At 44.8% G+C, this 61686-nt stretch overlaps 1 protein-coding gene and 1 long non-coding RNA gene across 2 annotated transcripts; both read left to right on the top strand.

Annotated features, from left to right (window-relative positions):
- The first annotated feature begins 4565 nt into the window (after positions 1–4565).
- Positions 4566–21233, top strand: LOC129633640 (uncharacterized). Its single transcript, XR_008705192.1, has 3 exons — positions 4566–4895; positions 19350–19406; positions 20532–21233. It is a non-coding gene; the product is annotated as an uncharacterized LOC129633640 (long non-coding RNA).
- Positions 21234–46719: 25486 nt separating this feature from the next.
- Positions 46720–50143, top strand: NKX2-1 (NK2 homeobox 1). Its single transcript, XM_055555760.1, has 2 exons — positions 46720–47500; positions 48433–50143. The coding sequence occupies exons 1-2, from the start codon at positions 47128–47130 to the stop codon at positions 49170–49172; spliced, it is 1113 nt and encodes a 370-aa protein (XP_055411735.1). The 5' UTR covers positions 46720–47127; the 3' UTR covers positions 49173–50143.
- The last annotated feature ends 11543 nt before the right edge of the window (positions 50144–61686 follow it).

Genomic DNA, 61686 nt, shown 5'->3' with positions numbered 1-61686 from the left:
TAATTTAGTTCCATCACAGAAGCATGAGCCTTCTGAGAACTTTAACCAATATATTATGGGATCTCTCAATTTTGGAGAGATCCTGAACTCCTTCGAGCACTGTGTGCTCTCTGGGAATTGTTCTGGCTACTCTTCCCAGCCTTGGGGAATTTTCTCTCATTTGCATGCAAATCAGTACTCAGCCAGAGATTCAAGAGGACTCTTCTAAGGATCTTCAGAGCTTTTTCTCTGGGAAGCACTCTTCTTTTCAATACTTTGCCTTATAAATTCTAGCCATCTTGGTATCCTCAAACTTTGATTTTATTCTCTTCAACTCAGTAGGAGTGTTAGGCTCTTTGAGCTCCCCTGCCCTTCAATGTGGCCTGAAACTGGCTCTAAATATTAAGCTAGCAAATCCTAAAGCTCATCTCATTTGTCTTCCTTCTCGCATGATCACACTTAAACTGCCTACTGTCCAGTGTCTGAAAACTATTATTTCATCTATTTTATCAAGTTTACAGTTGCTTACAGTTGAAAAATAATTCCTATTGCTGCTAATTCCTCATGGTCAGAGGAGAAATCCTCCAGTCTCCTATAAAATTAATCTAATAAATTTTTGCTCCACCATTCTGCTGAAACCCCTTGCATCAAGCCCTCCAATGACTTCCCAGTTGCTAAATCCAATACCATTTGTATTTAAGATTCACAGAAGACCATTAACTCTCCTCTAGAACTTATGAAACTACTGTAGAAGATATAAGTAGGGTGACATGTAAGAGCATTAAGTAAAACTGTATAGCACTCTAGGTCTAAAGAAAATTAGTCATAGATTCATAAGTCTTTCTTAGCATAGGCTCACCTAGGTGAAATGCAACTTGTTTTAAAAAGTACCTGGGATTTTGTTTTACTCAGGTATGGTGAGGACAGGGTTTCCCAGATGACTCAGTGGTGAAGAATCCACCTGCCAACCAGGAGACACAGGTTTGATCCCTGGGTTGTGAAGATCCCGTGAAGAAGGAAATGGCGACCCACTCCAGTATTCTTGCCTGGAGAATCCCATGGACAGAGGAGCCTGGTGGGCTACAGTCCACGGGGTCAGAAAAGAGTCAGACAGGACTGAGGGACTAAACAACAACATGGTGAGGATGACAGATCAGGAGACGATTGCTATTGGAAAGATAGTTTATTAATCACTGTTTCCAGGAATAGGGCACATGCCACACCACACAGGACCACCTAGGGAAGCACCAAGGTCGGTCAGGAGGCAGAAGGAGTGAGGAGAAAGCATGGGCAAAGGACTTTATTATGGTTTTTCATGGGAAGAAATGAGCAAGGCTGGGTAGGCAGCTGTCATAGGGCTGCTTTGTTTGAATAATTTCAGTGGGCTCTGGGTTACAGGGGTGGTCCCTAGTTATCCAGCACCTGGCTGTGAGGTGAACAGAGCAGAAGGATATTGCCTCCTAGACTGTGAAAGTCAGAGAGAGGAGATGGTTTGGAGTATGGACACTGGATTGGTTACTTTGCATATGGAAGGCATGCTTACAGGCAGGTTGCTTGCTGTCTCTAGGAATTAGCTAACCCTGGGAGGGGCTATCCCTCCCCTGTCCACAAGGCCCCAAGATACCAAAGCATCATAAAAATACAAACCATAAAAGACATTTTTATCACACAACAATAGCAAGCCAACCTACCTCACACAGATTTTCTTCATCAGGGAACGAGAAAGGGGAGATACTGTGATTCACGGAGACTCTGGTCTCGTCCTGGGTCCTGTGGCGGGGCACCAGTCACTGCAGTGTCCGGACCACCGTCTTGTCTCAGCTGGATTCCTGCAGTTGCCTCCTTGCATCTCCTTTTACTTTGTTCTTTTTCTCCACACTGCTAGTTTCCCCACCAGAGACTGAACCCACGCACTTGGCAGTGAAAATGCAGAGGCCTAACCACTGGGCCACTAGGGAATTCCGAGCACTGTTTTTCTCTACTTCAAGGAGTCATTTTCAGAAGTTATGAAAAAGGAGTGAAAATCATGGATAACATCAACACCATCATTAGAAAAGCAACCACGCTGGTATGTATGCTCTCTCTACAATATATTAGGACTAGAGTAGATGGTGAGAATGGGGCAGAGTGTGGTCACCAAGACTAGGAGTAGGATAGGGTTATTCCTTGTTATTATGTATTGATATATCGAACCAGAACTTTGGAAAGATGTATCCGACTGTAAAAATTTGTTATCAAATCCACTAGAGCTAGGACTAGTGGATTTCAAGATAAAGGAAGATTTAAATAAATGTAATTTAGACAAAAACCTGCTGAAAGAGGATTAGTAGAGGAGCTCAGGTGAGTTGTGCATTTCAGGTAATTGGGTTAGAAAACCAATGGGTAAAGTCCTTTTCAAATTTATGCTGTGACGCTATTCTTTATTCGTGTGTGTGTGTGTGTGTGTACAGGGCATACTGTGTGTAAAGTTCCATCTGCAGCTGTTTATAACTCTGAGAATTACCCCTCTCTGTGCTGTGGTTTCCACTCCACAAACTCCCTCTCCACTAACACAGTAACTATAGAACAGTTTTACAGCCTGCCTTGACCTTTTTGTTGCTGATGTTGTTTTAGAGTGGGAGTAGTGGGGGGCTGCAGGGGAAAGCCAGAGAAGTGTCCAGCTGGGAGTTCCCCTCAGAGGGAGGGAGCACACATCCTGCCTAGAAAGGGCTGGTTTCTCTGAGCAGTCCATTTGCGATGTATGAACACCCGGGCCATAGGAGGTCAGAATTCTACTGTTTATTAATACTTTATCCCATTTTTCTTGTCATTTACTCTGTGCCTCTAGTTTCATTTTCTATTGCTATTTTATGTTTTTCTGGCTCACTCTCTAGGTCTTTAGAACATGCCTTTTTCTCTGGCTCTGGGTCTATATACCATGATAATTTTCATATTCAGTTTTCTTTCTAGGCTATGTTAGCAACATTGAGGTTTTGGATGAATGTACTGCCAAATGATAAAATGTATGGTTGCACATATTTACTTATCTATCCGTAAATCCTTTCATTTACAATGAAAGCTGTGATTATTGTGCAAAACCAGAGAAGCACAGAAGAAAGAAAAGCATCAAATTACAAATTATTTAAAAGTTAAGAGATAAAAAAAAAGGTTAAGGGATAGCCAGTTGTATTTTTTCTGGTGGTAAAATGGAGAATGCACTGATTTTGGAATAGGAAAACTTGGGTTCAAATAGACATTCTGCTGTTTCTTGACATCCGGGTCAGTAAAACTGAAGTCTGAATTTAATGTGGCCGCATGTGGAAGGTCCTACTGAGAGGCGCCACCAATAAAAGCTAAGAGACTTTTGCACTGAATAATCAGGAACTGGAGTATTAGGGTTTTTCAATGCCTACACATTGTCTCTCTGTCCCCACCTACCCCACATGATGGCATGTACTGAATCTTGAAAAGAGGAGAGAGGAGAGTAAGTGCTATATTGAATCTAATATTGTTGTATTTAAATAGCCTTTAGAATAGGTGATACTTTCTGAATAAAATATTTCTAGAGCTTAAATACAATTGGATGAAAAGAGTGAATCATTTTTACGAAATCCTAGGAAAGCATTTCATTCCTTCGAACAAGCAAGGCTCTTAAACCTCTGAAATCCTCCTCGATGGCAAGTGCTTCAACCCCTAGAGGGCAGCATGCCCTCAAAGAAACTCACCCAGGGCCCAGTTGGAAGCCACTGAAATGGCCAATCATTGTCTTGAATTGTCTTTTATCAACCGTTGGGGTCCCAAAGAGTCGGACACGACTGAGCGACTGAACTGAACCTTACGAAAGACCCTATAGAAACCCTACCAAGAACTTAGGAGAACTTAACCATTTCTGATAACTACCACAGATATATGTTCCATTGACACCATCAAATAAAAAGCATTGCAAACCCTAGGAAATTAAACCTGGTTGAATCCCCACCACCTTGGCTGAAGGAAGGCTGCTTAGGAGGAAGCACCTCCGGGTTCTAAGATGGGCTTGCTTCTTCGACAGCGACTTCCCATCAGTAGCTCTCCTCTGCAGCCTCTCTTCAGGGTGTCTCAGAGGGACATGGAGGGAATAAGAGGTCTCTGCCCTTCTTCATCCCACCCACCCACCCACCCGCTTCGCTTCCCTTCATTCTTGGGTTAAGAATTAGGGCGTTTCGAGCACTTCAGCGGAGAAGGCAATGGCACCCCACTCCAGTACTCTTGCCTGGAAAACCTCATGGACGGAGGAGCCTGGTAGGCTGCAGTCCATGGGGTCGCTAGGAGTCGGACACGACTGAGCGACTTCACTTTCACTTTTCACTTTCATGCATTGGAGAAGGCAATGGCAACCCACTCCAGTACTCTTGCTTGGAGAATCCCAGGGACGGCGGAGCTTGGTAGGCTGCTGTCTATGGGGTCGCACAGAGTCGAACACTGACGCGACTTAGCAGCAGCAGCAGCAGCAGCAGCAGCAGAGCACTTGAGACACGCACAGTTCTTAGCCGCGATTCCTAGGATTCTAGAATTAACTCGTGCTTTTCCTTGCGAACACCGTCATCATTGCTTCACATATAGTGGGAAGACGCGGGCCCCACCCACACCCACACCCACCCACACCCACAACCACATCCCGCAGTGATACAACCAGGCCCGTGGTCCACGCCCTTCAGACTCTCGCGGTCTCCCCCCTGGCTTGTCGCGCTAGGCCCCTGCAGCTAGGGCTCTCCGCAGCCTCCACGGGCGTGCCTTCTTCAGAAGCCCTGGGTTGTAGTCCAGTCTCAACCTCTAACCGGGGCCTCTCGCCTCTAATGCGCAGAGAGGGGAATGACGCCAAGCACCTTCACCCACATCCTGGAGTGGCAGATGGGGGTTACCAGTCACTTTGATGCCAAAATCATATTGGCTAACAGGTAATACAATTTCTCCTATTCATCAAGACGCATCAGTGAGCTCTCTATACAGGTTCTGGTTTGACTTGGATTTGGGGTGACTCTTTCCACTTTTTTTTTTTCAAACAGCATCTGGGTTTGGGTGGATAAAACACTTTCCCTCTGTGTATGGGATGTTGTCAAAACAGGACACTAGAGTTGGTTCTTTTTTAATGAAAAATAACCCTTCTAGTATTAAAAGGCAGTATCTATTAATTCAATTGAACATTATTTTCATAAGCAAATATGTTTGAAGAGATTAGCAAGTAAATGCATAAATTACCTACATTGAAAGCTGTTACTGGCAGATATGATAACACATTTCTTGTTAACTAGTTTACATTGCTTTTGAAGTGAATTTCTGGCTGACAGTGTTTATGTCACAGATGGTATCCTCACCTGCTTCATTAAGGCCTGTTTAGAATACAGTTCTAATGTAGGTTTTATCCCATGTAAAGCCACCTAGAGATCATTTTAAACGATCATATCAACTAACAAACACGTAATCAAGAAGCTCTTAAAATTTTATCAAAATTCAGGTCTTTCACTATTAGCAAACCTGCTTCATTAACATATTAATAGATAATGTTCCTGCTCATAATTAGGGTGTATTTTCTTTGCATCATTGTAGTTGAAAGAATTCAGGTGGAGTTTGTTAGAAAAGTTGCTTTTTTTCCCCTTCAATTTCTGGGAACAAAGCACCTGGAGAAAACACTTCAGGTTGACACTCCTGAGCACCATTCCTATTTTAATCACTGCTTCCTCCTGCCCACAATTTTCCCTCCTTAAACTTCATTTTATCACTCATTTCCCCCATATTCAACTCTCTATGACTTACAGCCATGATAAGCAGTGAACTATATGCAGACAGGCAAGGGTTTGGCCCATGCACTGAGGATAAATGCTACCTGTAAGAGAAATCCCAGGTACAAACATATTAATATTTTCATCTCAAGTTTGAGAGAAGTGGCAACATAAAGCCTGAAAAGAAGCTCATGTTTTTCTTTAAAAAAAAAAAATTTCAGCCACTTGTTCAAAATATAAGTGTATAGAACAAAGAATAGAGCCTATGCCTATATTTCTATTAAAAGAGCAATCTCTTTTATCTATTAAAAGAATGGCATCTTACAGAGAGGTATAATTCAGAGGGCTACCTAGGAAGGGTTTTTTTCTTTAATGACCACAGTGTTAGATTAAGTCTGTCATTGAGCTCCTGGGAATAAAGTGCATCATTATTTTGAAATATTGTATTCTCACTAGCGATGTACTCATTGTGATACATTCACAATAAAGAATGGAATAAGCATTATCTCGAGATCACAATTATCTTAAGGTCACAATCTCATTTTAAATAAAAGGAAAACTGATATATATATATACTAAAAATAGCAATTATCATCTCATATGGTCTAAATATTTAGCTGAGGCTATTTACCAAAACTGCTCTGAAGCCACACCATTCTGTGACTTTAAAACTCACCTGTGACATGAGGCAGAAGCTGCACACACAGTCTAAGCATTTTGGAACATGTTGTATGGGCCAGAGGTTAGTTTTACTTGTAAGGAGTACACATGTTAGTCTTGCTGCACTTGAGTGTCTTAGGTCTTAAGAGGGCATGTAGTTGCCCCACTCATTTTATCCAGAACCATTTGCAAGCCCAGAGTTCAGCAACTCTGTCTCTCAGCTGTTAGGGACAGAGGTGAGTGACTCTTCTTTTTTTTTTTAACCACATATATTTCTTATAATTTGCTGGCCCTGATTTTCTCCATATGAGAAAAAAAAAGAATCTATGTGTTATTAAAGAGATAGAATATGCAGGCTGTGCGGGGAGAGTAAGTTGAATGGGATCCTGAAGAATGTTTTCATCGTCCACCCAGGATACTGGGATAAAGGGAGGATTCAGACACCATACTGAAGATTTAGCTGGGGCACTCAGGAGAGGCACTGCCTCTTTGCTCCGTTAACAGTGGAATCCTAAACTTGTATTTCTACAGTGATGAATTACACATACAGGAATTCATACTGCACCCGTTAGCTATCTGCACTGTCCAATATGGAAATCACTAGCCATGTGTAGATATTGAGCACTGAAATGCAGTTAGTGCAGCTGAGGAACTGAGTTTTAGATTTTATTTTTATTCATTATTTATTCTTAACTAAATTTAGATAGCCAAGTGTGGCTGGTGGCTATGGTATTGGACACCACAGATTTACTATATCCCATGGAAGAGTTTGTTGCTGTTGTGTAGTCTCTCAGTCATGTCTGGCTCTTTGCAACCCCTTGTAGCTGGCCAGGCTCCTCTGTCCATGGGAGTTAAGATTCTGGTAATGTCAGTGAACTAGAGACCCCTGGTGGAAAGGGCTGTTCTCTGCAGGACACAAAGCACATCTTAGTAAATGGGCGGCTTTTTTTCCCCCTAAGGTTCAGCTATTTCGGGATTCTACACATATTTTGATGCTAACGCTACCACTTAAATTAACATGAAAATTCTCTAGGTATTACAGGATAGAATAATGTAGAATTCAGTGGCTAATTATTACACTGGTTGATGATCACAGTTCACAGATATCAAGTCTCTGTTATTAGGTTGACAGGACATTGGTAGGATAGCAGATATGGTTTAAAACACTACCCTCTGGTTGTCTGGCATGAGTAATGAAATATCCTAGGTCCCTAGCCAGGCCAAGAAGCATTCTTCAGAAAGGATGATGGTCTCAAGTCTTATTATATAAATTAAGAGGTAATACAGCTTGGCTGAAGTCTGTGCTAAAGTCAGGACAATGGCTGTTTGATCACTTGACTAGAAGAGAAATGCTTATGCTGCCTCCACCCACAGGCTTTCACACAGCTACATACAGCTGCCTCCTCGATATTTCGGTAACCTGGTATCCATATGCTGGACTCAAAAGTAGAGATTCTGGCCTCTTTTACCTCTCTTAAATCGTGCTCCCTAAGATGGAGTTTCCTGATAAATATGGTTCCTTTCTGATCCCACTGCCTTCTATACTGCTTGTTTTTCTCTAGCCATCAAAAGCTGTAACTACCCCAACCACAGTCCTTATCTGTTCACCCTGCAGAGAGTTGAGGGCTTCCTTTTCCTTCTCTGGCCATTCTTACCTCTTCCCACATTCCATCTTTGCTTGATGTCAGCCCTAACACTCCTGCTTTCTTGGGTGAAACAGTATGAAAATGATGGATAGTTAGAATAGGCAAAGAACTCATTAGAAACTTAACCATGGGTCCAAGTTCATATGATAAACGTGTCATTTCAGTTTAGTGCGAAAAGAGTAGTTTATGGAACCAGCAAAAATCATTTCCCATGCAGAAGAAAATGAAGTTAGGTCTCTATCACGCACCCTGAAAAAATTGTTTAAATTTGTCTAAGATTATTTTATTAATTCTCAATCACCAGAAAACCCCGATTTCAGTATTTCCTTTTTAATGTATGCTTGTGTGGACGCTAAGTTGCTTTAGTTCAACTCTTTGAGACACCATGGGCTGTAGCCCTCCAGACTCCTTGTACATGGGATTTCCCAGGACAAGAATACTGGAGTGGGTTGCCATTTCCTACTCCAGGGGATGCTCCCAACCCGGGAATCAAACCCAAGTTTCTTATGTCTCCTGCATCAATAGGCAGGTTCTTTACCACTAGCACCACCTGGGAAGCCCCTTTTAATGTATAGATTGTATCAAGAGAGGACTAGGAGAATCCTCTGTATACAGCTGTTAATTGAAACCTCCCTTTCCATTAAAAACTATATTTTTATATCTTATAAAAAAGATACAAAAGATGGACACTAATATCTTCATTTTTAGATTAAATGTTAAATTATCTTATTCTAAATAATGCAGATAATTGGAGACAAAAATGAGATTAGAGTCCCATATTTTAAAAATTCCAGTACTCAATTATGCAACACTTTATTGTTTTAATATTTCCTCCTGTTCTGTTTTTTTCACTGAAAGCCCTGTGTGTTCAGGGAAACCCTTAGTCCTTGGCAACTGGACAATTGGTCATCCTACAAAGGTCTTCTCTTTTATAAGCTAAAAGCTAAGACAAACTAGAGTAGTAATAGGAAGAAAAGTGAAGTTATTGAGTCATAACTTTGATGAGGCTTTTAATGTGAAGAAATATCATTTTGAGGAATTTCTAATTCCTATGTGAATTAGAGCACTATGTGAAATATTGAGTCTTGGTCCCTGTAGAGAAAACCAGTAAAGTACACACGTGAAATTGCCATCTTAACTGACAGGGATATGTGACAAGTGATGATATAAAACAAATGATAATTATAAATAATCAAGTTTCATGAATTTGTTGATTGTTTTTCCTGTCTCTGTGCACATTAGCTGCCAGCTTGCTAGAATCTAACTAGCTAGCTGAGAGATAGATCTGTCTATGCCAAATCTTTACCTTGAATTTTTGAAAAATTCTGTTTTCTTTATTGTTTTTATCTACTTAATTTTTCATAGCCTATATGTAGTTATTATTCATATAAGTAAAAAAATATGAGGTTTAATTCTTAAAAATATGAAAAATTCATCTACATTATCATAGACTTTAAAACAGACTCCTTTTCCCTTTGGATCATCAAACTTTAAGCCAGCTCTGTGTTGAAGCCCAGCTGTGGTGGAGTAGAAAAAATTTTCAGTTTGAAATGAGGCAGATTTATTGGTTTTGTGATCTTGAGTTAATTACTTAGCCTTTTTTATTCTAGGTTCTTCCTTTTAAAATGTGTGTAATACCTACCATCTGAAAGAATTGTGTGAGAATCAAATGACATTGTATAGAAACCACTGGCAAGTGGAAGATTATCAGAAACTAATAAGGTACATGCCATGATTAACAGGGGCAAACAATGAATGGTGCCTGAATCAAGCATCAGTATTTGAATTGAAGCCAAATTTGTCACTGGCTAACCCTGACTATGAAATACATACTTAACTCTTGACTATCAGCTTCCTTATCTGTAAAATGGGAATAATTTATCCCTGTTTACCTTTGTTAACTTTTTTCTTTATCTTTTAGTTGTAAAAAGGAAAATGAAGTAAAATACACCTTCAAAGTAAAGAAAGAACTCTCCATCCACGTGATGCTAGGTTCCTGGCAATACTATCCCTCCTGTAAGTTTGTGTCCACACATCAGCTCGTATCCCACAAGATGTGCTTCCTACATCCATCATTTAGGCATCATGCCCTCCAAGCTTGACCTTTACTTGGCTATTTTGTTCCCTCCCAATCAAGATATGGCTCCTAGCCACCAGCCCAGCTTCTTGTCTCTTAAATGAGTTCTTGGCAGGGCAGCTGTGTCATTTGCAGGGCCCAGGGCAAAAATGCTGGGAAAAAAGCAGGAAAGTACTAAATATAAAACATTACAAAACTAAATAGTTTTACCATCTGATCCAGCCATTTTTGAGCTCTTTGGTGTTTACCCAAAGGAGTTTAAAACTTATGTTCACAAACACCTGCATGTTTTTATGAGGTTTATAGCAGCTTTATTCATAATTGTCAAAACTCAAAAACAATCAAGATGTCCTTTGGTAGGTGAGTGGATAAATAAACTGTGGTACATCTGGACAATGGAATATTATTCAGCATTAAAAAGAAATGAGCTATCAAGCCATGAAAAGATATGGAGAAAACTTAAATGCATATTACAAAGTGAAAGAAACCAATCTGAAAAGGCTATCTACTATATGATTCCAAGTATTTATGACATTCTGGAAGAGGTGACACTATGGAGATAGCAAGAAGGTTAGAGGTTGCCAGATGTTGGGGAGGGGAGGTAAGGATGAATAGGCAGAGTACAGATGAATTCTGGGGCAATGAAACTGCTGTGTATGATAAGTATAATGGTAGATACATATCATCATAAATTAACATATAGATTGTGTAGGGACCAAGTGTGAACCAATATAATTTATGGACTCTGGGTGACAATGATGTGTCAGTGTAGGTTTATCCGCTGTAATAAATGTACCCCTTATTTGGGGGATGTTGATAATGGGGAAGGCTGAGGACTTAAGTGTGGAGGTAGAGTAAGTATGGGAAATCTTTAGATCTTCCCCTCAATTTTGCTGTGAATCTAAAACTGCTCTAAAAAATAAAGTCCAGTATTTTTTAAAGGGATGTAAGGTTGTCCCCTTGACAGATTTGCCCATCATTTTTCCTTGGGTAGATTGTAGCTGTGTCTTATATTAGTTATTGATTTATCACATTTCTTTCAAGAGTCCTTAGAAACTTTCAGCACTGATTTCACCTGTAAGGAAGACCTGTTTCCTGAAGCTGTGTTTCATTGTTCAATGAAAGATTCTCTGTCCTTTAACTTTTCTAATTCCTCTATCTAAGGTATTTTTTTCCTCAACTAATGTTAGTCCCAAACAACCCTGTTTACCCTTTAATGGTCAATTCTACTGTTTGAAACTATTTCTCTTTTTTATACAAGTCACTAGGGCTTGCTTGAAATGCACTAGTGTGCAGGTTTTATAAGTTATTCTTTTTAAAATGTATATATTTTTAATTGAAGGATAATTGCTTTAAAATATTGTGTTGGTTCTGCCATACATCAACATGAATCAGCCATAGGTATACATCTGTCCCCTCCCTCTTGAACTTCCCTGCTACCTCCCACCCCATCTCACTCCTCTAGGTTGCCACAGAGCCCTGGTTTGAGTTTCCTGAGTCATACAGCAAATTTCCACTGGCTGTCTATTTTACATATGGTAGTATATATGTTTTCATGCTGCTCTTTCCATTTGTCCCACCCTCTCCTTCCTTCCCCCCTGCTCCGTGTCCATTAGTCTGTTCTCTTAGATGTCTGTATCTCCATTGCTGTGCTGCAAATAGGTTCATCAGTACCATCTTACTAGATTTCATATGTATGTGTTAAAATATGGTATTTGTTTTTCTCTTTCTGCCTTAATTCACTCTGTATAATAGGCTCTAGGTTCATCCAGCTCATTAGCATTGACTCAAATGTGTTCCTTTTTATGACTAATATTCCATTTTAATAACTTATTCTTTTATAAGTAACTATATCTCATGTCTTACAATTCTCAACAGAGACTAAAATTAGAGGTTTCACCTGAAAATGAAATAAAATTATAAAATGTTCTTTTTTAAAATTCAGTGATACATGATCCAATATGGACAAAGCTCAAAAACATTATGCTAAGTGAAAGAAGCTAGACACAAAAGATGTCCTATCTTATGATATGATAAACATATCATATGATTCAATTCATATGAAATGTCCAGAACAGACAAATCTGTAGAGATAGAAAGTAGATTAATGATTGACTCGGGATGAGTGGAGGAGCTGGGTGTTACTATTAATACTAATGGATGGGAGGTTTCTTTTTGAGCTGATGAAATGTTCTAAACTGCATTGCTGTGATGGCTGCACAGCTCTGTAAATATTCTAAAATTAAAATTATTGAATTATAATTTACAGTGGGAAATTTATGGTATGGAAATTATATCTCAATTAAGTTGTTTAAAAATAAAATCAATGGATATGACCCTCTGTTGAACATATGCATCTAATTCCAGTTTTCTCTGTTTTTCACATCTCCTTTTGTCATTTTCTATTGGGTTGGTCAAAAAGTTCACTTGGATTTTTTCCATAAGATCTTATGGAAAACATTGAATGAGCTTTTGGCCAATCCAATATTTTTATTCTTTCTAGTGTAGCCTTCTAAAATTCATCCTGTTATTAGAACCAGGAACATCTCAAATTTTCTTTTAAAAGAAATGCATAAAAAATATAGAAAAAATCAGAGCAGACAATTACTAAAGCATAAAACTTTGATTTGTTTGATGAAATCTTCCCTAGTTCACCTAAATTAGCAAACTTGCCTAATAAATTTTAAATATGGTAGGTTTATTTAAGCTCTTAGAAAAGTTCTACTTGTTTTGTGAAAAAGTATCCAGGCAAGGTTAGAGAAGGAGCTATCTGAAAATAGGGCTGCTGCTATGGACTGAATATGGCCTCATCAAATTCATATGTTGAACCCTAATACCTAATGGTATTCAGAGGTGGGGCCTTTGGCAGGTAAGGTCCCTGGAGAAGGAAACGGCAACCCACTCCAGTATTCTTGCCTAGAAAATCCCATGGACGGAGGAGCTTGGTGCAGGCTACTGTCCATGGGGTCACAAAGAGTCAGGCACAACTGAGCAACTTCACTTCATTTCACTTCACTTACGTCATGAGGGTAGAGCCCTCATGAATAGGATTAGTGCCCTTATGAGTAACCAGAGAACCTACTTCCTCTCTCTCTGCCATGTGAGATTTTGCTAAGAAGATGGCCATCTGCAGACCAGGAAGCAGACCTCACCAGACACCAGGTCTGTCAGCACTTTGATGTTGGATGCTGCAGTCTCCAAAACTGAGGCTGAGAAGCAATTATTTAAGCCACCCAGTCTATGGTATGTTGGTGATAGAACCCTGAACTAAGACAGCTGCTGAGTGGGAGTCCTAGGGTCAGCAGATCCAAGATCCCCAGGGTTCACAGCCATTGAGACAAAGTTGCTGCCAATACCAAATTTTGGCTACATAGTGAAAGAAAAGTGAAGTCGCTCAGTCGTGTCCGACTCTTTGCGACCCCATAGACTGTAGCTTACCAAGGCTTCTCTGTCCCTGGGATTTTCCAGGCAATAGTACTGGAGTGGATTGCCATTTCCTTCTCCAGGGCATCTTCCCAACCCAGGGCTCAAACCCAGGTCTCCTGCATTGTAGACAGACGCTTGACTGTCTGAGCCACCAGGGAAGTCCTAAATCCTTATGGCTACATAAGCAGTCCCTAAACATATATTATTTGTCTGGCTGCAGAAATTGAAAGAAAAGCAGTAGAGGAAGGCCAAAGATGAAGAATAATGACAGCTGAGCTGCTCTTTTTGGCCATCACTATTCACCGGGCACTGCGCTGAGTGCTTTACGCACATTCAGTTAATCCACACAGTTCTATTTCTAAATTGGAAGTAGAGAAACTAAGGCTCAGAGAACTTAAATAACCTGCCCAAGGTTTCACAGCTATAAACGAATCTCTGTATATGTAGTGTTAAAAAGATATCAGACCTGGGACTTCCCTGATGGTCCAGTGGTTAAGAATCCATCTGCCAATGCACAGGACACAGATTCAATCCCTGGTTTGGAAACTAAGATCCCACATGGCACAGGGCAACTAAGTCTGTGCACCCTAGAGCCCGTGCTCCACAATAAGAGGGTTACCCCTGTTTACCCCAAATAAAGAAACTCTGCATGTAGCAACCAAGACCCAGCATGGTCAATAATTTAAATAAACAAATTAAAAAAAGAAGATATCAAAAACCTCATTGAGTAAAGAACCCCAGAAAATCATTACTACTTACCCATTTTGGAATTCACTAGTTGTATACAATTGAAACAAGTGTTATCACCAATGAGGTATTTGTTTTCTTCATATGTGCCTATGCAGTTCCAAATTGCTAAGCCTCTTCCCTCAGAGTATAAAAATGCACATTAGAGCTTTAACCCGTAACAAAGGGAAGTATGTCATATTACAACTTAGTTTAAACTAACCCCTGGAGTGCTGCGATTTGTCCATGTTGGATCAAAGGTTCTTCCCAAGCAGTCCGATTTTATGAATTTTACTGAGCTCTGTTAAATAGCATCCCATTAGCATCATCATGAATGAGGAGCGAGGGGTGGGCTCGGCACAAAAGCATGACCTCTTATTAGTTGCTATTCTGATACTTTATTTGTCAGCACTGATTCAATGGCAGGCAGAGAAGGCTCATAGGAGATTATGTAGAAAGACTGTGCTACACTTTTCAGCCTTTCTCAAGCCATCAGGGTAAAGAATTGACTGCTACTTACATCCATAATTATATGTGGCAGTTTGGCTCCGTAATTAAATTCAAAATAAATCACATGCAGCAATTTGTTAAATTTAAATAATGTTACAAAAAAATAAAAAGATGAGTGAATGAAATGAGCTTCTGAACTTAGGGATATGATTTGAGGAAAGACTGTCATTCAAACTAGCAGGGTTTGTGGCTGCAAAAATAAACTCAGTGACACTTAACTATGCTGAATCTAGGATGTGATGAGGCCATTAAAATCTCTGCCATTGGACTGGGTTACAAAGGAGACGACTGCAATAAACCCTTATGTATAGGAAATTCAAAATAAGTAATGTTCATAAACTGGTTTCAGTTTATTTTCCAAATGATTAAGAATTATGCATAATATTTATTAAAATCTAGTAAGATTTTTCCCAGTCCTTTAGAAGAGGCTGAGGTACAAAAAAAGAGATTTATCCAAATCAGTATCAGAACTAGGATAAATTAAAATAACTATGTCTAACAATAACAGCACTACATGCTTGCTGAATTTTTTTTTTATTAGAAAGCACTCTCATATACATTAAATAGGTACATATATCCCAAGATAGAGTCCAGAAAAAGACTTGGTTTATGGTCCCTTTAAGCTCTTCACTGCTAGGGGAGACAGACAGGGTGGAACAGGGTAAATGGGTTGACCTAGGGCTAGACTGGAGAAGGCAATGGCAGTCCACTCCAGTGTTCTTGCCTGGAGAATCCCAGGGACGGGGGAGCCTGGTGGGCTGCCGTCTATGGGGTCGCACAGAGTCGGACACGACTGAAGCGACTTAGCAGCAGCAGCAGCAGCAGCAGCAGGGCTAGATTAGCCCAACAGAGGTGATGGACAGTAGAACAAAGGTTGATAAGGGGATTTTCCCTGGTGTCCTCATAGAAAGAACTTCAAGGCCTGGAACCTAGACATTAGGCGTGGATGGTGTAGCTGAGTTATCACTCTTTGCGATAGAACATAGTATGCTAGTGGCTAGAGATATAAAGGTCCACGCTTCTCCAGTTGGGTGGAATACCTGATTCTAGGCAGGCTGACAAGAGGTATTAAGCTTTAGTGTGCCTCCCAGAGATGCGAGGGAGACAGTGGAAAACAACATCTATCTACTTGCATCTCTATCACATGCATAAACTTCGTACGCTTATTGATTGCTTTAGGAGTAAAGTAGTAAGCAACTTTGAACCAAGTCTAAATTACTGTTCTTGCCCATCCTTGAACTTGAACCAAATTTTGGGGGTCTGTCAAATGCAGTGTAGTCAGGCTTCCATGACCAAAACCAGTCCTCCAATAATCTGAATTATGAGTTAGGCAGTCTATTCTAAGGTTTTACTTAGAATATAAGGAAATAATTCTCCAACTTGGTGAGGGAACAATCCACCAAAGATAGGCAGCTTCTGCAGTCAGACTTTTAAAAAATTAACAGTTTTATCTAAGAAAAGCTGATAATAATTAATTTATATATATTTTTTGTTACAAAAGGGCTGATTCTAATTTTCCTGAACTGAAAGCAGCCTGTTCTATGGTAGATATCTACTGTATCATATCTGCCATATTCTCTCTCTTAGACCAAGTAACTCAGTCCAGCTAACACTCATGATAAGAAGGTATACAAGGGAAAGAATATCAGAAGGCGGAGATCACTGGAGACCACCTTACAGGCTGCCTACCACAATCCAACCTCACTAATAATCAAACACACAGTAACAAAGTACCATTTACATTGTTTTTAATTATTAAAGTTTTGAAATGATAACATCTAGCAATTGCCAAGATATGATAAAACATGCTTTGTTAGGAGCAAACATGAATTGATACAATGTTTTGGAAAGCAATCTATATATATGCATTGCTGCTGCTAAGTTGCTTCAGTTGTGTCCGACTCTGTGCAACCCCATAGATGGCAGCCCACCATGCATTCAGTTCAGTTCAGTCGCTCATTCGTGTCCGACTCTTTGCGACCCCATGAATCGCAGCACGCCAGGCCTCCCTGTCTATCACCAACTCCTGGAGTTCACTCAGACTCACATCCATCGACTCAGTGATCCCATCCAGCCATCTCATCCTCTGTCGTCCCCTTCTCCTCCTGCCCCCAATCCCTCCCAGCATCAGAGTCTTTTCCAATGAGTCAACTCTTCGCATGAGGTGGTCAAAGTACTGGAGTTTCAGCTTTAGCATCAGCCCTTCCAAAGAAATCCCAGGGCTGATCTCCTTCAGAATGGACTGGTTGGATCTCCTTGCAGTCCAAGGGACTCTCAAGAGCATTCTCCAACACCACAGTTCAAAAGCATCAATTCTTCTGCCCTCAGCCTTCTTCACAGTCCAACTCTCACATCCATACATGACCAGAGGAAAAACCATAGCCTTGACTAGACAGACCTTTGTTGGCAAAGTAATGTCTCTGCTTTTCAATATGCTATCTAGGTTGGTCATAACTCTCCTTCCAAGGAGTAAGCGTCTTTTAATTTCATGGCTTCAGTCACCATCTGCAGTGGTTTTGGAGCCCCTAAAAATAAAGTCTGACACTGTTTCCACTGTTTCCCCATCTATTTCCCATGAAATGAGGGGACCGGATGCCATGATCTTCGTTTTCTGAATGTTGAGTTTTAAGCCAACTTTTTTACTCTCGTCTTTCACCTTCATCAAGAGGTTTTTTAGTTCCTCTTCACTTTCTGCCATAAGGGTGGTGTCATCTGCACATCTGAGGTGATTGACATTTCTCCCGGCAATCTTGATTCCAGCTTGTGTTTCTTCCAGTCCAGCGTTTCTCATGATGTACTCTGCATAGAAGTTAAATAAGCAGGGTGACAATATACAGCCTTGATGTACTCGTTTTCCTATTTGGAACCAGTCTGTTGTTCCATGTCCAGTTCTAACTGTTGCTTCCTGACCTGCATAATCACAGCTATATATATATATATATGTGTGTGTGTGTGTGTGTGTGTATATAAATTCCCACATATTATTTATTTTAATAATTACCATCAAAAAAGGTTAAAATTAGTTAATAGACAATAAAAATTATCTAAAAGTCCATTACTCAAATTCAATTATTAATAGCATTTCAGAGTAAATTTCTTAGTCTTTTATTCTTACAGGAATTGCTGGGAACTGTCAAAGATGGCATAATAAAGAAAAATAGGAAGCTGGTTTTAGAAAAGGCAGAGGAACCAGAGACCAAATTGCCAACATCTGCTGGATCATTGAAAAAGCAAGAGAGTTCCAGAAAAACATCTATTTCTGCTTTATTGACTATGCAATGAGATGAGATGGTTGGATGGCATCACCGACTCAATGGACATGAGTTTGGGTAAACTCTGGGAGCTGGTGATGGACAAGGCCTGGTGTTCTGCAGTCCATGGGGTCACAAAGAGTTGGACACAACTAAGCAAATGAACTGAACTGATCATATAACCCAGCTTGCAATCTCATGCCTAGAAATCTACCTACCTAAGAGAAATGAACACCAGTGTTCATAAACAAAAAATCTACTTGCATGCATTTAGTAGCTTTAATCCTAATTACAAAGACAAAAGCCCCCAAACTGAAAACAACTCATATGCTCTTCATTTAGTGAATGAATAAACAAATCATGATACATCCATATAAATGGATTACTCCTCAACAATAAAAAGGACCTACTGATATATGCAACAAAACTGATGAATTTCAGACACCCTGTGCTAAATAAATGAAGCCACATTCAGAAGGCTATATATTATATGATTTCATTTATATGGAATTCCGGAAAAGGTAAAGTTATAGGGACAGAAAACAGATACTTGGTTGCCAGGGGCTTAGGAGTGACAAGGGTTGACTATAAAAGAGCAGCATTGGGGAATTTTTGAGATGATGAAACTGTACTGCATCTTGGTTCTAACGGTGGTTACAAGACTATATGTAACTTTGGTAAAAATTATAGACCTGTGTGCTAAAAAGAGTGGGTTTTACTCTACGTGACAAGATTAAGTGACTTTCCCAAGGTTATTAGACTAGTCTGCATTGTTTTCCATATCGAGTAGTTCTGTCTTTACCTCTTTCTACCTTAGACTCTGTAAAGATATTTCAGGCACCAACAAGCCAGTTCAATTCAGTTTGGATACATTTTGTTGAGTCATAGTTCCCACATGACTAGAGGAAAGAATGACCCTGAACAACAATGGTTTAGTGGGTTTAGAGTGCCTGGAGGAATTGATTTGGAGGTCGTTTAAATGGTGTCTTCTCCCTCTTAAGGATCTCTTAACGGAAGACAATAGGCCCCAGCTGCTGCTGCGTTAGGATTTCTCCTCTAAGGAAGAAAAGGAAAACTAACTTTTTAATGAATTCTAACCATGGTACCTGAAGAAATATGAGAATAAGAAATTTTACATATATTATCTCATTTTCTCATCACAGCAGTTTTCCAAACCAAGATATTATTATTCCCATTTTATACACAAGAAAACTGAGGCTAAAAGTGATTAACAATCCACTGAGAATGAACTCAAAACCCTCTGTACTTAACTGGATCCCAACTTATTTGAACACAGTTGACTCATAGACTTATTACCTTTTCTTTCCCGTTGTAGAGTCACAGGAATTTTCTATACCCTGAATATGAAGCTACATCTATTTTGAAGGAGGAAGTAAGTGTCTTTTTCTAATTTGCGCAGAAGTGCTTATGGGGTTGCAAGAGTCGGACATGACTAAAATGCACATGCCCCCTCGCTATATGGGCAAGTAGTGGATCTGGAGTATTTTCTTGGTGCTGATTGCCCTCACATGTAAATGATCATGGTGCCTCTCTCTATAAACCACCCTCATCTCCTACTTTCCTTCTGGCTTCATGATGAGAATTTCAGCTGGTATATCTGGGAGACAGATTCTCTGGAGTCTGGGGAGGCAGGATGAGTAAGCCAGGAGGGAAGAAGCAAAGGATAAAAAACTTGAGGAAATGATGAGGGTAAGGGCAATGAAATAAAACAATGAACCACCAGGAAACTCTCATTGTTTGTCTTATGCATTCATTGTGTTAAAATTTCAGAGTTTGCTTCCCATAGAAAAGCTAAGTTTCTGGTTAATCAATTTGGTGAATTAACATCCAGGCCAGAGTCATCCTCTCTAACCTATTTTATCCCCATTTTTATTCCTGGAGAAAAGTAGGAGTCAAATTGATGATAAACTTTGTGATTGAATGTTTTTGTCTGCCATGTAAAGATCTGAGTTGCTTTTAGCTACAGTCTTCCAGGCAACTCTACCAGGGTTCCATCAGTCTCTATTATTGACCTGCCCCCAATGGAGTAGAACTGGACCTGAATGAAATAAGAGCAATGTTTAAGTTGAGATTCTATCCCAAAGCCTGGAGGAAAGAATGTCTGTGGTAATATTAGTGTGTGTGTTTGTGCTCAATAGCTCAGTTGCGTCTGACTCTTTGTGACCCCACAGACTGTAGCCCACCAGGCTTCTCTGTTTGTGGAATTTTACAGGCAAGAATATTGGAGTGGGTTGCCATGCCCTTCTCCAGGGGGTTTTCTTGACCCAGGGATCGAACCCGTGTTCTTATGTCTCCTGCATTGGCAGGCAGATTCTTTACCACTGTGCCACCTGGGAAGCCTATAGTCATTAATGTTGTTCACCAAATATTTCCACACCTCTTGAAATATGTTAGGAATGTCCATCCTCCCCTCTGTGGTTTGGTTTGGTCTGGTCACGTGTGTAGTCCTGGCTTATGAATTGTGAGCTGAAATTAATTGTGGCTCTTCTTGACCCAGTATTGAATTGTCCTCTGGCATGGAGATGGGCAGTATCAGAGACAAGCCTGCTTACAGCCTGGATCCCTGAGTGACGACCTTGAGCAGAGCCCCCTGATGATCATGAGGGGCAAGCTGTTTTAAGCCACTGAGATATGGGGCTTTCTTGTTAACCACTGCATAATCTATTTTGAGTGATATAATTCTTTTATGGTTTTGTATAATATTTTCAGTTTTTGATGCTTTTGCAAGTTAAGAATTAATAATTGATGACCTATATTTTGGTTAAACAAGGAACGTTCTCACAGAGTTACATACCACTATGATACAAAATTTCATAAAACAAAACTATGGCTTTGTGTTTGAAACTGTCTAAAAATAAACTGTCAAGAATTAACTTGATAAAATACTATTAAAGTAGGAAGACAATGAAATTAATTGTTTATCCATCAGATTAAGAAACCATCAGATTAATTAAGCTTTTATATGTCTCTAAGGAAATGGCAATCCACTCCAGCACTCTTGCCTGGAAAATCCCATGGACGGAGGAGCCTGATAGGCTACAGTCCATGGGGTCGCAAAGAGTCGGACACGACTGAGCGACTTCATTTTCACTTTCACTTTCAATTCAATGTTCCTTTAAAAAAAAATTATGTTCCTTAAAAAAAAAAAAAGAAAAAATATTCCTTTAAGAAAAAGAAATTTGGGGTTACAAATAAACCTTTTATATTGACTAAAACAAGTTTTCTTAACTTTATTAATCTTGATATTAACTATCACTGTATCACTTATAATCTGTTTGGTGTGTTGGAGACATTCTAAAAATGAAAACAGATAAATAAATTAAAATGTTTATTTATTTATTTTAATTGGAGGATAATTACTTTACAATATTGTGGTGGGTTTTGCCATACATCAGCATGAATCGGCCATGAGTATACATGTGTCCCCTCCATCCTGAGGCCTCTTCCCACCTCCCTCCTCACCCTGTCCCTCCAGGCTGCCACAGTGCACTGGCTCTGGGTGCCCTGCTTCATGTGTTAAGCTCGCCCTGATTATCTGTTTTACATATGGTAATATTTATGTAATACCATATTCACATATGGTAATATTTCAATGCTATTCTCTCAGATTATCCCACCCTCTCCTTCCCCTACTGAGTCCAAAAGTCTGTTCTTCACGTCTGTGTTTCCTTTGCTGCCCTGCACATAGGATTGTCAGTACCATCTTTCTAGATTCCAAGTATGTGCATGAATATACGGTATGTGTCTTTCTCTTTCTGACTGACTTCACTCAGTATAATAGGCTCTAGGTTCATCCACCTCATTAGAACTGACTCAAACATGTTCTTTTTTATACCTGAGTAATATTCCATTGTGTATATGTACCACAACTTCCTTAATCCATTCATCTACTGGTGGACATCTAGGTTGCCTCCATATCCTAGCTATTGTAAAGAGTACTGAAAAGAACATTGGGATACATGTATCTTTTTCAATTCTGGTTTCCTTAGGGTTGTGGGATTGCTGAGTTGTATGGTGGTTTTATTCCTAGTTTTTAAAGGAATCTCCACACTGTTCTCCATAGTGGTTGTATCAGTTTGCATTCCCACCAATAGTGTAAAAAGGTTCCCTTTTCTCCACACTCTCTCCAGCATTTATTGTTCATAGACACTTTGATGATGGCCATTCTGACTGGTGTGAGATGATACCTCATTGTGGTTTTGATTTGCATTTCTCTGGTAATGAGTGATGTTGAGCATCTTTCCATGTGTTTATTAGACATCACAGATAGATTCTTAAATGTACAAAAGAAAAGCAAAATATTAAAATAATTAGAGCTGTGAGATTCTGTTTCCATCTTTTAAAAATAAGACTAGGTTTTTAGGGAAGATATATTCACAGTGAGACTTCTTTTTAATTTTCTTTAACTTTAAATCTTGCCAGCATGTACAGTACTACTTTGAAGCTGTTCATCATCCTTAAAGAATACATTTTTATTTTTTACCTTATACATCCTTAAGTAAACAGGGGTATGTATGTTTCTCTTAGACAACAAGAATATCCTGATGTTCAAATTAAAAGACCCCACGGAGAAAGTCCTTAAACATTTACTCATATTCTCAGAGCTGCGTAGATCCTGCTTTTCACAGACTTGCTGTATTTCATTGATCTAAGATACTTCTTAAAATTTTTATTTTAACATTTACTATTTTCCACTAAATTGTTGGAACTATCATTCTGATACTTAATATTTTATATCTTGGATTAACATAAGTTTTATTTCCTTAAAGGCAACTTAATTCTTCTATCTAGATACTTCTAGAATTTTTATGTTTTATATTTAGCAAATATTTGTATTGTCTTCTTTTATTATTTGTTTTTGGTTGCACTGAGTCTTTGTTGCTGTTCATGGGCTTTGTCTAGTTGTGATGAGGAGGGCTACTTTTTGTTGCAGTATTCAGGCTTCTTCTCGTGGTGGCTTCTCTTATTGCAGAGCACAGGCACCAGCGCATGCAGGCTTCAGTAGCTGTGGCTCAAAGGCTCATTAGCTGGGGCTCACAGGTCCTAAAGCTCATGGGCTCAGTAGCTGTGGTGCATGGACTTTGTTGTTCCACGGCATGTGGAATCTTCCCAGACCAGGGATCGAAACCGTGTCCCTTGCATTGGCAGGCAGATTCTTATCCACTGTGCCACCAAGGAAGTCCAGTATTTAGCAAATATTTTATATTTAGCAAAACACTCCAAAATATAGTAGCTTAAAGATGCAATGAATTATTTGTCATGATCCACGGGGCAGGTAGACAGTTTCTTTGCTGGTTTCTTGTGGCATTGTTGCACAACTGCAATCAACTGGATGGTCAGCTGGACTGAAAGATGCACAATGACCTTACTGGGGTGTCTGGCAGTTGGTCCTGGCTGTCAGCTGTGGAGTCTCAGTTTTCTTCCATGCGGCCTCTTATTCCCCTATTAGATTAGACTGAATTATTTTCATAGCTGGGTTTCCTCTTAAGGACTAGGGCCCAGAACTCACAAAGCATCACTTCCATCATGTCCTGTTGGTCATTTTAAGACACACCCAGATTGAAAGGGGAGGGAAATTGTTGAGACAATTGAAGAAATATGAATATGGTCTGGATATTAGATGTACTCAGTTCAGTTCAGTTCAGTTGCTCAGTTGTGTCCGACTCTTTGCGACCCCATGAATCGCAGCACACCAGGCCTCCCTGTCCATCACCAACTCTTGGAGTTCACTCAGACTCACGTCCATCCCATCCAGCCATCTCATCCTCTGTCGTCCCCTTCTCTTCCTGCCCCCAATCCATCCCAGCATCAGAGTCTTTTCCAATGAGTCAACTCTTCACATGAGGTGGCCAAAGTACTGGAGTTTCAGCTTTAGCATCATTCCTTCCAAAGAAATCCCAGGGCTGATCTCCTTCAGAATGGACTCATTGGATCTCCTTGCAGTCCAAGGGACTCTCAGGAGTCTTCTCCAACAGCACAGTTCAAAAGCATCAATTCTTCGGCGCTCAGCTTTCTTCACAGTCCAACTCTCACATCCATACATGACCTCTGGAAAAACCATAGCCTTGACTAGACGGACCTTTGTTGGCAAAGTAATGTCTCTGCTTTTCAATATGCTATCTAGGTTGGTCATAACTTTTCTTCCAAGGAGTAAGCGTCTTTTAATTTCATGGCCGCAATCACCATCTGCAGTGATTTTGTAGTATTAATCTTATTAAATGTGATGATGGAATTGTGGTCACCTTTTTTAAACAAAGATGAAAAAAGGACTATCAGATATACTCACTCAAGTAGGAGACTTCCCATTAAAATTAATGCAAAGTGGAAGGCAATGGAATAACATCTTTTAAATGCTGAAAGGAAAGAAATTGTCTCATTAAATTGTATACATTAAATATGTACAGTTTTTTTGTAGTGATAATTATAGTGCAATAAAGTAGTTTAGAAAGAGATTATCAACCTGTAATTCCATATAAAAAAAATTCTTCAAAAAAGAAAGCAAAATAAAACATTTTCAAACCAATTAAAAAAAATGACAGACTCCATTGCCAGCAGACTTACACTCCAAGGAATGTTAAAACAAGTTCTTCACACTGAAGGAAAATAATACCAGATGGAAAATAGGATCTACACGAGAGTAGAGACTTCTATAAATGGTAATGATTAGAGTATATATAAAAGATAATTTACCTGATTTAAAATGCTATTTTTAAATAATAGACTATTTATTTATAATATATAGAAGTAAAATGTATGACAATAGCAGAAATAGCATAAAGAAAAATTGAATTATATTATTGTTCTTTACATTATGTATGACATATTATAATATTTGAAAGTAAACTATGGTAAGTTAAGTTAAACATGCATTATAAATGATATTATTTATAAGTTATAAACTTTAGGGAAACCATTTATAAAGAATTAAAGTAGATGAAACAATGTGATTTTAAAATGAAATACTTAAAAATACTCAACTACCAAAAGAAGGCTGAAAAAAGGGGGAAAAAAAGAACATAGAATAGAGAGAATGAATATTAGATTAATAGCAGTCTTGTAAAATTAAACCAAGTATGTTAAAAACTTACTTCAAATAGATATGGTCTAAACATCCCTGGTGGCTCAGTTGGTAAAGAATCTGCCCAGCATTCAGGAGACTTGGGTTCAATCCCTGAGTCAGGAAGATGCCCTGGAGAAGGAAATGGCAACCCACTCCAGTATTCTTGCCTGAAAAATCCCATGGACAGAGGAATCTGGCAGGCTATAGTCATGAAGTTGCGAGAGTGAGACATGACTTAGAGACTAAACAAGAAGCCAACATCCCCAGAAGAAGGCAGAAGTCATCAGTCCAGATGAAGAAGCAAGATCTAACTACATGCTATCTCTAAGAAAAAGATTTATATAAAGTCACAAAGAGATCAGAAGTAAAAAAAATTAAAATGGGGCTCTGCCTCTTGTCATGGCAAAGTAGTTTCTATTTAACCAATCTTCCACAGATAGCTATAAATTCTAGACAAAATATAAAAACAACTACCTAAGCATCCCAGAGAGTAACAAAAGCAGGCAGAATCTAGAAGGGAGTCAACATTTGGAAGAAGAGAACATCATTGGAGGAGTTCCAGACTTTTATGGGTTTTTTTCTTAAAGAGAGGCCACAGTGGAAAATAAAGCTCAGAAGCCCACAGAGCCTTGCAAAAAAAATCATTCACGGTGAATGAAATCCAACATTACCATGTAGAAAAAAGAAAATGAGACTCATACACAAAAGATAAGCAGTGGATACTAACCCTAGGATGACCCAAATGTTGAAATTAGCAGACAAAGATTTTAAAGCAACTTTTATAACTATGCTCAGGGATGTATGCTTATAATGTATGAATATGCTTGTAATAAATGAATATGCCTGTAACAAATGAACAAGTAGAAACTTCAAATAAGAGCCAAACAGCAAGGCAGCAGCTTGAGCACATGGTAAGGTTGTGGGGCTTATGGACAAAGTGAGCTGGAAAGCCCTGGAGAAGAGGGAGTCCAGGCCAAGTGTTAAGTTTAGCTCGTGATGCTTATTGTTAGACTCAATAATTTGCAATTGCAGGTTCACCTGATGCAGTCCTGTCCTCTTCATCCAATTTCTTAAGACTCCTCTCTGCTATGAATCTCTCAAAAACATTAATATCCTAAGATCTAATTATTAAACCTTATGGGATAAATTGAGTCATTATTACAGAAATGTCAAGTTAATGTTGCTGCTGTTTCAAGGTCTAATAGTGTGTCTCTTTTCCACTAAAAGGTGTGATGATAACTAGAATACCAGGACTGTGCTTCTAAGGCCTGTGCCTTTAACTCTTATGTACAGTCACACTGATTGTGACAAGAGAAGGATCTATGAGCTTGGCTGTAAAATGTCTGAGATTATTTTCTGCTGCTACAGGCACCAGAATGATAATGTTCAATAGTTGACCAACCCAATGCCTAGTGAAGTTAAGCAACTTCTGTTGGATATTTTGCAGCCTCAGCAGCATGGAAAATGCCGACTAAATAGGTATCAAATTGATTTCGTCTTTGAATAGAACTTTCCCTGGGTTCTCTGACCAAGCATTGCATGCCCTGCAAAAAACACTGAATGGTATCATTGCACCTAAGCATTTACCATAGCAACCAATCTGCCAGATACTATCATGTATGAGAGGAACTTCTTTCTCCTTCTTGAAGACATGTTGGAAAATAGCAGCTAGCTGAAGAACAGAGGGACCATCATGGCGTTATTAATGGCTATACTCATTGTGTTGGAAAGAAATCTTCAGCCTGATTTCCAAGACAAAAGGTAAATCTAGACAAACTAGTAAAAGAAGCATTTTGCTGATTTCAAAACTATGAGATTCAACTAAAGGATATCAGAAAAAAAGATGATATGATTTCCTTTTACACACTCTCCTTAATCCCCTGGAACAATGAGGAAGATATTATAAACTGTTTAACAAAGTGAAAATCTTTCGGTCATGTCCGACTCTGCAATCTCATGGACTGTAGCCCTCCAGGCTCCTCTGTCCATGGGATTTCCCAGGCAAGAATACCAGAGTGGGTTGCCATTTCCTTCTCCAGGGGACCTTCCCAATCCAGGGATCGAACCCAGGTCTCCTGCATTGCAGGCAGATTCTTTACCATCTCAACCAGGCTTCCCAGGTTCTGCTGGAGGGAGAAGTCAAGCCAAACAATAGTGACCTGTGTTTGGTTAGCTAATGAGATGGGTAGAAGAAACTCTGTTGAGACAGTTTGTCAAGAAGTATGTTATTTTGTTGAAACTTAATCAAGGTATCCATAAATTAATGGACTGATTATGCTGGTAAGGTGTTTGCCACTCTGTTGTCAGAGTGGTTGGACCTCTTGAATGCTATAACCCATCTAACGGTAAGAAACAACATTATTCAAGAGGAAACATTTTGATAGTCATGCCAGAAGCAATAATAATATTCACTGAATGACAGAAAAAAATTTTAAATGAAAAGTTCACTTTTGCTTATTTCATGATCTAATAGAGCATGAAAACAAATCTTTGTGTTATTTGCTCACTTATTCTCTCACAGGTCACTGACACTCCGCTTTAAAAAAAAAAAAGATCTTTTTGTCTCTGCTTTTCAGATTGTATAATTTCTATTGATCTGTTTTCAAGTTCTTTGTCCCTTTCTTCTTCTGTCTCCATTCTTCTCTTCAGCTCATCCAGTGACCATTTTTCTCATTACATATATTGTAGCTCTTTGGTTTCATCCCATGGACAGAGGAGCCTGGTGGGCTGCAGTCCATGGGGTCGCTAACAGTCGGGCACGACTGAGCGACTTCACTTTCACTTTTCACTTTCATGCATTGGAGAAGGAAATGGCAACCCACTCCAGTGTTCTTGCTGGAGAATCCCAGGGACGGCGGGGCCTGGTGGGCTGCCATCTATGGGGTCGCACAGAGTCGGACACGACTGAAGCGACTTAGCAGCAGCAGTAGCAGCAGTATAAAATAGCTTTCATTTCCCTAAAGTTCCCTGTTTTGTTTAGTTATTATTAAAATATTTTAATTTGTCTTTGAATATATACATATGTATTATTATATATACTTACCTTTTTAAATGTACTTTTCTGCAAACTCTAACATCTTGGTCATATAGAATTCTGTCAACTGCTTTCTCTTTTGACCTTGGAAACTATCTCCTATGTCTTCACATATCTAATAGTTTTCTATTACAATCTGGCTGTTATGAATAATACATCTTAGAGTTTCTTTGTCTTTCTGCTAATCTTCCTTGAAGAGTATTAGTTTTTGTTCTACCAGGAAGTTAAGTTACTAGCTGATCCCCTTGAACTTGTTGAGGATTGGTTTACACTTTATAGGCATATTTATTTGCCCCTTTCTTTACAGTCAAAGATGGAGAAGCTCTGTGGAGTTAGCAAAAATAAGACCTGGAGCTGACTGTGGCTCAGATCATGAACTCCTTATTGCCAAATTCAGACTGAAATTGAAGAAAGTAGGGAAAACACCTAGACCATTCAGGTATGACCTAAATCAAATACAGTGGAAGTGACAAATAGATCCAAGGGATTAGATCTGATAGACGGAGTACCTGAAGAACTATGGACAGAGATTCTTGACATTGTACAGGAGGCAGTGATCAAGACCATCCTCAAGAAAAAGAAATGCAAAAAGGCAAAATGGTTGTCTGAGGAGGCCTTACAAATAGCTGAGAAAAGAAGAGAAGCAAAAGGCAAAGGAGAAAAGGAGAAATATATCCATCTGAATGTATAGTTCCAAAGAATAGCAAGTAGAGATAAGAAAGCCTTCCTAAGTCATCCATGCAAAGAAATAGAGGGAAACAATAGAATGGGAAAGACGAGAGATCTTTTCAAGAAAATTAGAGATACCAAGGGAACATTTCATGCAAAGATGGGCACAATCAAAGACAGAAACAGAAGCAGAAGGTATTAAGAAGATGTGGCAAGAATACATGGAACTATACAAAAAAGATCTTCATGACCCAGATAACTACGATGGTGTGCTCACTCACCTAGAGCCAGACATCCTGGAATGCAACATCAAGTGGGCCTTAGGAAGCATCACTATGAACAAAGCTAGTGGAGGTGATAGAATTCCAATTGAGCTATTTCAAATCCTAAAAGATGATGCTGTGAAAGTGCTGCACTCAATATGCCAGCAAATTTGGTAAACTCAGCAGTGGCCATAGGACTGGAAAAGGTCAGTTTTCATTCCAATCCCAAAGAAGGGCAATGCCAAAGAATGTTCAAACTACTGCACAATTGCACTCATCTCACATGCTAGCAAAGTAACGCTCAAAATTCTCCAAGCCAGGTTTCAACAGTACGTGAACCACGAACTTCCAGATGTTCAAGCTGGATTTAAAAAGGCAGAGGAACCAGAGATCAAGTTGCCAACATCCATTGGATCATAAAAAAGCAAGAGAATTCCAGAAAAACATCCACTCCTGCTTATTGATTATGCCAAAGCCTTTGACTGTGTAGATCACAACAAACTGGAAAATTCTGAAAGAGATGGGAATACCAGACCACCTGACCTGCCTCCTGAGAAATCTGTACACAGGTCAAGAAGCAACAGTTAGAATCAGACATGGAACAGACTGGTTCCAAATTGGGAAAGGAGTACATCAAGGCTGTATAATGTCACCCTGCTTATTTAACTTATATGCAGAGGACATCATGAGAAGCACTGGACTGGATGAAGCACAAGCTGGAATCAAGATTACTGGGAGAAATATCAATAACCTCAGATATGCAGACGACACCACACTTATGGCAGAAAGTGAAGAGGAACTGAAGAGCCTCTTGATGAAAGTGAAAGAGGAGAGTGAAAAAGTTGGCTTAAAACTCAACATTCAAAAAACTAAGATCATGGCATCGAGTCCCATCACTTCATGGCAAATAGATGGGGAAACAATGGAAACAGTGACAGACTTTATTTGGAGGGGGGGGGGTTCCCAAATCAATGTAGATGGTGACCTCAGCCATGAAATTAAAAGATGCTTGCTCCTTGGAAGAAAAGCTATGACCAACCTAGTGAAGTGAAGTGAAGTCAAGTCACTCAGTCATGTCTGACTCTGTGATCCTGTGGACTGTAGCCTACCAGGCTCCTCTGTCCATGGAATTTTCCAAGCAAGAGTACTGGAGTAGGTTGCCATTTCCTTCTCCAGGGGATCTTCTCCACCCAGGGATCGAATCCAGGTCTCCCCCATTGTAGGCAGACACTTTACCATCTGAGTCATTTGCATATTAAAAAGCAGAGACATTACTTTGCCAACAAAGGTCCATCTAGGCAAAGCTATGGTTTTTCCAGTAGTCATGTATGGATGTGAGAGTTGGACTATAAAGAAAGCTGAGTGATGAAGAATTGATACTTTTGAACTGTGGTGTTGGAGAAGACTCTTGAGAGTCCCTTGGACTGCAAGGAGATCCAACCAGTCTATCCTAAAGGAAATCAGTCTTGAATATTCATTGGAAAGACTGATGCTGAAGTTTCAATACTTTGGCCACTTAATGTGAAGAACTGACTCGTTGTAAAAGACCCTGATGCTAGGAAATATTGAAGGTGGGAGGAGAAGGGGACAACAGAGGATGAGATGGTTGGATGGCATCACTGACTCGATGGACAAGAGTTTAAGTAAGCTCTGAGAATTGGTGAAGGACAGGGAAGCCTGGCGTGCTGCAGTCCATGGGGTCACAAAGAGTTGAACACAACTGAGTGACTGAATGCTATCTTGGTGTGTGCTTGTGTGTCAAGTCGCATCAGTTGTATCCGACTCTTTGTGACCCCAGGGACTGTAGCCTGCTAGGCTCCTCTGTCCATGGGATTTCCTAGGCAAGAATTCTGGAGTGGATTGCCATTTCCTTCTCCAAGGAATCTTCTCAACCCAGAAATCAAACCCACATCTCTTATGTCTCCTGGATTGGCAGGCATGTTCTTTACCAGTAGCGCCACCTGGGAAGGCCAATCTTTTAGTCCTATGACATTGCCTTTTTTTCCAAGGCAAACTTTCCTTTGATAGAAAGCCAGAGGTTTCCACTGAATCTATTTAACTTGCTGAGAACAAACCTCCAAACTCTCCTGCTTTTACATTCTTTCCAGGTACTGTTTTCTGCTCAACTCCTAGGAATCTCTCCCATGCATCAGCATTTTGAGAACTGGGTTGTGATTTGAATAGTATTTAAATGCAAATTATGGCCTTTCCTCTCCATATCCCAAATCTTCTGCAAGGTTCCTCTGTCCTGGAATTTCTCTAAAGTAATTTTCCAGATGTTTTTGCAGCCTCTAACTTCATTCTCTAATACCTTAATCTGAAAACACTGGGCTTTTCAGCCCTGTGTGTGATCTGAGTAGTGCTCAGTAAAATAGACTGGTAAACTTGATTTTCATGCAGTGAGTGGTTCCATTAAGGACTAGAACCCCCTTCAGTTTCTGCCCGCTTTTGATCACTTTCCAGTGCCTTCAAATATAATTACATGTGTGTATTTGTGTGTGTGTGTGTGTGCGCGCGCGCATGCACTGTCAAGAGTTTATTATTATCTGAAACTTAGTTTGATATAAGCTACTTTCCATTACCAAAATCGGAACTCCTATTTGAGAATATACACTTAAACAAGCTTTTAAGATGATTCTTTTATACTGTAACATTTGGGAGCTGCTGTCTTAGATAAACTTCTGTGTTTAACTTATCCTTTAAAAAGTCATCTTCACTGCCAAAAAGAATGTAAACTCCTTAGGTAATTAGTCACACTCCTTTAATGGTGAAAGTAAAGTCCTACAAACGTAACTGTGCTCTTCCCTGCAGTGTGTTCCTTATTACTACATTTTCCCAAAGGGACTGGAACCTGTTTGTTAAAAATCAGAGCATGGTAGGAGAGTGGGAAGAATACAGTGTGGTCCTTGGTTGTTAGGTTTTAAATGTGATAATGCCTATGGTGCGTGCACGAAGTCATTTCAGTTGTGTCTGACTCTCTGCAACCCTATGGACTGTAGCAAGCCAGGCTCCTCTGTCCATGGGATTCTCTAGGTGAGAATACTGGAGTGGCTGCCATGACTTCTTCCAGGGGATCTTCCTGACCCAGGGATTGATCCCATGTAATGCGTATGGTACAGGTCCAATAATATAAAAATTGCCCTAGAAAATCTTATAAAATGGTGACAAAATTTTGTGTATGTAACTTGATACAATAATTTTTATGCACATGAAAGTTTGAGAACTACTGAGCTAGACTAAAAGGGTAACTGGAAAAAATTCTCTAAGCAAAGAGTGGACATTCAAATTATCCTGCTATCAAAATAACTACAAAATTAGGAGATATGAATGGAGGGGCAGGTAGAGAATTCTTAAAACTCCCTGTTTGTCTAGGCTGGGACTTCTCTTGTGTTTTAGTCTGTGAAGTGAAATGAAGTGAAAGTCGCTCACCGTGTCCAATCTTTGCAACCCTTTAGAATTCTCCAGGCCAGAATACTGGAGTGGGTAGCCTTTCCCTTCTCCAGGGGATCTTCCGAACCCAGGGATCAAACCCAGGGCTCCCACATTGCAGGTAGATTCTTTACCAGCTGAGTCACAAGGGAAGCCCAAGAATACTGGAGTGGGTAGCCTTTCCCTTCTCCAGGGGATCTTCCCAACCCAGGAATCAAACTGGGGTCTCCTGCATTGCAGGTGTATTCTTTACCAACTGAGCTATCAGGGAAGCCCTTTAGGCTGTGACATGCTGGCAATCAAAACTTAGCTCTGTTACTTACCAGCTATATAATCTTCAGCAATTCGCTTAACCTTTCGGAAACTTGGTTTCCTCATCTATAAAAGCTGGGAACCGTTCTCTTGGAATATGAATGCCAAATTGCCTGGAACATTTCTTAGGATATTTCAGAAGAGAGGGTCCAGGACTTTCAATTTATCTGAGAGTATTCCGCAAGCTTTGTTCTCAAAAGACCCAGGCAAATTCATTTCTGATTGGTTTAGATTCAATCTATATTCTCCCCAAACTTCTTAAAACTAATTTTATTTAGTTATTTCTTTTTGGCTGCCCTGGGTCTTCGTTGCTGCACGCGGGTTTTCTCTAGTTGCGGCAAGAGGGGCTGCTTTCCAGTTGTGGTGCTTGGGCTTCTCGTTGCAGTGGCGCCGCTTGTTTTAGAGCACAGGCTCTAGGCATGAGAACTTGAGTAGCTGCGGTACATGGGCTCAGCAGTTGTGGCTCCCGGGCCCTAGAGCATGGGCTCAATAGCTGTGGCATGTGGGCTTAGTTGCTCCACTGCATGTGGGATCTTCCCAGATCAGGGATCAAACCTATGTCTCCTGCATTGGCAGGTGGACTTTTCACCACTGAACCACCAAGGAAGCCCCAATGCTTTGTTTTTAAAGGGAGCAACTTAAACACATGGTAACTTTTTGAAAACTTAGAGTTTCCTGCTCACTTTCCCAAAAGAATGCAACTTGATGGATAATTTATAAGAGACTTGGGCAACAGAAGAATAACCATGATCATGACAATTACATCCTGGAAAAGGCTTAAAATAACGATTATAGAATGTCTAGCTCTGATACATACCACCTGCTATTCTGGAAACAATCAGGGGCAGGTCTATAATTTCCATATAGGATACAGTGAGAGAGGACAATCCTGCGTGCCTTCAGGCAGATGGGAGGCAGGGCCATGGAACTACACGTACACATGGTAAAAAAATAAACTTGCCATATCAAAAGTTGGAAGGAGTTTTTAGAGATTATTGGGAAATAGGTGAGGCCCTGCCAAGGCTTCTCACTTTGTGCTTTCCTTGGAAACAATGGCAGCCAGAAAATAGTGGAGCAACATCTTTAAAATATTGCAAGAAAAAAATACTGCACACCTGTAATTCTATGCCCAATGAAAATATCTTCGGAAAATGGAGATTAAAATAAAGACATTTTCAGATATGCAGGAGCTGAAAGAATTTATCACCATCAGACCTGAGCTACAAAATATGTTTAAATTATTCAAGCAGAAGGAAAACAATACCAGGTGGAAGTATGGATCTACTGAAGAGTACCCGAAATAGTAACTATGTGTGAAACAGCAAAGTCTTTTTCCCTTAGTATTTAAATCTCATTAAAAGATAATGGACTGTGTAAAACAAAGGCAATAAACATTTACTATGGAGATTATGATATACTTAGAAGTAAAGCATATGATGACAATAGCGTAAAGGCTAGAGAGCGAAGGGCTGGAAGTATGCATTTGTGAGGTTATACTACACATAGAGTGGTATATCATTGGAAAATAAACTGCAGTAAGTTAAATGTTAAATCAGCTACTGAAATAACACAACAAAAATTATAGCTAAGAAAGCCAAAAGAAGGAGATAAAATGGAATCATAGAGAATGCTCATTTAGTCCAAAAGAAGACCAAAAGAGGGAAAGGGGAACAAAGGAGCAGTCTCAGATAAAATACAAACAGTAAGATGGTCAATTGAGCCCCAACAATAGCGATAATCACATTAAATGCAATTGCTCTAAATACTGCAATTAAAGGCAAAAATCGTGGCGTTGGACTAAAAGGAAGACTCAACTATATGCTGCTTACAAGAAACCACATAACTATAAAGGCTAAAAGTAAAAGAAGGAAAATAGATATATGATGCTAATACTAATCAAAGTAAAGCCATAGTAATACCAGAAAAAGAAGAGATCAGAACATGGAATAATACCAGAGATTTAAAACGTTCATTTCATAAGTGTAAAATGTTGAATTCAAGAGGACATAACAATCCAAAATCCAAAATTTTTTGAACCTAATACAGCTTCAAAATGAAGCAAGAGCTGATAGACCTGTAAGGAGAAACCCCCCAATTTTATAGTTAAAGATTTCAATACTGCTGTCTTAATAATTGATAGAACAAGAAACTGGAATAACAGTAAGAATACAGAAGATTTAAATAATACTATGAAGCAAATTGACCTAATTGACTTTTACAGAACACTCCACTCACCTTTAACAGAGTAAACATTCTTTTCAAATGTACTCATAGATTTACCAAGAGAAGTCATATTCTGAGCCATTAAACATCTCAATAAAAACAATTCGAGTCACACAAAGGAAGTACACTACTTTGATCACAGTCAAATCAAGAGTACACAGAATCACAGCAGATTACAAGAGAAATCAGCAAGAGCAAGATCGCTGGGAAATCCTCAAATGTTTGGACATTAAAGAACATTAATCTATGTAACCCAAGAATCAAAGAAGGGTTCAAAACAGAAATTAGAAAATATTTTAACTGATTTGAATAATGAAAGAAGAAACACTGCCTATCAAAATGTATAGGATACAGCTAAAGCAGTGCTTATAAAGGAAATTTGTACTACTAAATGCCTATTTAGAAAAGAAGCTCTCTATACTGGGCTGAATTGTGACTTCCAAAAAGATAATGTTCACATCCTAGTCTCAAGAACTTTTGAGCATTACCTTATTTGGAAAAAGAATCTTTGCAGATATAATTAAGGATCTTGAGATGCTGCTGCTACTGCTAAGTCACATCAGTCGTGTCCGACTCTTGTGCGATCCCATAGACGGCAGCCCACAGGATATCATTATTTGGGTAGGTTCTGAATGCCATTATAAGCATCTTTATAACAGAGGAGCAAAGAGAAGCACATTCAGAGGAGAAGTCCATCTGAAACAGAGACAAAGATCGAAGTAATGTATTCAGAAGCCATGGAATGCCAGCAGTCATCAGGAGTTTGAAGAGGCAAGGAACGGAATCTACCCTAGAAACCCTAGAAAGAATGCAAACCTGCGAACCCCTTGATTTCAGACTTCTGGCCTGCAGAACTGTGAGAATGAAAATTTTTATTCTTTTAAGCCTCCAAGTTTGTGGTAATTTTTTTACAGCAACAAGAGGAAACTAATATAGTCTCAAATTAGTGACCTCATTTTCCATGTTAAGAAACTGGAAGCACACTGTTAGCAGAATAAAAGAAAGAATAAAAGATGAGAATAAATCATTGAAATGGGAAACACAAAATCAATATAAGGAAATCAATGAACCCAAGAGTAGAGTCTTTGAGGAGATCAGTAAAATTGATAGACTCCTCAAAAAAGAGAGATGGAGGGAAGACGCAAGTTACCAATAACGATAAAAGAGGAGATGACATAACTATAAACCCTACAGATATTAAAAGGATAATAAGGAAATAGTTTATATGAATAATTTTACTTAAGAAACTTATATGAAATGGATACATTCACTGAAAGACACAAACTGCCAAACAAAGATCATTTGGGAAGAAATAGGTAATTTGCATATCTGTTTTCATAATACACATATATAATCTTCCCACAAAGGAAGTTTCAGGCCAGATGACATCACTGGTGATGTCTACCAAACATTCAAGCATTTGAGGATGACATGCAAGTTCTTCACAAATTCTTTCAGAAAACTGAAGATGAAGGAGTATTTTTCAACTTGTTCTGTATAGCCAGCCTCTGAAACTAAAAATAGACAAAACCATTACAAGAAAACTATAGATTAACATGCTCATGAACATAGATACAAAAGTTCTTAAGTAACATTTAGCAAATTAAATACAGCAACGTATAAAATGGGTTAACAAATGATGACTAAGTAGAATTTATCATAGAAAGGCAAGATTGGGTTAACATTCAGAGCTCAATTAATGTAATGCAACAGATTAACAGACCAAAAGTGAAAAGTCAAATGGTCTTATCTCAAGAGATACAGTAAAAACACTGGACAAAATCCAGCATCCTTTCCTGACATAAACTCTCCAGCAAACAAGAACAGAAAAGAACTCCTTTAAACTGTTGAATGGCATCTACCTACAGCCTATGGCTAACATCATGCTCATTGACAAAAGATGTCATTTTGACATCTCACCCAGCTATTCCACTCCTACGTATTTACCTAAGGCAAATTAAAACATCATGTATAACATAAGTGTTTATAGTATCTTTTTTGTAATAGCCCAAAACTGGAAATAACCCAAATGTCCATCCATAGGTGAATAGATAAAGCACATTTGGTATATCCATATGATTATTACTCAGCAATGGTAACAACAATAACAATAATAATAAACCAACCTACAGATGCATATAGCAACATTGATGAATCTCAAAATAATTACACAAAGTGAAAAAAGCCAGATGAAAGAGACTGCATACTGTTTGGTTCCATTTATATATAATTCTAGAGAATGATAACTAACCTATAGGGACCAAAAGCCACTAGTCTGCTTGCATAGTCATCAATATGAGAACAGGGAGGAATAAAAGAGAAGGCTTACTCTAAGAGTCAAGAGAAACTTTGGGGGTGTTATACATGTTTATTATCTTGTCATCATGGTTCCATAGGTGTACACATACATCAAAACATCTAATTTTACACTGTATACATGTGCAGTTTATTGTTATACCTCATAAAACCATATAAAATGAATAAGACTGTGAAAAGTTTAGAGAGAGTAGAATGTGAAGGGGCAGGTAGTAGGCAGAAAGAAATTAGTCTGGAGAGACAGGCTGGCCTCTGTCCTGTGGATAGGTTTATGGAGTAGACTGTGGGGCAGTGCTGTGCTAAGTCACCAACTCTTTGTGACTGTACAGGATATAGCCCACCAGGCTCTTCTGTCCATGGGATTCTCCAGTCAAGAATACTGGAGTGGGTTACTGTGCCCTCCTCCAGGGGATCCTCCCGACCCAGGGATCGAACCCATATCTCATGACTCCTGCATTGGCAGGTTGGTTCGTTACCACTAGCACTACCTGGGAAGCCCATGAGTAGACCAGAGAGAAGCAGATTAGAGAGAGCTTAATGGTAGAGACAAGAGCTAAGTCATTTGGCACTAGATGATGAACCCTGTTGATGAAGGCAGTAAAAGGAGAGGAGAACTGGTAATGAAGAAGTGGGGCTGGATCTGACACTTCAGATATGGAATTGATATAGCTTTATGACCAACTGGATAAGGGAGAGGAAAAGGTACATAGTCGGATATCTGGCTTGGAAGCTGCTTTAGACCGAATTTTGTTCCCCTAAATTCACATGTTGAAACACTGACCTTCAATGTGACTACATCTAGAGATAGGGTATTTAGGAGGTAATTGGCAGTGGCAACCCACTCCAGTACTCTTGCCTGGAAAATCCCATGGATGGAGGAGCCTGGTAGGCTGCAGTCCATGGGGTCGCTAAGAGTCGGACAGGACTGAGCGACTTCACTTTCACTTTTCACTTTCACGCATTGGAAAAGGAAATGGCAACCCACTCCAGTGTTCTTGCCTGGAGAATCCCAGGGATGGGGGAGCCTGGTGGGCTGCCATCTATGGGGTCGCAGAGTCGGACACGACTAAAGTGACTTAGCAGCAGCAGCAGCATGTTAACTAAGGTGGGGCCCTGACCCCATAGAACTATAGCCTTCTAAGATGAGGAATAAATAGAAATTTCTCTGCATCATTTGAGGACCTGGTGAGAAGGAACTGGATGCAAGCCAGGAAGAGTCTTCCCCTGAAACTGAACTCTGCAGAACCTTGATCTTGAACTTTCCAGCTTCTAGAACTGTGAGGAAATTAATTTCTGTTGTTGAAGCCAGTCAGTCTATGGTATTTGTTATGGCAGCCCAAGAAGACTAACACAAGCTTTTAGGGGGTTGTGAGCCTGGGGGGTGGGGTGCGGTACAGATATGTTCATACTGGTCACCTAAATCAAGAACACAGAAGGTGAAGCAAGTTGGCACAGTTATGAGTTCAGACTGGGATATGTATTCACATGAGGACATAAACCATTTAAGATATAGGCCTGAAGCTCTGGAGAGAGATTGGCTAGAGGTACATATTAAGGACGGGCTTCTCAGGTGGAGCTAGTGGTAAAGAATACACCTGTCAATGCAGGAGACATAAGAGACATGGGCTCGATCCCTGGGTTGGGAAGATCCTCTGGAGGAGGGTACAGCAACCCACTCTGGTATTGTTGCCTGGAGAATCCCATGGACAGAGTCTGGTGGGCTACAGTCCATAGGGTTACAAAGAGTCGGACATGACTGAAGCAACTTAGCACATGCTTCAGTCGTGTCCGACTCTGCGACCCCATAGACGGCAGCCCACCAGGCTCCCCCATCCCTGGGATTCTCCAGGCAAGAACACTGGAGTGGGTTGCCATTTCCTTCTCCAATGCATGAAAGTGAAAAGTGAAAGTGAAGTCGCTCAGTCGTGTCCGACCCTCAGCGATCCCATGGACTGCAGCCTTCCAGGCTCCTCCATCCATGGGATTTTCCAGGCAAGAGTACTGGAGTGGGGTGCCACTGCCTTCTCCGAACTTAGCACATAGCACGCACATATTTAGGAACCATCAGCAATCAGTGGCAGTTGCAACCATGGAGATGGGTATACAGTAGGAGCAGAAAGGCCAACAAGGGAGAGGAAATGGCCAGACAGAGGAGTATAACAAGGACTGAGTGGTGACTCTAAAGCCAATGAGATAATTTTGAAAAGAGTTAACACTAACAAATGCTACAGCACACGGGACATATTTCTGGGGGCATGTTAAGTGTCTGGCATGACCCTTTTAAAATCAAGGACCCTACAGTCTAGCTGAAAAAGAACAAAAATGCATATGAAACAATTAGGGAATCATTCAACTAGGGTAAATTGTCTTAGTGTAACAGAAGTGCAATAAAGTTTCGTCCATTTATTCTACAAACATGTTGAGCTTCTACTGTGTGTCTGACTTTAGCTTTTGGATGAGGCAGTTGGGCTTTTTATTAATAAAAAGAAGGGCATGACTGAGTTACAGAGGTGTGAATAATGATACCCTGGATAAATGGAAAAAACGAAAGCAGAGTAATTTAGGTACATAGGGAGTGATGGAGAGGATCCAGTCTTGACAAGAGTCCAAGGAGAGGAGAATAATAGGGGAGAAAGCCTGGCTGGCTGAGTTGGTGTCAGATATTAGAAAGCTGGGGAGGGGAAGTGCCCACCCTAGTATAGCTTGTCTCAGAAGGATTCTTGCTCCAGTGTTTTTTAGGCGCTAAGCCCCTGGTGCCTAAGCACCTGTTGCTGCACACTAAGCTGCAACAGCCAGTAGGGCCACTGCTTTCTACAGGTTTCAGACATGCAGAAACTTCAAGCCTCTTCACTGGCCACCAAATATGTGTCCAACTGCTGTCGTGCATGGAGGGGGAGTTTTTATAATGAGCTTCCCAGGCAAAACTTAATAAGAAGAGGGCCTTTTGTATCAAAGTGCCTTCCATGGTCCTTTCAAATAGTGGGTGCATTGAGGCTGGGTGATCCCAAGAGTCGTTTTTAACCTGTATTGCAACGGCTTTGGCAACCAGACATGTGGTCAGATAGATAATACAGTGGATAGTTAGGTAGACAAATTCGTGGCGGACGAACCACTATCAATCTCTGGACACAACCAGTCAGTCAGTCTTGTTGGGCGGAACTATCCACAGTAACAAAGCATCCACAGTAACAAAGCGTCCCCAGGCCAGCCCTAAGGATACAGTTCCTCCGATGGACGGAAGAGGGCGCTGCGGATCGTCTCGGTCTGCTACTGTCAGAGACAGACCTAGAGTCCTGGGCGCGAAGGGGAAGACCGCATGGTCAGGTCCCGGAAAAACCCAGGGCTGCAGACGTCTCCCCGAGAGCGCCTGGGGTTGGTGCTTCGGCTCCCCGAAACTGCCTGAGCCAAGTGTTGGGGGCGGGGAAATGGTGGGAGGTTGGAGAGGAGAAAGGACCAGAGGAAGGAATCCCAGCGCTGCTGGTGACTCCGCGGGAAACGCGAATGCTCAAAGCCAAAGGGAAAACACCGCTGGGGCTGCGATTTGGTTGGGAGACAGAAGGTGGAAAAAGCTGCGGGTTTCGGCCTTCTAAAGCTGACTGCGGCTGCATACGGGGCCTGGGGGCGAATCAGCGGTGCCGCCATGAGGATCCTTCCCGAGTCTTTCTGGTCTCAGCAGCAACTGCAAAACTTTGCTTCGAGCTGCCCGCGCCCCAGAGCGATTCCGCTAGTGTCCCTCTCCCTACTAAGGGACGCTTAATAGGGGGCTTCCCGTGTCGGTCCAGAGTGTGGTGGGATCACCACCATCCGCTCTCTTTGCCTGTTCGAGGCCTTTAAAGAGTAACGAAGAAATGGGAAGAAACGGAAGCCGCTTCGATGTGGAGCTCAGGCTCGCTCCTGAGTCTACTCCTGCGCGCCCTGCATCGGCTTTGCAGAGTCTCCGAGCAGCTGCAGGCCCGCGCCCCCCACATCCCACCCACAGCATCTCGATTTTCCTCCTTTCAAAGGGTACTGCTAGCGCTGGGTACCACCCCCCCACCCTTTACCCCCCGCCACCTCTGCTTTGTAAAGTGAAAGTGAAGTCGCTCAGTCATGTCCGACTCTTAGTGACCCCATGGACTGCAGCCCACCAGGCTCCTCCGTCCATGGGATTTTCCAGGCAAGAGTACTGGAGTGGGGTGCCATTGCTTTGTAAACCAGACCCCAAATTCTCGCCTTACCCCAGACTCCTTCCCGCCAGGGGGCGCCCCCGGAGTTAGTGGCGAGGTCAGGGGCTCTGACATAAATTGAATCTAGGCTTGAATTGTGTGACAGGAACATAAGACGGTTTCAAGACCACTGGTGTCGACTTCAGGAGGGCCAGATCTGACAGGAGAGGTTTCTCTGACACCAAAGACCTGAGGGTGGAAGTCTCCTTTTCTCCTGGCAGGTGCAGGCCTTCACGGGCGCAAACTCGCCTCCCATTCCTACCCCAGAAGGCCGAGTGGTATGCAGGGAAGAGCTGCACAGGAACCTCGCCGGGACGTCCTAGGGTTATCCACCTCCTCTGTCCTTACGACCTGCCCAAAGGCCACTGTTGAAGAGAGCCTTCCCCAAAAGAAGGCTACCCTCAGAGACCCTAGATGGTCAAGGCGAGATGGAGAGCAATAGAGAAATCTCCAGATTTCTTCTTCGCCCGGCGTCTGCGAAATCATCCTGCGGAAAGCCGCCAGACTGCCGCGCCCTGGGGCTTTGCGAAGATTCTCCAGAGGTTCTCGATTGTAGTGCCTGGGGAAACGGGGCAGAGGGGCCCTGTGAGATCCTTCAGGGAAAGGAAGACCCCCCCCCCACCCGCCTCAAGGGGCTCCCGATCCTCTCTCGGTTCCTTGCACCTCCGAGTTGGAGACCAGCGACCCCCAGCGCTCGGCTGCCTTCCTACTTTCTGCTCCCTGGGCGGGGTTGCCTCGACGGCACCCGGGAACCCAGCTCAGCCTGACTCGGGAATCTGCGCCTGGCTAAGGAAGACTCGCCCGCCTCGGGTCTAGGCTCGGGAGCAGACGAAGGGTCGAGAGCTTCATGCCAAGAGACTGTTTCTAGAAACCCAAGACTCAGAACCAGAAGTAATAACTCCTTCCGTGTGCTAGCGAGTTTTACAGTTTACAGACTCACGTGCATGCCTAGCACAACCTGAGAGCTACATTGGACAGGTTATGACCATTTTTGCAGCTCAGGAACCAGGTGCTAAAATGCTTTATTTCCTTAATTGAACATATTTTGAGGCACTGAACGACTGGAGGATAAATAAAGCAAGGACTTGCCCTTGAGGAGGCGGGGGGGGGGGGGGGGGCGGGCTGAAAACAACACCCTAGCTTATTTTGGCCCTGAGGGTAAAGGCTCCAGACGTCCACAAGAGCCATACCACATGGCTGGAAAGTGGCAAAACGGGCTAGAACCAGGACTTCTGAGTTTATATTCCAGAGCTTTGCCCACGCCCCTTAGCGTTTCAAGATCGAGAAATGGTGCAGACACACGCACATAAACCTTCCTTACAACCCTATCTCGGTGGAAGCCGGAAGTAACATTTGTCACAAAGTAACTACATATTATTTGAGGGATTTGTTAATTTGTAAACTCTTGTAGGTAGGAACCGCATCTAGCTGATTTAAGGCTGAATTTTCCAACTTAGCAGGGAGCCTGGGACAGAGCCCACACTCAATAAATTTATTTGTTGAATGAATCACAAATTGCAGTAACTCGGGGCAAAATAATCCGAAATAAGCCCGACCAGGAAAGAGGGTCGCTCCCTGCCCTAGGGAAGCCGGAAGGACCATGAAGGGAATTAGAAAACTGGGGGAGGGGAGAAGATAGGCTTTCCTATTTCATCACCCCCAACCTGGTGAGAGCTATAGAGCCGGTGTTAGCCTTCTGTATGAGCCCTCTGTCCTAAGTTCTCAAAGAAGTGGTGCAAGAGGGAAAGAAGGGCGTTTCTCTTCGGCCAGGCGGCTGGTGAGCAAAGACCGATGGCAATTTCGCGAGTCCCCGGCCCGGCCTGGGCCTGCACCCCCAGGGCTCCTAGATACCGGTGTGAGCCGCAGGCAGCAAAGCAGAACGTGGTCGAGATTGAGGCGGATACCGGCGGCCGCCCCAGGGAAAACTCCTTGAGAGGCCTGAGATCCGCTTGCTCTAAGCCTGCCCCACCGCCCCACCTTGGCTGAAAGATAAGGGAAGATGAGCGGGCCCTACTTGGTGAACTCGGGTTCCCAAATATCCCCTAAAGAAACTGCTGGCGTAACTGCGATCCGCCCTGTTTAAGATAAGTCGGGGGAGTGGGGAGGCCGACTAAAAGAGAACCCTCTGGTCAGAAAGAGGCACTGGGGCCAGGTGAGGGACTCTCAAGGCTTTCACTTGGACCAGCCCGGAGATAAGGATGTCCGCCTTTTTCACACAAGACGGCTTATTCTTGGCAGCGAAGTGCTTCTGGGGAAAGGTGCGGAGGTGGGTGTGGGTGTGTGGGTGTGTGTGGGTGTGTGTGGGTGGGTGGGTGTGTGTGGGTGGGTGGGTGTGTGGGTGTGTGTGTGTAGGGGCAGAAGAAGCAGGTTCCTCAAGATGCTGCGAGGGCCCAGGCCAAGTCGAGACAAGAACTGGTGCTAGCGCGCGCAGCACAATCTCGGCTGCGGCAGGGAGGGGGCGGGGAACAGGGACCCTTACCCTCCACTCCCTCCCTCGAGCTCCCGCTCCCGCTCTGTGCCCGAACCCAACGCTAGCCAGCTACCTAAGTGGATCCGAGTCCTTTCCCTACGGTAAGCTTGGGGTGGGGGCGGGGAGCTGTCAGCCACGTGCCTGCTTCGGAGCTGAAAGCTGCGAGGGGACGAAGGCCGAGGAGGCATGGCTCGAGGACTGCGGAAGATTCACCCAGCTAGTACTTTCATGTGCCCTGTCTTACTTGGATCTTTAAAAAACCTGGTGAAGAATGACCTCCATTTCTAAATGACATTGAAACAGGAGAGACTACAACGTGTACACCTAGTGTTTCTTACATTTAGTAATAATATAAAATAGTGGAGAGGGAGGAGAGAAGACTCGAGACTCAGAGACCCTTCCCATCTTGGCATGAAGACCCTAGTTGAGGCCCAGGGCTGGGGGCTGGCCTGCATACAAGACTTATATTCAGTTTTGTCTGCTGTCTACAGTGTTGTCTTCTGTCCTTTCACTTGGACCCAGCGTCATCCTCTTCCCTCCTTGCTCCCTGGACTTAGGCATCGCTTTGATCAAGGCGCCCTCGATGGGAGTCTGAGTCCTTCTTGAGAGCGCCCCCCTGAGAAGTCTCCTGGTGGGAAGGGCAATGAGCCGATCTGGCACCCGTCTTTCGAAGCATAACTGAAGAGTGCTGTCTCGACCCTCAAACTCCTGCTTGCCTGCCCCAAAGCGGCCAAGGGGGCTGGGAAACATGGCCCTGTGTGGTAGGCAGGAGAGGGGGTGCCCTGAGCTTTCTCCCCCCTCTTAAGGAATAAGGTGGCGAGGAAACTGAATGTTAGCATGCAAGTTGGCTTTGTATTGAGGGAGTGCAGTTCTAAAGGGGAGGATTGAAATCTTGAAATAAAAAGCCAATAAACAAGTTTCCTTAGTACAATTGCTATTAATGGAAAAGGCATTTAACCTGCTGAATTAAATCGTTCAAAGGCGCTTTTTCATCATCAGGAGCTACTCTACAAGGAAGGAAAAGAAAATATGAAAACAAAAACCCAAATCGAGAAGCCTCCTTAACCGGCCCCCGCAGTGTCTTGGCGGCCCCTACCCGACCGGGGAGCGCTCCGCCCACCCAACCCCTAGCGCAGAAGAGGCTGAAACAGCCAAAGAGAAAAGAAAACAGAATAAAAACAAAACGTTTAAAATCCAAGAGGAAAAGTCGGAGCGGGTCTCAGGATCTGCTCGGCGGAGGGCTCGGCTCCGTGGTCCACTCTGCTGGAGGCCAGGGCCTGGCCGGAGCCGCGCGGCGGATGCCTCCGGCCCGCCCGCCCGCTAGGAAAGCGCAGCCTACAGCTCCTCCTCTCCAGGCGCCCAAGGACCCTCAAGGCGCGGGGCTCACACTTGAAGCCTGGGAACGCGCAGACAGGAAACCCACTTCCTCCTAAGCAGTTTCTTGCTAGCCGGCTGAGAGGCGCCAATTGAAACAGAATGATCCTCATCTACTAATATCCAGCGTGGCCACAAAGCGACTGGCCATTTACGCCGCCACTTTAAACAAAGATATTTGGTTATTCCCGGGAAGCAAGTGCACTTTTGCATGGCTGAGCTCCGGGTGGAGGCAAGCCTCAGCCCAGCCTCCCGCCAGCGGGGCTGCTCACGCCGGGGGATTCGCCCCCTCCCGGCCGGCTAGTCCAGCCGGGGTTCAGGCTCAGTCCCACCCGGCAACAGGCGAGCCGGTTCTCACGCCGCTCCCTGCCCGAGGCCTCCCTGAAGCACTGAGTGGGAAAAACAGTGTGACCCCGGGCTGGGGTCCTGGGCTGTGATGTCCTCGGAAAGTCACCTCCCGTCCCAGACCTCCCCGTGTCTGGACGATGGGCGAGGGTCGGGGACACCAGGTTTGTTCGAGGTGGAGCAACTTCAGCGATGTCCCTTCGCATGAATTCCCGCAGGTTCTCAGCTCGGGCGGCCAGTGGTGGGTCCTTGCCTTAGCTGGGGGTGGGGGTGGGGAAGCATAGCCGTGTGGGGGTTGGGGGGCGGGGTGGGCATGAGGCCGAAGGCCCTGGGCCTCTGAGAAGACCCTGAGCTGGGGGGAAGGGGGTGGCGCGGGGATCTGGGACAGCCTGTCGGCGGCAGCCGATCCCCCCCTTGCTCAGCGCCCCCTCCACCCTCTGGGATTCTCTCTCGGGTAGTGGGGAAAGGGGGCGGGGAGCAGAGGTGTCCTTCTGACGGCGGCAGAAGAGGCAGACAGACTGACAGACAAGCAGACCAACAGTGCGGCCCCGGGGTGCGGCCCCTGACTCCCGAGCTCCTTTGGCGGCGACTGGGGCTCGGCGCCGCGAAGCCAGATGTGGTCCGGAGGCAGTGGGAAGGCGCGGGGCTGGGAGGCCGCGGCGGGAGGGAGGAGCGGCCCCGGCAGGCTCAGGTGAAACCCCCACCCCGTCCTCGGCCCACTCCCTGTCCCCGCCCCGGGAGCCCCGACCGAATGGGAAAGTGGTTCACTTTGTAACTCCGCAAGTTGGTTGCAAAGCAGCATTCACCTTCCTTCCTCCCCAGCAGCCCTCCTCCTCGGCTACTCCCCATCCCACCTCTTGCCCTCCCCTCTCTCGGTTCCCTCCTCCTTTTCCTCCCCCCTTCCGCACCCCCCCCTCCCGCGCGCCAGCGTACCCCACAAAAATGAGGGTAGGGGGTCCGGGGGAGAAATGCTTTGGGTCGCGTCTCTGCCTCTCTCTCTCTCTGTCTCTCTCTCCCTCTTTGAGACCTAAAAATCCTGACAAGTGAAACTTAAAGGTGTTTACCTTGTCATCAGCATGTAAGCTAATTATCTCGGGCAAGATGTAGGCTTCTATTGTCTTGTTGCTTTAGCGCTTACGCCCCGCCTCTGGTGGCTGCCTAAAACCTGGCGCCGGGCTAAAACAAACGCGAGGCAGCCCCCGAGCCTCCACTCAAGCCAATTAAGGCGGACTCGGTCCACTCGGTTACGTGTACATCCAACAAGATCGGCGTTAAGGTAACACCAGAATATTTGGCAAAGGGAGAAAAAAAAAAAAAAAAGCAGCGAGGCTTCGCCTTCCCCCTCTCCCTTTTTTTTCCTCCTCTTCCTTCCTCCTCCAGCCGCCGCCGAATCATGTCGATGAGTCCAAAGCACACGACTCCGTTCTCAGTGTCTGACATCTTGAGTCCCCTGGAGGAAAGCTACAAGAAAGTGGGCATGGAGGGCGGCGGCCTCGGGGCTCCGCTGGCGGCTTACAGGCAGGGCCAGGCGGCACCGCCGGCCGCGGCCATGCAGCAGCACGCCGTGGGGCACCACGGCGCAGTCACCGCCGCCTACCACATGACGGCGGCGGGGGTGTCCCAGCTCTCGCACTCCGCCGTGGGGGGCTACTGCAACGGCAACCTGGGCAACATGAGCGAGCTGCCGCCGTACCAGGACACCATGCGGAACAGCGCCTCGGGCCCCGGATGGTACGGCGCCAACCCAGACCCGCGCTTCCCCGCCAGTAAGTGAGGCCGCCCCACCACGGGGCCGCGGGTTGAGCGCAGGAGGTGCGGGGAAGACCCGCCGGGAAGGCGCGGCGCCTGCCGGCTGCGCGCTGGGCATCAGGGGTGGGCGGCCGGGCAGTGGCGCCAGGGAGTCGGGTGTAGGAGCTGGGGAGTCTGCCCTGGTTGAGCTGAGGGGTCCAAGAAGAGGGACTCGGTAGCCCTGGAGTCCTGAGGGCAGGAGCTGGTATTTGGCGTTTGCCAGATGCGGCCAATTGTCCGCTCTGGTCCGGCGCGGGAGAGCGCGGAGGCAGGCGTCCCCCCAGCTAAGAGAACCGGGATGAGCAGAACTCGGAGGGGCGCGGCCTGGCCGGGAGGGAGGGTACCCTGCTGGGACGCGCTCAGGCCCCGGGCCTGGCCCACTCTCCAGGCTAGGCAGGTGGGAGGGCGCGCGGCTCCAGACGGGTTTCTAAATGGGCCGAGCCAGTGCCCTCAACGGGCTGACAGGAGACAGCGGCCAAGGCACAAAGAGTCTGGGGTCTCAAGCTTTCGAAAGTGAACACCTCCCTCTCCCAAGCTCCCAAAGCTGGGTGTCTACCGTTAGACCCCGGCTCCTGATCTGAGCCCAATTTGCTGCCGGCTAACCCCACGAATCCGGAGGGATGGGCAGGAAAGGAACAGGGAAGGCTTTCTCCACTCTGCTTTTATGGGTAAAGCACTGAGACTGAGGGAGGTAGCCGGGGTTGAGGCGGGCAGCTCTCCAGTAAACCCCCTCGACGGCGCGGCCTCGAGGCAGGCGCCGGCGATCGCCGCGGCTGGGCCTCTCAGGGTGGAGACGACCTAGGTGAGAAGGGCGCCGTCGGGGCGGGCCGGGCTGGCACAAGAGCGCAGGCGGCAGAGGTGGTCTGGCCCGGCCCGGCCCCTGCCGACGCTGTGCGTTTGTCGCTTACAGTCTCCCGCTTCATGGGCCCGGCGAGCGGCATGAACATGAGCGGCATGGGCGGCCTGGGCTCTCTGGGGGACGTGAGCAAGAATATGGCCCCGCTGCCAAGCGCACCGCGCCGGAAGCGCCGGGTGCTCTTCTCCCAGGCGCAGGTGTATGAGCTGGAGCGACGCTTCAAGCAACAGAAGTACCTGTCCGCGCCGGAGCGCGAGCACCTGGCCAGCATGATCCACCTGACACCCACGCAGGTCAAGATCTGGTTCCAGAACCACCGCTACAAGATGAAGCGCCAAGCCAAGGACAAGGCGGCACAGCAGCAACTGCAGCAGGACAGCGGCGGCGGCGGCGGGGGCGCAGGGTGCCAGCAGCAGCAGCAGCAAGCGCAGCAGCAGTCCCCGCGCCGCGTGGCCGTGCCGGTCCTGGTGAAAGACGGCAAACCTTGCCAGGCGGGCGCCCCCGCGCCGGGCGCCGCCAGCCTGCAAGGCCACGCGCAGCAGCAGGCGCAGCAGCAGGCGCAGGCCGCTCAAGCGGCTGCGGCAGCTATCTCAGTGGGCAGCGGTGGCCCCGGCCTGGGTGCCCACCCCGGCCACCAGCCGGGCAGCGCGGGCCAGTCTCCGGACCTGGCGCACCACGCCGCCAGCCCCGCGGCGCTGCAGGGCCAGGTCTCCAGCCTGCCCCACCTGAACTCCTCGGGCTCGGACTACGGCACCATGTCCTGCTCCACCTTGCTATACGGTCGGACCTGGTGAGAGGACGCCGGGCCGGGCCTAGCCCAGCGCTCTGCCTCATCGCTTCCCACTCCTGCCCGGTCACACACCACCAACCACCCGCTACACCCTGCGCTTCGACTTTTCTTAAGAACCTGTCCCGTTGAGACCAAGGGAAAAAAACACAAAGACCAAACTGCTGGACGTCTTTCTTTTCCTTTTTTTTCCTAAAATGTGCAGGATTTTTTTTTTTTAAGAAAATAAAACAACCAAGCGAATCCAATTTTTCTTAGGAGTCTTTAAACAGAGAAGGACATAACAAGAACCGCTTTGGGGGTGTCTTTGGGGGTGATTCAAATGGGTTTCCCATGCTCGGGTGGAGAGGGCTCTACGCTGACATGGCTCTGGACGCTTAAGATTGAAATCTTCACTCTGGGTACACCGTGCCAGCAAAGTGGACTCCCTTGTAAATACCGGTATTTCTTTGAAGGGGCAACAGGGGGGCTGGGGAAAGGAAAAGACAGAACCCGCTTGCCACTGACACAAAGGAAATGCCCCCTCCTGCCCCCCTGGCCACCCAGGCTCAGCTGAGACGGCCCTGGTTAAAATTATGTTTGATGTGAACTTGTAGTTGTAAAACGCTGTCAAAAGTTGGACTAAACACTTAGTTTTTAGTAATCTGTACATTTTGTTGTAAAAAGCAAAAACAAAAAAAAACAGTCCCCATCCCGGTCCCCAGCCCATCATATTTTTTATGGGCCAAGACAAATCTGTGTATATTATTTGGCAGTTTGGTATTTGCAGCGTCAGTCTTTTTCTGTTGTAACTTATGTAGATATCTGGCTTAAATATAGTTCCTGAGAGGCTTCTAATAAATTATACAAATTAAAAGGATTCTTTTTCTGATTAAAAACCCCATCTTTTGTTTGGTTTTAATTTGGCTTTAAATGGCATTTTTTGGTGGTAGGGGAGTGGCTCAGCATTGGCCTGACAGGATTCGAATTGTGTGGGGGCTCAAAGGATCCTGAACCAGTGAAGGAGGCTGAGACCAGAGTCTTTGCCCCACGGGAAGAGAGCGTTTTGTTCTGCTTCTGAATTAAGTAGAACCAAACCTTGAGCAGTCTTGGGACTCGGCAATAGAGAGTAGGAAAGCTAAACTACTTCTACCAGGAGGAAAAAGAAAGAGAAAGACACCAAAGTTTTCAAAGCCAGACTTCTGTGTCTTAAAACCGCAGAAGTATCTACCGTTGTCTTATACAGCTGAGCCAACGTTTTAAAACAGTCGGCCTTGGACATTGCATTTTTAAAGAACCCTGAATAAACAATTATTTTTATAGACGGATTGTCCCTGTAGATTTCAACATTAATTCTTTATTTCTAATACTTGGCAGAGCCTCCTTGGGACTGGGATGTGGTGGGAGACTGTTTTTGAGAAAGTGGGGAAGTCGTGGGTTTCGTCTCTGCTCTGAAGCAGTTATTCCCCCGCACAGGCTGCCCAGCCGTTTCCCATGGCTTCCTGGGCCCGGGAAGGTGTCTGACTGGGCTGCTGGCCTTGGGAACACCCCTGGCAGGGCTTTCTGCTCTTTGTTCCAAGATTTTCATCTCTGGGCTCCTGGCCTCCTAAATCTTTGTAATAAGGAATCTTTCTCCTGTCCCCAACTCTGCACCTCTCCCCCATTGCATCCCGCCTCAACATCCACCCTGGGAGAAAAAAAAAAATCTTTGAGCTCTCTTCCTACCCCTAATTTCTCAGTCTCTTTGGTACCCTGATATAGTGGTTGGGGAACTTTTAGTTGCTCTGGGGAGGGGAGGAAGAAAGAGAGGTGTAGACAGAAGTCATAGTCCCTAGGTAATCTGTTGCTCCTTCTGTGTCATTTCTGATGAACCTACAGGAAAAGTGGCCGAGTGCACTGTGGACAGGGCCCCTCCCAGCACTTTTCTCTAGGCTGAAAGTGTTTGAGTCAGGGGGATTGATTTGTATTTGGCATGTACTCATTTATCGCCTAGAATTTCAACTTTCTTTTTTCCTGTCTCGCCTGCCTGCCTCTACCTTTTCTTCCTCTTCTTTTCAGCTCATTCTGACTCCATCTCTGTCTTCCTGGATTGCCACCCTCAAGCCCCAGGAACTTGTAAGGAAAATGGGGGTGGGGGGTGGGGGTGGATATAGGTGCTTGCTGGCACCAGCAGTCCCCTCTGTTGACTTTCTGGGGGCTCTTTTCCCATGGTGCCCTAACTGTGGACGAGGCCGGCTTCCTGTCTCCTGTCTGGCTGCTGAGATACTGTTTTCAGTATCTAGAAGAGACTCAGAGATTTCAAGAGGGTGACTGGTTGGATCTAGAGGGTGTGCTGGTTGGGAGAATCCTCAGCAGGCCTCACATTTTGGAAAACAAAGGAAAATTTGGAAAGGCTGAACACGTGTGTTGGAATGGGCAGCAGTGGCCCCCGGGGCAGTTTGTGAAGGTAGTTAAATCACTTGGCTCAGGCCCGGCCGGGCAGGGGAGATGTTACAGCTAAGGTCTGAATTCTGTGGGGTGGGAGCTAACGCGCGACTTGCCCCCACGCCCAGCACACTAGCGTGGAAGGGGCGCGGCCAAGGGGGGCTGCCCCACCCCACCCTACTCGCTGCGGAGCGGACCACTGAGAGTCACAATTCTAGTGAGCTATGCCACCCTCAGTCTGATCACCCTTGCCCTGGATGGAGTTACTACCAAATATGTTCTTTCCCCTCCCCGCCCCCCGCCGTCTAGAGCCGACTTAATTTGGAAGTCTGTTTACTGGTCCCGGGAAAAAGGCGAACGGAGCCGTGTCTGCGACGAACAGGGCCTTGGCCGCGTCTTTCTGTCGGTCACGCGGGGTCCACTCACTCCGTTCCTGGCCGCGAGACTGCTGTAGCTGCAGGAAGCGGCCCTGGAAGGCAATCTGAAGCGTCTCGATAGGGAAAGGGGTGAGCGCTGGGTGCAGTAAAACACCAAAGACTGGAGATACACTTTATCCTCACACCCTGTCAGCCTCTGCGATCTTTTGTCCTCTTCAGTCATGGACCTCCCCTAAGTCTCCAGCATCTCTGGCGCCGGGAGCTTCTGGTCTCCGCTAAGAAGAACTCAGCTTTCTGAGGCTGTCCCTAATAGGGAAACTTCCCCACGCGTGGGGGCCGCGCAGTTTGCCCCCAGATCCGGGAGAAGCTGAGTGCCGCCACCTAAGCACCCCATCCATCCCGAGGTCCCGACTGCTGCTGCGGGAAATGGGGGAGATTTTGCAGACGGCATCCCACAACCCCCTTCCTCCTGTTCCCCACCCCCAACCCCGCCATGTAAACACGAGGACTTTCTCGAGAGTCTTGGAGAGCGGCTCTAGAGGCTTCAGGGCCTGAAACCCCAGGCTTGGCTTGTTTGATGTTTAGCATCCCAAAGCGACTGCCCCACCCCCGCCCCAGCCTGGGAGCCCGGAGTTGTGGGTCGGAGAGGCAGGAAAGCAACCCTCTCAGCTGGCCTGGCCGGGCTTAGGGGCGGCGTGAAGATTGGGACAGAGATGCTCTGAACAGGAAAGAAGGGGGGAGCCCGGCCTGCCGCCACCCCCCCAACAGGGACACAAGCGGGTACAGCTGGAGTCCTCCAGGCCCAGAAGGCGGGAGGGGGCAGGGAATGCGTCAGCAGACCGGACACAGGCTCTGGGACCGGGGCCGGCTCGGTGGGAAGTAACTCGAGGGCCCAGGAGTGAAATCAGAGCCAGGCCGGAGCCGACTCCGCGAGAAACGCTCCCTAACTCCTGGAGGCGGGGGAGGCCCCGCGCGCTCCAGTTCCAAAGGCCTTGCCGGAGGCAGTTCTTCTTCCCACTGCTTAAGGGCTTGGCCTTCCAAAGGATTTGAAATCCTCCCGGGGCGGGGACAGGCCTAGGGCTGGCACTGAGGTGTCCGATTTTGAGACGCCAGGGAAGAAGTCTGAGACGTTAGAGGCCGCATACTCCACTCTCAGAGCGCGCTTGCGGGCGTCTGGGCGCGGATGAGGGGCCTTCTCCAGTCGCGAGTGCACAAAAGGTAGCGCCGAGTCTCTTCTGAGGCGACCCAAGCTAAGAGGAAAGGAGAGCGGGGTTTTCTGACTTCCAACTCATTAGGGACCAGGTAAGGTCAATGCTTTCTCTATTATGGCTGTATCTTAAAAGCGGGTCAATTTAAGATAAGGAGGAGGGGAGAATCCAGGATCTGTGTGAACCATGCTGATAAAGACTGACCCCTTTCCTGAACTAAAAGCAAGCCAGGCAGACATTCATTTTCTATAAACAAGAGAGTTGTGAGAAGCTGCCTTGAATTCTGATCTGATGCCACCAGTCTCTCTAGACATCGCTCTCCCCTCCCCCTAATGTGTGTTGGGGGGTGGCAGGGGGAGCCAAGTGATAGAGGATATTATTTGTTGAGAACTAGAAAGCCTGTTGAGAAATGTGAATCTGAGATGATGTGGCTCTTGGGCATGGTTTGCCAGCTGGTTTGTTTCAAATGCTGCTGTCTTTCAGAATGGATGGAAAGCGACAGCCTCGAGTATTGGGAGGGATGAGACTGAATGTGTTCCTCGAGCAGTTCCCTGTTAGAAAATACTGGATACCACCTCCCTCTGGGCCTCCCTGCCTTCTGACTGATGTGCCTGTGGTTGTGCAAATGTATTCTTGTGACTTCGGGCCACCCTCTGTGGGCCTCAGTTTGGGGCTTCCGCCTCAACTTGGAGCACGGAAAGTTTTCTGGTGTCTCTTTGGCAGGTAGCTTCAGGAAAGTGTCCTATTCACCAGTCACCCTCTGTGGCAAGCCTGTCCGTCCAAGTCGCTGAAGGAACCGGGTGTGGATGGGAGGAGAGGACAGAATGTGTTTACTGAAGGGGAGGACCAGGGTCTGAATGTCATCTCCCCTCCAAGTAGTTGTGTTTCTGAACTTTCCTCGATGATTCTCAAACAACAGAGGAGGAGCCAGACTCAGCAACTTTACCGCATAGCTTCTGCTTCCTCTGAAGCCACAGTTGGAGTGGCTGGATGCATTTCTTTCTGACAGTGACCTAATGCCCTACTTGGAGGGCATCTAGACACAGCCCCAGGTTTCTCATTTGATAATGTTTGCCATTAGGTCTCTGCTTCCTAAACGTGTATCATCTTTGTTATTAGTTGAGTTGTAACAAAGTTTTGGAAAGGGTGAGATTTAAATGGACTTTCTTGTTTTATTTCTCTTTTAGTTATTTGCAGGGACATTTCTGCTTGAAATGGAAACTAACATTAACAAAAAGTCACAGGCAGTAACAGACTTCGTTGAAGAGAGTTCTTTAATCCAATACAATATTTACATCTGACTGTCCATTTGTACATAGGCTGCATAAGACAACCTGTCTGAAAAAAGAAGACACCTATGTATGTATTATAGATACATATGTACATGTGTATGTATCTTATATATCTATTTTATAAGATCTTCAAAAAGAAAAAATTAGCATAGGATTTTCTTAGTAGGAGATCTTATAGAACCCATTAGATGTATGAAAGTTGAATGTGTTTACTATCTCAAGGAAGAGGTCACATGAAACTGAGTTTTCCTTAAGAAAATCAAGTAAACAAAAACCCTTGTTAGTTTTTTCCCCACTTTAAATTGGAATATTAATTTATTTTATTTTCGTGTCACAGAACTAATTATTTTGGGGGAAAATATTAAAATTTGTCCTTAAAGAAAATGAACTTCTTGCCTGAGACACACAGCTGTAGATGAGACTTCTTGAAGCAATCTACAACAAAAATTGTTGTCATGTGCTTCACTGACATTATCCATAGTAGAAATCGTTAGTATGAACACCGTTGCTAGCTAAATAAAACAGATGGAAACGTTGCTGCCCCTAGTTTTCGGCCCCTAGCAGTTCCCCCTCTCCTGGCCTTCACAGAGCACTGGAAATGAGAGGGCAGGTCTGAGTCTGACAACAGAAAGACAAACTTTCCCTCCTCCTGTCCCTCGTTTTGTACATCTTGTACATTTCCGGTAGTCCAGTCTTTGATTGCTACATGGAATTGTCAGTAACACCTGGCTCTCGGTGAAGTGTTAAACTTTACATTTCTAGGGTTTAGGGTGATTGCTGATGATGTCATTTCTACGAAAGATGTTAGGACCTGAGAAGTGTCCTTGGATACCCTTTTCTGGCTGCTACATCCTGGAGCCATTCTGTGGAAGACTCACCCAGAAGGGCCCAGCCTCCACCTTACCTAGCACCAGTGTTGTTGTGTGAAGGTGTCCAAAGCTCTAGGAAAACGAGTTTATTTGGTCTGTGTACTACCGATTTACCTGATCTGGGCGCACACAAGGCTAGGTGTGTGTACACGAGCACAGATGTAAAACTGGGAATTACAGTAATGATGTGAAGAGGACTAAGAGCTAGTTCCCCTAAGTTGATTCCTCTACCCCAGGAGACCAAGGCAATGGTTTAACAAATCTGGCTATAGCTGTGTATAGAGGGAACTTCCAAGTTAGGGTTCCCTGAGGTACCCCCAAAGCACCAGGTTTCTAAACAGACTTTTTTTTTTCAGAGGATGCTGAAGCCTAGAGGGTTAAACCTCTCCCCCTCTGGGGCACTCTGGTGCCTTTAGGTCTGCAAGGCACTGTTTTCTGGGTGGAGTCTAAAGGAGGGTGGGTGGTTCTGGGGAGTGACTGGCTTCTTCCTTCCCATGAGAGTGTGCTTCAGAAAGAATTGTAATTCTTGCACCACAGGTGTGCACAGAGCATACATCCGTGCCTCTGGCCAGGGCAAATAGAAACTGTAGCCAGTTTCTTACTACTCACCAAGCTGCAATAGTCAGTGAAATGTTGATTACTGCTCCCTGGTAGGACTATTGAGGCTGAGGCCAGGGTATAGTACATTTTGGAAGAGCTGTAGTGTATCATACACTACAGCTTTACCCACTACAGTGGGTAAAACTCTGATATCTGTCTGCAAATCAAACAAGAGAACCTTTGCAAATACTTAACAAAAGCCAACTCACCCGCAGCCATCATCTAGCACAGGATAGGGAAGGGGTGTAAAGAGAAAATCATTGACATCGATGGTCCCATACAAGGACCACCATGCATCCCTAACAGTTGACATTAACCTTCCTGTATGAACTGTTTTCTATCAACTATAATGTCATGTTAACCTAAAATTAGTTGTTGAAAATTCTCAGCATGGCTGAGTACTTAGATTCTGTTGGTTGGGTGTGTGTGGAAGCTGGGGCTTTGTGTGTTTGTGGTTTTGTTCACTGGTAAGACAAGAAAGGAAGGAGAGGAGACTGAAGGGGAGAGGAGAGGAACAACTGTGCCCAGTGGAAGTGTGTGAGGTTCTGTTGGTGTTTGTGACAGCTGAGTCTCCCTGGTTAGAGCTGGTCTTTAGATGGAAGTGTTGGGGCAGGGTGGATGAGTGTGTGGTGTGTCTTGGTATATCTGGTGTTTAGGGGATGATGCTTTTAGTAAGCATCTAAGGAGCAGAATAGGAGATAGTGTGTGTACCATGTCTTTGAGTTGGGCCAGTGACACAAGGGCAACATAATTATCCAGCTTAAACGTGCTCAAATGGCAAAAAGTTGCAAAATAGATCGACCTTCCTGAGAAGAGAGGGAGCCGGTTACAGAGGTCTGCAGCCATCATCCTTTTTTCAATACATTTTAAACAAGAGGATCTAGTGAGTGATTCCGATTCAATACACATAATCAGTTTGCAAGTCTTATTTCCATTTGAAAACAGGGCCATTTGCAATCATAAGAGCCGGACACGCTGAAAGATTCAGAGCGCTTTCTGAGCGGATGATGGGTGACAAAATCTGCAGGCAAGCACTAAATATTTTCTTCTAGCCTCAGACCTTATGCATCAGCCTTTAGTCCCAATGTATTTTAATCGAATATTCCTGTTGAATATATAGCTTAATTGCTTAGAATATCGAGATTCCATGATGGGGGCGGGGCGGGGAGCCGGCAGGAAAGGTGAGAAAAACCATGTTAGTGCTTTTCCTAAGTGATGGTTAACAATCATTTAGTGAAGAGTACACGGGTAAAAGATTTGATGAAAAATTCAAACTTGTTTTTAAAGGAAGGGCTTCCTGAAGAGGTTGTCGGGGGCTAAGATTCGCGGGTTGGAGCCACGAAGTCCTTCCCGAGCGCGGCGGGGGCGGTGAGCTGCCACCAAAACCCAGGGAAAGGCTCGGCGGCCTCCCAATCTCACCGCCTGAGACCCGAGCCCCCCCATCCCGACCCCGCGGTTTCGTATTGGTTGTCAGCAGTCTCAGCTAGAAGGGTGGGCACTTAAAATCTCAAGCTGTTTTATGGTCTCTCGTTGTATAAAGTTTTGGTTTCCAGGATCATTTGAAGCAGCAGTCCGCAAACCGCACCCCCACCCCCCGCCCCTTTCCGCCGGCGGCCTCAGCTCTCCCCACCCCCCAGGTCTCCCCTCCAACCCCGGTTGCAAAGCAGCACCCCGCCCACTGCGGCCTCCCCAACCCCCAACGCCCAGCCCAAAGCCCCAATTTCTCCTCCCACCCAGCCTCGCCCCCACCCCCAAGCCTGTGTGACTCTCCACCCGGTTCCTAGCTGGAGACCGGAGCGCCGCCTGCCCACCCGGCCCCCAACCCCTTCTGGAAAGCTCCCAAGAAGTCTGGTGTGCGGCTGAGAAGAAATTTTCCGTGTATTTTGACTCCAGATTATATAGTGAATGTATTAGCTTCACTGGGTTACGACGAAGATCCAAACCCTAACCTGAAGGGATTTTTAAAACGATCTCACCGTACAACCCTTTTCTGAACAAGTGAAATCAAACAAAGCCAGCGAACTGCTGCTTTTTCCCTGATGAGTGTTCCTAAGGAAAAGAGATTCCGTCGTCTCTGCCCAGATACCAACATCTAACGAACTTTCTATTAGGCTGAAACTCGGTCTAATAATAGCATGTTTAATGTCGATTCCATTTTTATGTTGCAAGGAGATAATTTATTAACCTCCTCAACATAGTGCCTCTTAGGCAGGCTTTGTGTTTTTAGATGTCCTTGCAAAGCATTTTCGCCTCTGGGAAAATCTCAGGAGAACCCATAGAAGGAGGTGTGTGTGGGGGGGGGGCGGTGGGTGTGTGGTGGAGATTCTGTACAGCTCCTGCTGGCTTGCTCAATTTTCTGCAAAACTCATCCTAAAAGCCTGGGTATTCTCTTTATGCTTTGCTGTGCTTAGCTGCTCAGTCGTGTCCGATTCTTTGCGACCCCACGGTCTGTAGCCCACCAGGCTCCTCTGTCCACGGGGGTTCTCCAGGCAAGAATACTGGAATGGGTTGCCGTGCCCTCCTCCAGGGGAGATGTTCTCTTTAACAGATGTCAAATTATAGGGACCACACAGATCTAAAGACATTCCACATACACACACCAGCTGTAAACTCTGTAGGTTCCTCCCTACCCCGCCATCTCTCTAGGACTCATTCTGTGGATAAGCAAGAGTGGTCTTCAGGCACAGGTTCACCCTGAGCCAAGGGGTGGGGGGCAGGACAGGCCTCCGACAACAGGGAGCCTCCACACTCCCTATTCTGCAAACCAGAAGGATGGAACTCATACAACTGACAGGAGGGGAGGGTGGGGCTGGACTAGTAGGACTCAATCTGCTAGGTGTAGGGGAATAGCTCCCTGGAGGAGGGTGTGGTAACCCACTCTGGTATTCTTGCCTGGAGAATCCCCATGGACAGAGGAGCCTGGCGGGCTACAGTCCATGGGGTCACAAAGAGTCGACATGACTTGAATGACTAAGCACAGCACAGGGGAGTAGCTCATCCACCTGAGGGCCTTGGCTGGGTGGTCAGAAGGGAAGCACAGGAATGGCCCTCCGAAGAATCAGAGAGCCAGAGCAGACTCCTGGCCAGAAGTTTCAGCCACCCGACAGCCCCATAGAGATATGCTGACTACAGACCATTTCTAGGAGCCCTGTTCTATGAGTGATAATTCCTTCCCAGCCTCCTGGACCTCCCTGGGGACCAAGCATATGCTTAGAACTGCTGGCCCATCTTCAGCAGCAATCCTAGTCAGGGGGAAGAAACTTCAGCCTGCCTACTCAGGAAGTTCTGTCCCTGACTCGCAAGGCCGATGTGGGAGACTCTCCTTAGGACCCAAAGATCACCTGCGGAAACATCATATTCTTGTATTTATAGCCCAAAGTGACTTCAGTATCTACTTTTCGCTTGTTTCCTTATCCTCCTCGTTTTCTGTTTTTTCTTTTCAGTGCCTACATTTTCCTTGCTTACTTGCCCAATTCCAGCCTCATAGATGCAGTTTTACTTCGTAGGCAATCCGGTATCATTTTCCTAATGTCAGTACTAAAAGGAAAAGCAGATAAAGCGGATGCGCTAAGTCATAAAGAATGAAAGCCAGCAAGACCCATATGGGAGGCCAGTTGTGGGGTAAGGAGACCAGAGAACCGCCAAGGTCAGCCTATCAGAGGACTAGCGAGAAAAATGAGGAAAGCAAAGAGAAGCAGCAAGCGCAGAGAAATTCAATTAATGTCAGTAGACGGGAAGGAAGGAATACAGCCCCCACCTATGGCATACGTACGCCTAGCCTGGGCAGGCATTGAATGGGCTGAGGAGGGAACAGGTCTGTGTATGGTGTTCCGCCTTTGAGCTGAGGGGTGAATCTAGCAACCCTTTCCTTCCCTGCAGGCATACCTTACGAATGAAGACTTTCTTCCAGAGCCAATTAAAGGGCTACGGAGCGGAGGGGCTAGGGACTGGAGTTCGCCTCCCTACTTCAGCCTGGCCAGCTCCGGGCTGTGAACCCCGGCGAGGAGCAAATTCCGAGAGATCTGATGGGGTGCGGGGGGAGGTTGCGGGGAAGGGTGGTGGCAGAGGGCGGAACCACCCGGTGAGGAAATAGTGGCTTCTGGAAACTTCCGTGGAAACATAAAAAAATCCTTTCCTTCGCACAAGTGTCCCAGCCCGCCTCCCTGCAGGTGGAGAAGGGACTTGCGAAAAATTGCTTGTCGATGCTTGTCGACCCTGACTGTTGGACAGCGCCCCCTCTCGTCGCTGTCCTTTCGGCGCAGCCTCGAAGGATGCGCCACGTGGAGGGAGTCCCAGCCACCTGGGAGGACCGCAGGTCGATTCTGCTGTGACTCGGATCCCAGGCCGCCCCGCAACCCTTGCCTTCGGGTCCCTGACCGCTTCCCCTGGTGGAAGGCGGATCCGCATGGGGACGGCCGGTTCCCCGTGACTCCGGAGGACGCGCTGTGGGCAGAACCACTTCTGTGCAGGAGAGCGCTTCCCAGGCTCTACCCGCTCGCAGCCCGGGAAGGGGCCAGGGCTGGCCGGGTCCCCGGGGTCTCTGCCCCGCGGGGAAGAGAAGGGAATCCCCACAACCCTCAGTGACCGACCCGGCATCCCCTCCTCCCCTCGCCCAGCCGGCTTGCGGGCTTCTCCCAGGGCCCTGGATTCCCCGGGGCCCTCCCTTTTTTAAGGGTCTCGCGCACAGTGTGATACATTTGAGCTGAAATGTATTAACTCTTGAACACATCAGCATGATGACACTGTTCGTGAGGACCTCATGTGTTCGGTGACCGCAGAAGGGCACATTTAAGATGCTTCCTGGCCTGTAAGGCACCAGGCCCCTCCGTCCCTTCCCTCCCCCAGCCCTCGAGAGGGACAGAGGAGAGGGACCCAGGCCGAGCGCGGCCGCCCAGTCTTCCCGCGATCGGCGGCCACCACTCGGCCCCAGCTGCCGGAGGCGTGGCGCATCCCAGGCCCCGGCCCCACTGCGGCTCCGCCGTCGGGTTTTTTTTCTGCGAATGAAGAGGCATCGCATGCGAGCAAAGGCCGGCCAGCCGGCTCCAGACTCCCAGGTCCTGCCTCCTGGACCTGCGCGCTCTCCCTCTCTCCTCCGTTAATATTCTTCGATAATTTCGGAGGCAAAAACGTCCAACTTTGGGTGGGGACAGGGATTTGTTTCATCTCCTAAAATTCAGAAACGGAGTCTTCAAAAGTCTTAATGCGTATGTGTCTATTATTATTTTTTTTTCTAGCATTCAAATGAATGCGAAGCCACGGATCGAATCCCGTCACTCATTTGGGGTTAGCTTCTACCGATATTTCACACGGAAAACAAAACTGGGTCCCTCTTATTTGTACTTGTCCTTAACCTTTGCAGCAACTGCTGTAGATGCGGCTCTGTCCATTCTCTAATAGATTTTACCAGGAGCTGGTGACAGAGAACTGATTTCTTTTCTATTAGGGTTTAGCACATCTTTGTTGAAGGCCTGTAGAATGACCAGGGATTAGATTTGCATCTCTTAGACGCCCTGTGTGGTCTTTGTGCGAAGCTTGTAACTGTTAAAAATGACTTGTTAGGAAGCGTGTGGGCTCTCATCGCTCTCCTTTTGACAGAATGATTGTGAAATTCAGATTGGCCCTGTAGGATTTAGCCCGCAGATTCCACCTGAACCCTAAGCAATTAGACCCTAATCTCACTGCAATCATATTTGAGTTAGGATTTGTTGCACTTTGTTTACTTCAATTAAAAGCAGTGGAATAATTTTTTTTTTTTTTTTTTTTTTTTTGTTC

The sequence above is a fragment of the Bubalus kerabau genome, chromosome 19 (genome assembly GCF_029407905.1).
Source record: "Bubalus kerabau isolate K-KA32 ecotype Philippines breed swamp buffalo chromosome 19, PCC_UOA_SB_1v2, whole genome shotgun sequence".
Lineage (NCBI taxonomy): Eukaryota > Metazoa > Chordata > Mammalia > Artiodactyla > Bovidae > Bubalus > Bubalus kerabau.
This window is presented reverse-complemented; position numbering and strand designations above follow the sequence as displayed.

What these genes read in the sequence shown, in the direction of transcription:
- NKX2-1 (XM_055555760.1), top strand. Translation starts at nt 47,128, where the DNA reads ATGTCGATGAGTCCAAAGCACACGACTCCGTTCTCAGTGTCTGACATC. An exon ending in AGACCCGCGCTTCCCCGCCA is followed by an intron (nt 47,501 to 48,432) that starts GTAAGTGAGGCC and finishes TGTCGCTTACAG; the next exon opens with TCTCCCGCTTCATGGGCCCG.